Below are 72,089 nucleotides of genomic sequence, written 5' to 3' on the forward strand. Positions count from 1 at the left end.
ACTAAGTGATCTAGATCAACTGACATTGCCTCAGAAGAAACAGGATCCTGGAAAGTTCCTAATACCTTGTACCATAGGCACCATGACCTTTGAAAAGGCTCTGTGTGACCTTGGTTCAGGGATAAACCTCATGCCCCTCTCTGTAATAGAGAAACTGGGAATCTTTGGGGTGCAAGCTACTAAAATCTCATTAGAGATGGCAGACAATTCAAGAAAATAGGCTTATGGACAAGTAGAGGACGTGTTAGTAAAGGTTGAAGGCCTTTACATCCCTGCTGATTTCATAGTCCTGGATACTGGGAAGAATGATGATGAATCCATCATCCTTGGAAGACCCTTCCTAGCCACAGCAAGAGCTGTGATTGATGTTGACAGAGGCGAACTAGTCCTTCAATTGAATGAGGACTCCCTTGAGTTTACAACTCAAGGTTATCCTTCTGTAAACATGGAAAAGAGGCACAGTAAGTTTCTCTCAAAACAGAGTCAACCAGAGCCCCCACAGTCAAACTCTAAGTTTGGTGTTAGGAGGCCACAACCAAACTCTAAGTTTGGTGTTGAACTCCCATATCCAAACTCTGAGTTTGGTGTTGGGGAGTCTCAACAATGCTCTGAACATCTGTGAGGCTCCATGAGAGCCCACTGTCAAGCTATTGACATTAAAGAAGCGCTTGTTGGGAGGCAACCCAATTTTTATCTAATTTTTATTTTCATGGTTTTTCATGTTTTATTAGGTTCATGATCATGTGGAGTCACAAAATAAATATAAAAATTGAAAATGGAATCAAAAACAGCAGAAGAAAAATCAAACCCTGGAGGAGGATCTCACTGGCGTTTAAACGCCAGTAAGGAGCATCTGTCTAGCGTTCAACGCCAGAACAGAGCATGTTTCTGGCATTGAACGCCTGAAACAAGCAGCATCCTGGCGTTCAGACGCCAAAAATGCACAGAGAAGAAAAGCTGGCGCTGAACGCCAGAAACAAGCATCTGGCTGGCGTTCAACACCAGAAATATGCTGCATCTGGGCGTTGAACTCCCAGAACAAGCATCAATTCGGCGTTTAAACGCCAGAATTGCATGCAAAGGCATTTTACATGCCTAATTGGTGCAGGGATGTAAATCCTTGACACCTCAGGATCTGTGGACCTCACAGGATCCCCACCTACCTCACCCTCTCTCTCTCCATTCATGGTCATCCCTTCTGTTTTCCATTTACCATTCACATCCATACACCCACCTACCTTCAAATTCAACATCTCTTTCCCACCCAATCCCACCCATATGGCCGAATACACACCTCCCTCCATCTCCTCCATATCTTCTTCTTCTTCTTCTATTCTTTCTTCTTTTGCTCGAGGGCGAGCAACATTCTAAGTTTGGTGTGGTAAAAGCATAGCTTTTTTGTTTTTCCATAACCATTAATGGCACCTAAGGCCAGAGAAACCTCAAGAAAGAGAAAAGGGAAGACAATTGCTTCCACCTCTGAGCCATGGGAGATGAAAATATTCATCTCACAAGCCCATCACTAAGAAAAGGATGGAGCAAACAAGAGAGCACATTCATGGATCTCAACAGGCACATGAAGAAGCTTATCATCAAGAAACCCCTGAGATACCTCAAGGGATGCACTTTCCTCCACAGAATTTTTGGGAGCAAATCAACACCTCCCTAGGAGAATTAAGTTCCAACATGGGACAACTAAGTGTGGAACATCAAGAGCACTCAATCATCCTCCATGAAATTAGAGAAAATCAAAAAGCAATGAGGGAGGAGCAACAAAGACAAGGAAGAGACATAGAAGAGCTCAAGGACATCATTGGTTCCTCAAGAAGGAAACACCACCATCACTAAGGTGGACTCATTCCTTGTTCTTACTTTCTCTGTTTTTCGTTTTAAGTGCTTATCTACGTTTGTGTCTTATTACATGATCATTAGTATTTAGTAACTATGTCTTAAAGTTATGAATGTCCTATGAATCCATCACCTCTCTTAAATGAAAAATGTTTTAATTCAAAAGAACAAGAAGTACATGAGTTTTGAATTTATCCTTGAACTTAGTTTAATTATATTGATGTGGTGATAATGCTTCTTGTTTTCTGAATGAATGCTTGAACAGTGCATATGTCTTTTGAAGTCGTTGTTTAAGAATGTAAAATATGTTGGCTCTTGAAAGAATGATGACAAGGAGACATGTTATTTGATAATCTGAAAAATCATAAAAATGATTCTTGAAGCAAGAAAAAGCAGCAAAGAACAAAGCTTGCAGAAAAAAAAAAGAAATAGCGAAAAAAAAATAGAGAGAAAAAGCAAGCAGAAAAAGCCAAAGCTCTTAAAACCAAGAGGCAAGAGCAAAAAGCCAATAACCCTTAAAACCAAAAGGCAAGGGTAAATAAAAAGGATCCCAAGGCTTTGAGCATCAGTGGATAGGAGGGCCTAAAGGAATAAAATCCCGGCCTAAGCGGCTAAAACAAGCTGTCCCTAACCATGTGCTTGTGGTGTGAAGGTGTCAAGTGAAAACTTGAGACTGAGCAGTTAAAGTCAAGGTCCAAAGCAAAAGAAGAGTGTGCTTAAGAACCCTGGACACCTCTAATTGGGGACTTTAGCAAAGCTGAGTCACAATCTGGAAAGGTTCACCCAGTTATGTGTCTGTGGCATTTATGTATCCGGTGGTAATACTCGAAAACAAAGTGCTTAGGGCCACGGCCAAGACTCATAAAGTAGCTGTGTTCAAGAATCATCATACTGAACTAGGAGAATCAATAACACTATCTAAACTCTGAGTTCCTATAGATGCCAATCATTCTGAACCTCAATGGATAAAGTGAGATGCCAAAACTATTCAAGAGGCAAAAAGCTACAAGTCCCGCTCATCTGATTGGAGCTATGTTTCATTGATAGTTTGGAATTTATAGTATATTCTATTCTTTTTATCCTATTTGATTTTTAGTTGCTTGGGGACAAGCAACAATTTAAGTTTGGTGTTGTGATGAGCGGATAATTTATACGCTTTTTGGCATTGTTTTTAGTATATTTTTAGTAGGATCTAGTTACTTTTAGGGATGTTTTTGTTAGTTTTTATGTTAAATTCACATTTCTGGACTTTACTATGAGTTTGGGTGTTTTTCTATGATTTCAGGTATTTTCTGGCTGAAATTGAGGGACTTGAGCAAAAATCAGATTCAGAGGTTGAAGAAGGACTGTTGATGCTGTTGGATTCTGACCTCCCTGCACTCAAAGTGGATTTTCTGGGGCTACAGAACTCAAAATGGCGCGCTTCTAATTGCGTTGAAAAGTAGACATCCAGGGCTTTCCAGCAATGTATAATAGTCCATACTTTGGCCGAGTTTAGACGACGTAAAAGGGCGTTGAACGCCAGATCTACGCTGCTATCTGGAGTTAAACGCCAGAAACACATCACAAACCAGAGTTGAACGCCAGAAATACGTTACAACCTGGCGTTCAACTCCAGAAAGAGCCTCTGCACGTGTAACATTCAAGCTCAGCCCAAGCACACACCAAGTGGGCCCCGGAAGTGGATTTATGCATCAATTACTTACTTCTGTAAACCCTAGTAACTAGTTTATTATAAATAGGACTTTTTACTACTGTATTAGACATCTTGGGACGTCTGGTTCTTAGATCATGGGGGCTGGCCATTCGGCCATGCCTGGACCTTTCACTTATGTATTTTCAACGGTAGAGTTTCTACACTCCATAGATTAAGGTGTGGAGCTCTGTTGTTCCTCATGAATTAATGCAAAGTACTACTGTTTTTCTATTCAACTCAACTTATTCCGCTTCTAAGATATTCATTCGCACTTCAACATGAATGTGATGAACGTGACAATCATCATCATTCCCCATGAACGCGTGTCTGACAACCACTTCCGTTCCACCTTAGATTGAATGATTATCTCTTGGATCTCTTAATCAGAATCTTTGTGGTATAAGCTAGATTGATGGCGGCATTCATGAGAGTCCGGAAAGTCTAAACCTTGTCTGTGGTATTCCGAGTTGGACTCTGGGATTGAATGACTGTGACGAACTTCAAACTCGCGAGTGCTGGGTGTAGTGACAGACGCAAAAGGAGGGTGAATCCTATTCTAGTATGATCGAGAACCTCAGATGATTAGCCGTGCTGTGACAGAGCATTTGGACCATTTTCACAAGAGGATAGGATGCAGCCATTGACCAAGGTGATGCCTCCAGACGATTAGCCATGCAGTGACAGCGCATCGGACCATTTTCCAGAGAGGATGAAAAGTAGCCATTGACAATGGTGATGTCCTTACATAAAGCCAGCCATAGAAAGGAGTAGGACTGATTGGATGAAGACATCAGGAAAGCAGAAATTCAGAGGGACGAAAGCATCTCTATACCTTTATCTGAAATTCTCACTAATGATATACATAAGTATTTCTACCTTTATTTTCTGTCTATTTATTAGTATTTTCAAAAACAACTTAATCAATTATTATCCACCTGACTGAGATTTACAAGGTGACCATAGCTTGCTTCAAGCCGACAATCTCCGTGGGATCGACCCTTACTCACGTAAGGTTTATTACTTGGACGACCCAGTGCACTTGCTGGTTAGTTGTATCGAAGTTGTGAATGAAAAACGATTTATTAAGACGTGCGTACAGAGTTTCTGGCGCCGTTGCCTGAGATCACAATTTCGTGCACCAGTATGCTTCTAGCTTTTTGTCAATTTATGCTTGTTTCACTTCAGCAACATCTGCTGCCATCCTTGCAATCATGGCTTCCAACCTTGCAAATTTGTCACTGTCATCACCTTGTGCAGTTGGAGATGATATATTTTGAGAATAGTTGCTGTGTGATTGTTGATTAGATTAGAAGGGGGCACTTTGTGAGTTGTGGTAGGATCTATGATTGCGTGATTAATGGTTGGGATTGTTGTTTTGGTTGGAGTGGTATGGTTTGTGGTCTTTGGCATAGTTTTGTTGATTTCCCCACCAAAAATTTGGGTGGTTCTTCCAACCTAGATTGTAGGTTTTGGCATTGGGATCATATGGTTGTCTGATGAGCGGATAATTTATACGCTTTTTGGCATTGTTTTTAGGTAGTTTTTAATATGTTTTAGTCACTTTTTATTATATTTTTATTAGTTTTTAAATAAAAATCACATTTCTGGACTTTACTATGAGTTTGTGTATTTTTCTGTGATTTCAGGTAATTTCTGGCTGAAATTGAGGGAGCTGAGCAAAAATCTTATTCAGGCTGAAAAAGGACTGCTGACGCTGTTGGATTCTGACCTCCCTGCACTCGGAATGGATTTTTTTGGAGCTACAGAAGTCCAATTGGTGCGCTCTTAATTGCGTTGGAAAGTAGACATCCGGGGCTTTCCAGCAATATATAATAGTCTATGCTTTTCTCAAGGATAGATGACATAAACTGGCGTTCAACGCCAGTTCCATGTTGCATTCTGGCGTTAAACGCCAGAAACGGGTTACAAGTTGGAGTTAAACGCCAGAAATTGGTTACAATCTGGCGTTTAACTCTAGAAACAGCTTAGGCACGTGTAAAGCTCAAGTCTCAGCCCCAGTACACACCAAGTGGGCCCCAGAAGTAGATTTCTGCACTATCTATCATAGTCTACTCATTTTCTGTAAACCTAGGTCACTAGTTTAGTATTTAAACAACTTTTAGAGATTTATTTTGGATCTCATGACATTTTTAGATCTGAACTTTGTACTCTTTGACGGCATGAGTCTCTAAACTCCATTTTTGGGGGTGAGGAGCTCTATTGTGTCTCGATGAATTAATGCAATTATTTATGTTTTCTATTCAAACACGCTTGTTTCTATCTAAGATGTTCATTCGCACTTGAATATGATGGATGTGATGATCCGTGACACTCATCACCATTCTCAACCTATGAACGTGTGCCTGACAACCACCTCCATTCTACCTTCGATTGAATGAGTATCTCTTGGATTCCTTAATCAGAATCTTCATGGTATAAGCTAGAATCCATTGGCAGCATTCTTGAGAATCCGGAAAGTCTAAACCTTGTCTGTGGTATTCCGAGTAGGATTCAGGGATTGAATGACTGTGACGAGCTTCAAACTCACAAGGGTTGGGCGTAGTGACAGACGCAAAAGGATCAATGGATCCTATTCCAGCATGAGTGAGAACCGACAGATGATTAGCCGTGCAGTGATAGCGCACCTGGACCATTTTCACTGAGAGGACGGATGGTAGCCATTGACAACGGTGATCCACCAACACACAGCTTGCCATAGGAGGAACCTTGCGTGCATGAAGAAAAAGACAGGGGGAAAGCAGAGATTCAGAAGACAAAGCATCTCCAAAACTCCAACATATTCTCCGTTACTGCATAACAAGTATTTTCATGCTCTTTTATTTTTCGCAATCCAAACTGATAATTATAATTGATATCCTGACTAAGAATTACAAGATAACCATAGATTGCTTCAAGCCAGCAATCTCCGTGGGATTCGACCCTTACTCACGTAAGGTATTACTTGCACGACCCAGTGCACTTACTGGTGAGTGGTACGAGTTGTGAAAAGTGTGATTTACAATTTGTGCATCAAGTTTTTGGTGCCGTTGCTGGGGATTGTTCGAGTTTGGACAACTGACGGTTTATTTTGTTGCTTAGATTAGGAAAAATTTTTCTTTTTGGTTTAGAGTCTTCTATTATTGTTTTTGGTTAAAATTTCTTTTTTTTAAATCCTTATTTTCTCTTTTTAAATTTTTCAAAAATTTTAAAAACTGATAATTGAGTTTTTCTATTTGAGTTTAGTTTCATGTTTTAAGTTTGGTGTCAATTGCATGTTTTTTTATTTTCTTTTAAATTTTTCGAATTTGTGTTCATTGTTCTTTCTTAATCTTCAAGTTGTTCTTGTTTATTTTCTTTGTTTGATCTTTAATTTTTCTTGTTTTGTAATTTTTCTTGTTTTTTTCTTGTGCTTTTTCAAAATACCAGTTTTCAAAAAAAAAAGAATTTATTTATTAAATACCTTATTAAAACAAGTTAAATTTATAGCTCAATTGGCTAGAGTGTTGTGCTTATGTTCTTGGTAATTGGCTATCTTCTTTTTTAAAAAAACTTTTTCAAAAATAATTTTTCTTTGAATAAATCTTGTGCCAAACTTTAATTTTGGTGTTATCCTGTTAACTTTTCTTTAGTTTTCAAAAATTTTATTTTGGTTTTCTAAAAATTTTAAGTTTGGTGTTCTTTCTTCATGTTCTTGTTGTTCTTGTGAGTCTTCAAAGTGTTCTTGAGTCTTCCTTGTGTTTTGATCTTAAAATTTTTAAGTTTGGTGTTCCTTGGTGTTTTTCCTCCAAAATTTTCGAAAACAAGGAGCATTAGATCTAAAAATTTTAAGTTGTCTGTCTTTTGTGTGTTTTTCTTTTTCATCATAAAATTCAAAAATTAAAAAAATATCTTCTTTAACTATTTTTGAGCAAATATTTCGAAATTTTTTCAAAAAAAAAAATTCAGATTTTTATTTTAAAATCTCTATTTTATCTTATCTTAGTTTTAAAAATTTCAAAATTCAAATTTGTTTTTTAAAAATCATATCTTTTTCAAAATTTTATCTTATCTTATTTCAAATTTCAAATTTCAACTTCCAAAATTTTAAAATTCAAATTTCACAATTTAAAATTCAAAATCTAATTTTCAAATTTAAAAATCAAATCTTTTCAAAATTTAAATCTTTTTCAGATCCTTAACTTATATTGTTGACTTTTTCGAAAATTCGAAATTCAATTTTCAAATTTCAACTTTCAAATTTCAATTTTCAAATTTCAATTTTCAAAATTTTTTATTTCAAATTTCAAATTTCAAAACTTTTTAATTTAAATTCCTTATCTTCTCTTACCTAGCGTGTCTTATCTTTTCTAATCTCAAATCTTAAATTCAAATATTTTTCATATCTTTTCTTTTTTTATTTTATTTTATTTTCTTACAAGTATCTTTAATTTTAAGACATCTTTTTCAAAACTTCCTAACCAATTTCTCTCTCTTCATTTTTTTCGAAAATCCTCACCCACATCTTTTTCAAATCTTTTTAATTAATTTAGTTTTCAATTTTCTTTTATTTCTTTTTCTTCTAATTTTTGAAATTATAGTCAATTTTTTATTTATTTTATTTTATTTTATTTTAATTTCTGTTTTCAAAAAAAAATAAATAAATATTTTATTTGCAATTCACGACATCTCCCTTTCTCCATCATGGACCTAAGTGGAAATGAACAGTCCAGAAGGACTCTGGGGTCATATGCTAACCCCACTACTGCTTCATATGGGAGTAGTATCTCTATACCCTCCATCGGAGTCAATAGTTTTGAGTTGAATCCTCAGCTCATTATCATGGTGCAGCAAAGTTGCCAGTATTCCGGTCTTCCACAGGAAGAACCTACAGAGTTTCTGGTACAGTTTTTACAAATTACTGACACAGTACATGATAAGGAAGTAGATCAGGATGTCTATAGATTATTACTGTTTCCATTTGCTGTAAAAGACCAAGCTAAGAGGTGGCTAAATAACCAACCTAAGGCCAGCATAAGGACATGGAAACAGCTGTCAGAAAAATTCCTGAATCAATATTTCCCTCCAAAACGGATGACACAGCTAAGGCTGAACATTCAAGGCTTTAAACAAGGAGATAATGAATCTCTTTATGATGCCTGGGAGAGATACAAAGAGATGCTAAGAAAATACCCCTCTGAGATGTTTTCAGAGTGGGTGCAATTAGACATCTTCTATTATGGGCTTATAGAGAAAGCTCAGATATTTTTGGACCACTCAGCTGGTGGATCTATACACATGAAAAAGACAATTGAAGAAGCTCAAGAGCTCATTGATACAGTTGCCAGAAATTAGCATCTGTACCTAAGTAGTGAGTCTTCCATGAAAGAAGAGGCTAAAACAGTAACTGCTGAACTCAGTCCTGCAGAACAAGTTACTGAATTCAATCAGCAATTAGATTTTCTAACAAAACAGCTAGTCGAATTCAAGGAGATACTACAAGACACAAGAATGGCTAATATGAATATGGAAGTACAGTTGAAGTAAACAAAACAGCAGTTATCAAAACAAATAACAGAAGAGTGCCAAGCAGTTCAATTAAGAAGTGGGAAAACATTAAATACCTCACTTCAAAGCAACAGGAAGCCAAGAAAAGAACAAACTGCTACCCAAAATCCCTCTGAGGACAGTAAGAGCCCAAAGAGGAATAATTCTGGCGCTCAAACGCCAGAAAATGGTGAAGAGCTGGCATTAAACGCCCAACCCATGCTCAGTTTTGGCGTTCAAACACCACAAACAGGCAAGGAGTTGGTGTTAAATGCCCAATGGAAGCTCAGTTCTGGCGTTCAAATGCCAGAAACAGGTAAGGAGTTGGCGTCCAACGCCAATCCAGCTTCCAACCCTGGCATTCAAATGCCAGTGAGGGATCAGACACACACACGTGATGATAACAACCCCTCTAAAAAGGCTTCTCCAACCACTTCTGTAGGAAATAAATCTGCAGCAACTAAGGTTGAGGAATACAAAGCTAAGATGCCTTATCCTCAAAAACTCTGCCAAGAGGAGCAGGATAAGTAATTTGCTCGCTTTGCAGACTACCTCAGGACTCTTGAAATAAAGATTCCGTTTGCAGAGGCACTTGAGCAAATACCCTCTTATGCCAAGTTCATGAAAGAGATCTTGAGTCATAAGAAGGATTGGAGAGAAACTGAAAGAGTTCTCCTCACTGAGGAATGCAGTGCAGTCATTCTGAAAAGCTTCCTAGAAAAGCTTAAAGATCCCGGGAGCTTTATGATACCATGCATATTAGAGGGTGATTGCACCAAGACAGCTTTATGTGATCTTGGGGCAAGCATCAACCTAATACCTGCATCCACTATCAAAAAGCTTGGTTTAACTGAAGAAGTCAAACCAACCCGGATCTGTCTTCAACTTGCTGATGGCTCCATTAAATACCCATCAGGCATAATTGAGGACATGATTGTCAAGGTTGGGCCATTTGCCTTCCCTACTGACTTTGTAGTGCTGGAAATGGAGGAGCACAAGAGTGCAACTCTCATTCTAGGAAGACCATTCCTAGCAACTAGACGAACCCTCATTGACGTCCAAAAAGGGGAGATAACCCTGAGAGTCAATGAGGATGAGTTTAAGTTGAATGTTGTCAAAGCTATGCAACATCCAGACACATCAGAAGACTACCTGAGCGTTGATGTTATTGACTCCCTGGTGGAAGAGGTCAATATGACTGAGAGTCTCGAATCAGAGCTAGAGGACGTTTTTAAAGATGTTCAGCCTGATCTGGAGGAACCAGAGGAAATAAAAGAACCTCTGCAAACTCCTCAGGAAGATGAGAAACCTCCTAAAGCCGAGCTCAAACCACTACCACCATCTCTGAAATATTCATTTCTGGGAGAAGGTGACACTTTTCCTGTAATCATAAGCTCTGCTTTAGAGCCACAGGAAGAGAAAGCACTAATTCAGGTGCTAAGGACACACAAGACAACTCTTGGGTGGTCCATAAGTGATCTTAAGTGCATTAGCCCAGCCAGATGCATGCACAAGATCCTATTGAAGGATGATGCTAAGTCAGTGGTTCAACCACAGAGGCGGCTAAATCCCGCTATGAAGGAGGTGGTGCAGAAAGAGGTCACTAAGTTACTAGAGGCTGGGATTATTTATCCTATTTTTGATAGCCCCTGAGTGAGCCCTGTCCATGTTGTCCCTAAGAAGGGAGGTATGACAGTGGTTCATAATGAAAAAAATAAACTGGTTCCTACAAGAACAGTTACAGGGTGGCGTATGTGTATTGACTACAGAAGGCTCAATACAGCCACCAGGAAGGATCACTTCCCTTTACCATTCATAGACGAGATGCTAGAAAGACTAGCAGGTCATGAATACTACTGCTTTTTGGATGGCTATTCAGGTTACAACCAAATTGCAGTAGATCCTCAGGACCAAGAGAAAATAGCATTCACATGTCCATCTGGAGTATTTGCATACAGAAGAATGCCTTTTGGTCTATGCAATGCACCTGCAACCTTTCAGAGGTGCATGCTCTCTATCTTCTCTGATATGGTAGAGAAATTTCTGGAAGTCTTCATGGATGACTTCTCAGTATTTGGAGACTCATTTAGCTCCTGTCTTAACCATCTAGCACTTGTTCTGAAAAGATGCCAAGAGACTAACCTGGTTTTAAATTGGGAAAAATGTCACTTTATGGTGACTGAAGGAATTGTCCTTGGGCATAAAATTTCGAACAAGGGAATAGAGGTGGATCAAGCTAAGGTAGAGGTAATTGAAAAATTACCACCACCCACTAATGTTAAGGCAATCAAAAGCTTTCTGGGGCATGCAGGATTCTATAGGAGGTTTATAAAAGATTTTTCAAAAATTGCAAAACCTCTGAGCAATTTGCTTGCTGCTGACATGCCATTTGTGTTTAACACAGAGTGTCTGCAGGCGTTTGAAACCCTGAAAGCTAAGCTGGTCACAGCACCAGTTATTTTTGCACCAGATTGGACATTACCTTTGGAACTAATGTGTGATGCCAGTGACCATGCCATTGGTGCAGTATTAGGATAGAGGCATAACAAGCTTCTGCATGTCATTTATTATGCTAGCCGGGTTTTAAATGATGCCCAGAAAAATTACACAACCACAGAAAAAGAGCTGCTTGCAGTGGTTTTTGCCATTGACAAGTTTATATCATACTTAGTAGGATCAAAAATGATTGTGTACACTGACCATGCTGCTCTTAAATATCTACTCACAAAGCAGGATTCAAAGCCCAGGCTCATAAGATGGGTGCTGCTTCTGCAAGAGTTTGATATAGAAATAAGAGACAGAAAAGGGACAGAGAATCAAGTAGCTGATCACCTGTCCCGGATAGAACCAGTAGCAGGAGCATCCCTCCCTCCTACTGAGATCTCTGAAACCTTTCCGGATGAGCAATTGTTTGCTATTCAGGAAGCTCAGTGGTTTGCAGACATTGCAAACTATAAGACACAAGGTTCTCCTTCTGTAACCATGGAGAGGAAGCATGAAAAGCTTCTCTCAATACAGAGTCAAACAAAAGCCCCATATTCAAACTCTAAGTTTGGTGTTGGGAGGCCATGTAACATCCCTTCCAGCAAAATACCTTGCTTAAGTCAGGGTATTTCCACTAGAAAGAACATTACGTAACCTTCTCTAATATTAACTACTTAATTATCGACCCTTTGTATCGAATTCGCGTTTCAGTTTTAAGAAAATTCCAGAAAATTTTGTTTTTTATTCATTAAAGACATGTTTCAAGGATAAACATTGCAAATAATAATAACAATCACATAAGTATTATTAATAGTAATTCTTATACATAAGAAGTCATATAAACCCAAATACAACACCTACCCCTCTGTTAAAATAAAACCTCAAAGGACAAGAGCGAGGGGACTCTATGAAAGCAATTGAAACCATAAAGAAAGCCTACTAATCGCTTGCAGCTTCATATTGCATCTTCAAACCTGTGTCATTGAAAGGGTGGAAAATTTGGGGGTGAGAACCAAACCACATGTTCTTAGTAGAGGTCAAGAATGCCGTGAAAGTAAAGAATAAAGCGCAAATAGTTAATTTCATTCGGAGACATCTAAAAGAAAATTAACCTCCTTTAAAAGCATTAGTTAATTATTCAAAATCCTAGACCCATATTTTCTTTATAAAACTCTTAAAAGTTTCCTAGACTGTATGAATGACCAACCTGTTCCAAGTATAGGTTCATTAAGTCTATGCTGAACCAGTTTGATTTTTCATATTTTACTAGACCATAACATAAAAGAAGTTACCTACGCGGTATAAATGATCATCCTGCTCCAAGCATAGGTTCATTAAGTCTATGCTGAACCAGTCAGATACTTTATACAGAACTAGACCTCAAACGTACCAATCACGGCCTCAGGCCGAAACAACTCAATCAACATTCAATCACCACAATCCAAACAATCAGTTACAAACACAGGTAATGAGGTTCAAACACAATCAAGAGCAATTACATCAAGTATAGCAATTAACAGTTAAACAGAATTATTCACTTAGGCAAACCAATTACAATATACACACCCAAACAGTGTCACACAGATGCATATGATGAATGTCTAGTCCTAGTGCAGGCCATGAGCTCATGTGTCGGTTGGCTGCCCGCAATCTCGACATTTATCCGGTCACGAGTAATCCTGATTCCCGAATACGATTTTCCGTTCCTAAATAAATGCGCATATGACAATAGCCGCTCATTTGAGATAGCCTCTGCTTACTGCAGGAAAATATATATATATACTCTGCTCTGCTCTGGGGAAGCGGAAAATGGCTGTAGGTAACTTAGTTTCCCTACAGAGGCTCTGGGTTGCATTAAGCAACTAATATATATTAAATATAGCTCTGGGTTGCATCAAGCAACTAATATATATAAATATAGCTCTAGGTTGCATCAAGCAACTAATATATATATATATATATATATACAAATATCTCTTTACTCTGCTCTGGTTTCTCTTTTCTCTGCATCTCTTTACTCTACTCTAGTTGCTCTGTTCTCTGAATCTCTTTACTTTTCTCTGAATACTCTTTCATCTGTATCTATATTACTCTTTTTCTCTTTATTTCTTTACTCTTTTGTAATTGTAAATATGCAAGCGGGACAAAACCCACGTCCTTGCTAGCAACTTTATAAACCAAATATATTTTCTCAAAAGAATAAGTAAAGTTATTATTGATGACAAGTCATCTTAGCCTAGTTTCACTAGCCTTTTTCTTTTATTTTATTAGGTTTTATGCACTTTCTTGCATTCTAAGTAAGTGATTTGGATTAAAAATGCATGACTTCTTTGAATCAAACAACCACCATGTAATTGATGTTAAATCATGAGGTTTAAGCTAAATTTAATTGAATTTTAATGATTTATAAACCTTGTGAATTTGGTGATACTTTGATTGGTTGATTTGATTACTTGTAGGTGAAGAAAGAAGAAAATAAGAAAAGCGTGGCCTAAGGGACGTTCCAAAGGAAGCAAAAAGCGTGCCCCAAAGGAAGAAAAAGCGTGGCAAAGTTGAGGAAGAAGGAAGGCTAAGTTGGAAAAGTGAACTGAGCCTCACAAGGAATGAAAGGAGAAGGCAAGGTACAAAGCTAAGTTCAAATAGTTAACTGAGCACTAAAGAAAGCAAGGAAATGGCATAAAGCTCAGTTAACTAAGTGAACTTTATCGGGGACCTCTCCAAATTAATTCAAGATGAACTTCCAAGGAGTGAAACCTCAAGGAGTTGAACTCATGACCCAAGGAAGAAAAATAAGAAGAAAATAGCCAAAGAGCTTCACCCAAGGATCGAACCAAGGACCAAAGGGGTGGAACGCCATTCAGCTTGCAAGGAAAATAAACTAAAATGCTTCCTCAAGGATTCGAACTTGGAACCACACGCTACTCCTTGCAAGGGAAATCAAGAAGAAATAGTTAAAATGCTTGGGCCAACTTTCGAACTTGGGAACTCTTTGAGAAGCAAGGGAGGAGCGTCCAACCCTTCCAAGAAAAATAGCCTCCACTTGCTCCCTCTAGGATTCGAACTTGGGAATTCTTGGAGACATAAGGAAGGAGCACCCACTCTTCCAAACGAAATTGCTCCAAACTTCCTCCACCAAGTGTTGAACCTGGGACCTTGAGGCTGAAAGCAAGGCGCCACCAAGGAAAGCTCAGTTGGTTTTTCCAACTGAACACTACCTCCCCAAGCTCCCCACACTTTGGTGCACAAGTTTGCACACCAAGGGAGTTGTGACGCACAATTATGGCGCACCTAGGGGGCTGTCATGCGTACCATGACACGGCCAAGCAGCAAATTGGCGCAACGAGGAAGCAAGCATAGCGCGCACAAGGGGACACGGCCTAGAGCTCAGTTCAAAATTCCAACTGAGCTCTAGTGCAATTGACATCAACCAAGGGGCTGGGCGCACCAAATTGACACGGGCAGCACACTTGAGTGCTCAGTTGGGTTTTCCAACTGAGCTTACCCCTAGGAGGTGTAAACTTGGGCTGAAAATTGAATTAAAAATCCAACTTAATTCATTTCTTCACCAACTCAAAAGCCCATCCAAATTCCAAAATCCAAGAATAGAAAGTGTATAAATAGGAGTTAGCTTGATGTAATTAGGACTTTTGACACCTCTAGACTTTACTTTGAATTGTCATTTTCATTTTTGAGCTTTTCACTTTTGAATTTGGATCTTAGAGAATTTGGAAGGAGAATTGATCTCTCTTCTTCCTTGTTCTTGCTTGAGCACTCTTTATTTTTCTTGCTTTGGATCTTGGGTAAAGAATTGAAGAACTTCTGTTTCAATCTCACCTTGAGATCTCTTGTTTAATTTTCTGCACAATTTTATTTCACTTTCTGTTTACTTTACTGCTTCATCTTATCTTTAATTCTGCAATTTACTTCTCTTTACTTCTTTTGCAATTGTTCTTGTTGGATCAAGGAAGGATTTGAGATCTAGACTTGTTATCTAGTCTCTTCCACTCCTGAGATCTTCAACCACTTTTAATTTGCTGCAAATTAAGCATTGCTCACTTTCTGTTTGTAAATTCTCAAAGCATTTTTACCTTTCTGTTGAGATCTAGTTTAATTCAATTAATTCTCTACTCTTCTGTTTATTGAAATTAACTCTTGCTTGTTTAAATTTCTGCAATCCCAATTCCCAAATCCTTTTATAATTCAAGCAATTTACATTTCTTGCAATCTAAGTTTCTGCAATTTAATTTACTTGTTCTTTAAGATTCAGCTCATTTACTTTATTTGCTCTTTAATTTACTGCAATTTCCCTTCCCCCTTTACAATTCATGCAATATAGTTTCTGCAAATTACAAACCACTCAACCAATACTTGATTCGCTTGACTAAATCAACCACTAAACTAAAATTGCTCAATCCTTCAATCCCTGTGGGATCGACCTCACTCATGTGAGTTATTATTGCTTGAAGCGACCCGGTCCACTTGCCGGTGAGTTTTGTGTTGGATCGTTTTCCACACATCAATTATCATTAAACAAGTCTCAAGTATTCATTTTGATTAAGTCCTTTTACTTTTATAAAAATTTGGACATAATCTCCTTTAAATATAAGACTTAGCCACCCTTAGGGGTTCCTTCTTTCTCAACATTTCATCAGCCTCTTTCAGCAGTTGTCACAACAATATATATTCTCAAAAACATTTGATAATAGTATAGAAAATCTATTTCTTAAATTCCATATCAAAAAAATTGCCAACACAACCTAGCAGCCTGATTTCCATTTTGTTTTTAAAACATCAAATGAATTCGGAATCACACAAACTTTAAATCCATGCGACCGTCTCAGATTAAGCTTTCTATTAAACTAAAAATCATAATTTTTTGCTTACTCTAGCTTCGGGAATATAAGCAAAACCGTGACTGCTCTGCAGTACTTTAAAACCAGAAGACAGCAGCAGCATACAACATTCGAAATTTCATATAAAATCCAAAATAAATCCAACTACCTTCAAAATTAATATGGTTAAACATAACTTATCCAAATTTCTTTCTCAATTAGTTCCAGGGTCATACCATTTTTAATGAAGGAGTCACGTAGCTTGGAAGTTAAGTAATTTTCTGCAGAATTCTGTTTTACAAATCATTGAACACAACCTCTTCCAAGTCCCATAACTCACTTATTAAAACATGAAAAACCCTGAAATTTAAATCAAATATGCTAAATATACTTAGTTTTCACCTCCAATTGGTTGCATCTCAATATCTATCCAGGATCAAAAGTTATAAACTCCCAAAGTTACTAATTTAAGAAAACAGAATCTGGCTTTTTCTGCATAATGCATCATCCTTCAAAAATTCATATCTTTAAAACTACAAGTCCAATTGTTCTGAAATTTTACGGCATTAAAATAATAGGAATAAAGTTTTATTTAAAATTGGTTCCATTTCAAAATTCAAACTGCAGAATTTCCAATAGAGGAATCAAGTTGCTGCTGTGTTAAACGTTCTGCAGAAAAACCAGATTTGACATCCATAATTCAAAAATTTACCATAAATCATAAAATTAATGAAAAAGTCACAAATTCACCAGTCCAGCTCCCTACATCCCCAAGCTTAATTCAGACTTGGTCCCACGCAATTCCGATTATCAAAGAATTAGTTATATATTTTCAAAGTTTCCGGCTTCATTTGAAAGTAATACAGAAAATCAAGTTTTACATTTTAACTTTGAAAAATCATAACTAGTTCTATTGTTAATTCAAACTTCTCAAAATTGAATTCCAATAACAACTTTTATCATAGTTTACTCAGCCTTTACTCTCATATCATTTCGATCATTATTGAATAACTGATTCACTTCCAAAGTTGTCTTTTAAATTCAAAAGTCAGATTTTCAGCAATTAGTTCAGCATTTCAAAATTCAATCTTCCAATTATTCCTTAAACACAACTTCAATTAATCACTAACTAAGTCCATTACAGTAAACCAACTCAACAGCAACAATTTCAATTTAATCAATCAAAATACAGAAATCACAATAATCTCCCATCAAACACTTTATAATTCAATTTCACATAATCAACGAATTCAACCAAAGTTCCAATAAAAAATCTCAATCATTCCAATCATAATTTCAGCCAAAACTCAACATTCATATAATCAATCAATTACTCAAAGTTATTAAATCTATTTGCAGTTATTCAATAAACCTTGTAGGCATTCTTAAATTAAAATCGTTTAAGTTAAACCCCCTACCTCGATTAGCTGAACTCGCACAAATTAACCACTATAAGCCCGCTTATTTTGAATTCACAGCAGCAGCGACAATTTCAACGTAATCCCGCAGTAGTAAAACTCTTGTGACTAGCTTTAGCATAACAGCAGCAACATCAACGACCTCAATACCAATTGTGATTGCTCAGGAGATAAATTGACAACTAGAACAAAACCACATGCTGCTATAATTAGGATAGAGTATAACGGATGAACAAAAATGATAGAAGAGTAAGGAAGAAAGCGTTACTGGCTTAAGAAACAGAAAATTGGCATTGGAACTAGAACAAAGAGGATGATGATGCTGGCTAGACTGAAAGAGGGTGGCAGCAAATTGCTTTCTCTAATAACAAGCTCCAACCACGGCAGTTCCAATGGATATGGCACGACAAGGTACATCAGAGGCAGAGACATGGTTGACCCGAAGCAACAAGGTCACGGTGATGGCGGCTTCGGCAGCTAGGACGCAACCTAGTCCGTCACCAACGGCAGTGGTGACCACGAACCATAGTGACGGCAATGACACCGGCGGTGATCCCCACCAGCATCGCCTCTTCTTTTCTTGGCAACGAGCCCGCAACAGAGCTCCCCTTACTCTTCCAATTTGCGCTACTCTCCCCTGTTCTGTTCGGCGTCAGTGGTAACCCTAGCAGGGACAATAGCAATCGAAGCTTCCGCAACGATCACCAGGCACGGTAGCGACACTACCTTCTCCCTCTATCATGCGCGTCTCTCTGTTCTTCGTGGTGCTTCCCCTCCGATTTCAATGCCAGCGACAGTAATGACACCTTTCGTCGTCACCCTCTCCTCTGGCTTCCCTGATCCCTCTTCTCCCTTTCATCAATTTCTCGTTTCCCCTTTGCTCCCTCTTTGTTCCCCTTTCTCTCTTTTTTCCCTTTCTGAACGTATAGGCATTTAGGTTTTGTAAAATTAGGTTAGGTTTAAGTTTTAATTTGGGAATTCTAGAGTTAGGTAAAATATATAGGAGTAACATAACAATTTTATAAAATATTCGAGATAGAATAAAAATTCAGAAATCAAATATAATACTATAAAGATTACTTTCGAAATGCATAAGATTTTCACTATCGATCTATTTTTGAGCTCAAATAATTATTTCTAAATTAAATTATAAAGTAAACATACTAATCACATTTTATAAAATACGGTTAAACTCGAAATATCAATTACCTAAATCAAATTATATGACCTATCATTATATTTCCATCATAACTTTAATTTCAGTTTATATAAAATAACTAATTAAAATAAAAATTGTACATAAATATTAATTGACTTAAGCTTAGAGTCTTTACAAAAATCCATTTAATCATTTCTAATAAAATAAACCATAATTCATTCATAATAGAAATTACTTCAATTAAATTATATAATACTTCCATTACTGAATTCTTATTTGAAATTATATAAAATAACCAATTATAAAAATTTACACAAAAATATTAATTGAATTAACTCCAAATATTAGTAAACTAATTTAATTACTCTTAATTAATTAATTTATAAAATAAGATATCAAATTAATAAAATAAATCGTAACTTTTTCAGGATAAAAGTTACTTAAATTAAATTATACAATTCTTTCTTATTTTTCAATTACTAAAATTATACAAAATATTCTATTATAATAAGATTACTTAAATATATTAATTGATTCAAAATAAAACTATCTCCAAATCTATTTAATTATTTCCAACAAAATAATTTCTAAAATTACAAAATTTAAACTTAACAAGATAAAATCACAATTTATTTATATTTAGATTTTCAAAAATGCGGGATGTTACATTCTATCCAACTTACAAAAATTTTCGCCCTCGAAAATTGATCTAAGATGGAGAAAAGATTCATATTCACATCCCCTTTTGAATATTTTAAAGATTCCAAGAAAATTATATCACAACACACAGAAGAAAATATATTAGGTGATGCAAAAGTTAATAAAAATAACTTGACGCAAACCAAATTTCAAAATCTAAAATTAAATAGGCACAATGTTCGTTTAGAACTCTTAACAAAGCATGATCACTTCCTCTCGTCGCCTCAAAACTCCACAACTCCTTATAACTTCGTAGACTGACCAGATTCACTTTCCGTATGCACAAATCATTTTCCTAAGAACTAGCGCATATAAGGAATACGAAATATGAGAAGAGAAAGACAAACGGCACGAAAGGTTTATGCGAGAAATTGGAAGAATACTCAAGTTCGCAATTGTACAAGATGGTATTTCGCAAGGATTTGAAGGAATACGTGAAATCATCAGCAAACAAGGATATATTTATATATAAGCAATGAAATGGAGCATAAAGGGAATTAATTCAAGGCTTAGGAAGAAATTATGAATCGAACAGTTTCAATATGAATATCATTAGGAAAAATAGTACAACAATTTTGAACAATTTCAATTTGAAATAGAGGGAATTAGTTTATCTTTTTCAAAAGAATATATATAAATCTAACATTTTTCAAAAGTACTAAAGTAAGTATAGATAATATGTTATACCGAATTAATTTCAAATCAAAATAAATCATGTGAGGTTTGTAAATTAAAGCTTGTTTGGCACTAAGGGCAAAATATTTTCTTTTAAAAAAAATCTTGGAGGATACTTAAGTACATAATTAGGTAAGAATAGCTATAAAATTATAATAAAGTTGGAAGAAAATCAGGTTCAATTCAAAGAATAAATTCTAAAATAAAATTTTCTATAAATCAATAAAAGATAAGTGGTATATCACAATTAAACAAAATTAAACTATATAAAGAAGTTTTAGAGTTTATGTAAGAAAGTCTAGGCTGAATTAAAAATAATTCCATCAAAAATTTAAGTAAGGGTTGTGGATACAGTCAAGTAAGAAAAGATTTAAATTGAATTTTTTTTTCCGAAGGGAATCTGAAACAAGTACTCAAGAAGGAAATTACAAGAAATGGTATGTTACACTGAAATGAATCCAAGTTCAGGACAAAGAGCATAGAGTTTGTAAGGTGAGGATAAATGTTTCAAAAGATTCAAGCAACAACCAGATACAGAGTCAAGCAAGGATATGCACGAATGATAATACAAGATTAGCAAGAAAGAGATAAAAAATTAGAAATTCCAATACAATTAGTAGAGAAAGAGATAACGCTAAGCACGAATAAAGAGCATACGTCAAAACGGAACTAGTCTCTAGAACATAGTCTCTAACGTTTCCCAAAACCTCATAATTCGCGTTAACCTATCACTTCTATTTTGTCTATGATAACCTATTAGTGTTCCCATATACATAAATCATTAGTATTAAGTTGGCCAAACTTGATACAATGAGGTATGCAATGGTAAAGTAATAGCGTTAATCATCAGACAGTTATGCATATAAAACAAAAACTCTCGTCACCAAGACAAGTCTTAAGGCATGGCAGACACTCAGAGTATGCAATGAAGCATAGTCAGTCCATTCCCAAGGCTCTATAGGAAGGACTGCTCTGATACCATATTGTAACATCCCTTCCAGCAAAATACCTTGCTTAAGTCAGGGTATTTCCACTAGAAAGAACATTACGTAACCTTCTCTAATATTAACTACTTAATTATCGAGCCTTTGTATCGAGTTCGCGTTTCAGTTTTAAGAAAAGTCCAGAAAATTTTGTTTTTTATTCATTAAAGACATGTTTCAAGGATAAACATTGCAAATAATAATAACAATCACATAAGTATTATTAATAGTAATTCTTATACATAAGAAGTCATATAAACCCAAATACAACACCTACCCCTCTGTTAAAATAAAACCTCAAAGGACAAGAGCGAGGGGACTCTATGAAAGCAATTGAAACCATAAAGAAAGCCTACTAATCGCTTGCAGCTTCATATTGCATCTTCAAACATGTGTCACTGAAAGGGTGGAAAATTTGGGGGTGAGAACCAAACCACATGTTCTCAGTAGAGGTCAAGAATGCCGTGAAAGTAAAGAATAAAGCGCAAATAGTTAATTTCATTCGGAGACATCTAAAAGAAAATTAACCTCCTTTAAAAGCATTAGTTAATTATTCAAAATCCTAGACCCATATTTTCTTTATAAAACTCTTAAAAGTTTCCTAGACTGTATGAATGACCAACCTGTTCCAAGTATAGGTTCATTAAGTCTATGCTGAACCAGTTTGATTTTTCATACTTTACTAGACCATAACATAAAAGAAGTTACCTACGCGGTATAAATGATCATCCTGCTCCAAGCATAGGTTCATTAAGTCTACGCTGAACCAGTCAGATACTTTATACAGAACTAGACCTCAAACGTACCAATCACGACCTCAGGCCGAAACAACTCAATCAACATTCAATCACCACAATCCAAACAATCAGTTACAAACACAGGTAATGAGGTTCAAACACAATCAAGAGCAATTACATCAAGTATAGCAATTAACAGTTAAACAGAATTATTCACTTAGGCAAACCAATTACAATATACACACCCAAACAGTGTCACACAGATGCATATGATGAATGTCTAGTCCTAGTGCAGGCCATGAGCTCATGTGTCGGTTGGCTGCCCGCAATCTCGACATTTATCCGGTCACGAGTAATCCTGATTCCCGAATACGATTTTCCGTTCCTAAATAAATGCGCATATGACAATAGCCGCTCATTTGAGATAGCCTCTGCTTACTGCAGGAAAATATATATATATACTCTGCTCTGCTCTGGGGAAGCGGAAAATGGCTGTAGGTAACTTAGTTTCCCTACAGAGGCTCTGGGTTGCATTAAGCAACTAATATATATTAAATATAGCTCTGGGTTGCATCAAGCAACTAATATATATAAATATAGCTCTAGGTTGCATCAAGCAACTAATATATATATATATATATATACAAATATCTCTTTACTCTGCTCTGGTTTCTCTTTTCTCTGCATCTCTTTACTCTACTCTAGTTGCTCTGTTCTCTGAATCTCTTTACTTTTCTCTGAATACTCTTTCATCTGTATCTATATTACTCTTTTTCTCTTTATTTCTTTACTCTTTTGTAATTGTAAATATGCAAGCGGGACAAAACCCACGTCCTTGCTAGCAACTTTATAAACCAAATATATTTTCTCAAAAGAATAAGTAAAGTTATTATTGATGACAAGTCATCTTAGCCTAGTTTCACTAGCCTTTTTCTTTTATTTTATTAGGTTTTATGCACTTTCTTGCATTCTAAGTAAGTGATTTGGATTAAAAATGCATGACTTCTTTGAATCAAACAACCACCATGTAATTGATGTTAAATCATGAGGTTTAAGCTAAATTTAATTGAATTTTAATGATTTATAAACCTTGTGAATTTGGTGATACTTTGATTGGTTGATTTGATTACTTGTAGGTGAAGAAAGAAGAAAATAAGAAAAGCGTGGCCTAAGGGACGTTCCAAAGGAAGCAAAAAGCGTGCCCCAAAGGAAGAAAAAGCGTGGCAAAGTTGAGGAAGAAGGAAGGCTAAGTTGGAAAAGTGAACTGAGCCTCACAAGGAATGAAAGGAGAAGGCAAGGTACAAAGCTAAGTTCAAATAGTTAACTGAGCACTAAAGAAAGCAAGGAAATGGCATAAAGCTCAGTTAACTAAGTGAACTTTATCGGGGACCTCTCCAAATTAATTCAAGATGAACTTCCAAGGAGTGAAACCTCAAGGAGTTGAACTCATGACCCAAGGAAGAAAAATAAGAAGAAAATAGCCAAAGAGCTTCACCCAAGGATCGAACCAAGGACCAAAGGGGTGGAACGCCATTCAGCTTGCAAGGAAAATAAACTAAAATGCTTCCTCAAGGATTCGAACTTGGAACCACACGCTACTCCTTGCAAGGGAAATCAAGAAGAAATAGTTAAAATGCTTGGGCCAACTTTCGAACTTGGGAACTCTTTGAGAAGCAAGGGAGGAGCGTCCAACCCTTCCAAGAAAAATAGCCTCCACTTGCTCCCTCTAGGATTCGAACTTGGGAATTCTTGGAGACATAAGGAAGGAGCACCCACTCTTCCAAACGAAATTGCTCCAAACTTCCTCCACCAAGTGTTGAACCTGGGACCTTGAGGCTGAAAGCAAGGCGCCACCAAGGAAAGCTCAGTTGGTTTTTCCAACTGAACACTACCTCCCCAAGCTCCCCACACTTTGGTGCACAAGTTTGCACACCAAGGGAGTTGTGACGCACAATTATGGCGCACCTAGGGGGCTGTCATGCGTACCATGACACGGCCAAGCAGCAAATTGGCGCAACGAGGAAGCAAGCATAGCGCGCACAAGGGGACACGGCCTAGAGCTCAGTTCAAAATTCCAACTGAGCTCTAGTGCAATTGACATCAACCAAGGGGCTGGGCGCACCAAATTGACACGGGCAGCACACTTGAGTGCTCAGTTGGGTTTTCCAACTGAGCTTACCCCTAGGAGGTGTAAACTTGGGCTGAAAATTGAATTAAAAATCCAACTTAATTCATTTCTTCACCAACTCAAAAGCCCATCCAAATTCCAAAATCCAAGAATAGAAAGTGTATAAATAGGAGTTAGCTTGATGTAATTAGGACTTTTGACACCTCTAGACTTTACTTTGAATTGTCATTTTCATTTTTGAGCTTTTCACTTTTGAATTTGGATCTTAGAGAATTTGGAAGGAGAATTGATCTCTCTTCTTCCTTGTTCTTGCTTGAGCACTCTTTATTTTTCTTGCTTTGGATCTTGGGTAAAGAATTGAAGAACTTCTGTTTCAATCTCACCTTGAGATCTCTTGTTTAATTTTCTGCACAATTTTATTTCACTTTCTGTTTACTTTACTGCTTCATCTTATCTTTAATTCTGCAATTTACTTCTCTTTACTTCTTTTGCAATTGTTCTTGTTGGATCAAGGAAGGATTTGAGATCTAGACTTGTTATCTAGTCTCTTCCACTCCTGAGATCTTCAACCACTTTTAATTTGCTGCAAATTAAGCATTGCTCACTTTCTGTTTGTAAATTCTCAAAGCATTTTTACCTTTCTGTTGAGATCTAGTTTAATTCAATTAATTCTCTACTCTTCTGTTTATTGAAATTAACTCTTGCTTGTTTAAATTTCTGCAATCCCAATTCCCAAATCCTTTTATAATTCAAGCAATTTACATTTCTTGCAATCTAAGTTTCTGCAATTTAATTTACTTGTTCTTTAATCTCGACATTTATCCGGTCACGAGTAATCCTGATTCCCAAATACGATTTTCCGTTCCTAAATAAATGCGCATATGACAATAGCCGCTCATTTGAGACAGCCTCTGCTTACTGCAGGAAAATATATATATACTCTGCTCTGCTCTGGGGAAGCGGAAAATGGCTGTAGGTAACTTAGTTTCCCTACAGAGGCTCTGGGTTGCATTAAGCAACTAATATATATTAAATATAGCTCTGGGTTGCATCAAGCAACTAATATATATAAATATAGCTCTGGGTTGCATCAAGCAACTAATATATATATATATATATATATATATATATATATATATATATACAAATATCTCTTTACTCTTCTCTGGTTTCTCTTTTCTCTGCATCTCTTTACTCTACTCTAGTTCTTCTGTTCTCTGAATCTCTTTACTTTTCTCTGAATACTCTTTCATCTGTATCTATATTACTCTTTTTCTCTTTATTTCTTTACTCTTTTGTAATTGTAAATATGCAAGCGGGACAAAACCTATGTCCTTGCTAGCAACTTTATAAACCAAATATATTTTCTCAAAAGAATTAGTAAAGTTATTATCATTAAACAAGTCTCAAGTATTCATTTTGATTAAGTCCTTTTACTTTTATAAAAATTTGGACATAATCTCCTTTAAATATAAGACTTAGCCACCCTTAGGGGTTCCTTCTTTCTCAACATTTCATCAGCCTCTTTCAGCAGTTGTCACAACAATATATATTCTCAAAAACATTTGATAATAGTATAGAAAATCTATTTCTTAAATTCCATATCAAAAAAATTGCCAACACAACCTGGCAGCCTGATTTCCATTTTGTTTTTAAAACATCAAATGAATTCAGAATCACACAAACTTTAAATTCATGCGACCGTCTCAGATTAAGCTTTCTATTAAACTAAAAATCATAATTTTTCGCTGACTCTAGCTTCAGGAATATAAGCAAAATCGTGACTGCTCTACAGTATTTTAAAACCAGAAGACAGCAGCAGCATACAACATTCGAAATTTCATATAAAATCCAAATTAAATCCAACTACCTTCAAAATTAATATGGTTAAACATAACTTACCCAAATTTCTTTCTCAATTAGTTCCAGGGTCATACCATTTTTAATGAAGGAGTTACATCGCTTGGAAGTTAAGTAATTTTCTGCAGAATTCTGTTTTACAAATCATTGAACACAACCTCTTCCATGTCCCATAACTCACTTATTAAAACATGAAGAACCCTGAAATTTAAATCACATATGATAAACATATATAATTTTAACCTCCAATTGGTTGCATCTCAATATCTATCCAGGATCAAAAGTTATAAACTCCCAAAAGTACTAATTTAAGAAAACAGAATCTGGCTTTTTCTGCATAATGCATCATCCTTCAAAAATTCATATCTCTAAAACTACAAGTCCAATTGTTCTGAAATTTTACGGCATTAAAATAATAGGAATAAAGTTTTATTTAAAATTGGTTCCATTTCAAAATTCAAACTGCAGAATTTCCAATAGAGGAATCAAGTTGCTGCTGTGTTAAACGTTCTGCAGAAAAACCAGATTTGACATCCATAATTCAAAAATTTACCATAAATCATAAACTTAATGAAAAAGTCACAAATTCACCAGTCCAGCTCCCTACATCCCCAAGCTTAATCCAGACTTAGTCCCACGCAATTCTGATCATCATAGAATTAGTTATAGATTTTCAAAGTTTCCGGCTTCATTTGAAAGTAATACAGAAAATCAAGTTTTACATTTTAACTTTGAAAAATCATAACTAGTTCTATTGTTAATTCAAACTTCTCAAAATTGAATTCCAATAACAACTTTTATCATAGTTTACTCAGCCTTTACTCTCATATCATTTCGATCATTATTGAATAACTGATTCACTTCCAAAGTTGTCTTTTAAATTCAAAAGTCAGATTTTCAGCAATTAGCTCAGCATTTCAAAATTCAATCTTCCAATTATTCCTTAAACACAACTTCAATTAATCACTAACTAAGTCCATTACAGTAAACCAACTCAACAGCAACAATTTCAATTTAATCAATCAAAATACAGAAATCACAATAATCTCCCATCAAACACTTTATAATTCAATTTCACATAATCAACGAATTCAACCAAAGTTCCAATAAAAAATCTCAATCATTCCAATCATAATTTCAGCCAAAACTCAACATTCATTTAATCAATCAATTACTCAAAGTTATTAAATCTATTTGCAGTTTCAATAAACCTTGTAGGCATTCTTAAATTAAAATCGTTTAAGTTAAACCCCCTACCTCGATTAGCTGAACTCGCACAAATTAACCACTATAAGCCCGCTTATTTTGAATTCACAGCAGCAGCGACAATTTCAACGTAATCCCGCAGCAGTAAAACTCTTGTGACTAGCTATAGCATAACAGCAGCAACATCAACGACCTCAACACCAATTGTGATTGCTCAGGAGATAAATTGACAACTAGAACAAAACCATATGCTGCTATAATTAGGATAGAGTATAATGGATGAACAAAAATGTTAGAAGAGTAAGGAAGAAAGCGTTACTGGCTTAAGAAATAGAAAATTGGCATTGGAACTGGAACAAAGAGGATGATGATGCTGGCTAGACTGAAAGATGGTGGCAGCGAATTGCTTTCTCTAATAACAAGCTCCAACCACGACAGTTCCAACGGATATGGCACAACAAGGTACATCAGAGGCAGAGACATGGTTGACCCGAAGCAACAAGGTGACGGGGATGGCGGCTCCGGTAGCTAGGACGCAACCTAGTCCGTCACCAACGGCAGTGGTGACCACGAACCATAGTGACGGCGATGACACCGGCGGCGATCCCCATCAGCATCGCCTCTTCTTTTCTTGGCAACGAGCCCGCAACAGAGCTCCCTTTACTCTTCCAATTTGCGCTACTCTCCCCTGTTCTGTTCGGCGTCAGTGGTAACCCTAGCAGGGACAATAGCGATCGAAGCTTCCGCAACGATCACCAGGCACGGTAGCGACACTACCTTTTCCCTCTATCATGCGCGTCTCTCTGTTCTTCGTGGTGCTTCCCCTCCGATTTCAATGCCAGCGACGGTAATGACACCTTCCGTCGTCACCCTCTCCTCTGGCTTCCCTGATCCTTCTTCTCCCTTTCATCAATTTCTCGTTTCCCCTTTGCTCCCTCTCTGTTCCCCTTTCTCTCTTTTTTCCCTTTCTAAACGTATAGGCATTTAGGTTTTGTAAAATTAGGTTAGGTTTAAGTTTTAATTTGGGAATTCTAGAGTTAGGTAAAATATATAGGAGTAACATAACAATTTTATAAAATATTCGAGATAGAATAAAAATTCAGAAATCAAATATAATACTATAAAGATTACTTTCGAAATGCATAAGATTTTCACTATCGATCTATTTTTGATCTCAAATAATTATTTCTAAATTAAATTATAAAGTAAACATACTAATCACATTTTATAAAATACGGTTAAACTCGAAATATCAATTACCTAAATCAAATTATATGACCTATCATTATATTTCCATCATAACTTTAATTTCAGTTTATATAAAATAACTAATTAAAATAAAAATTGTACATAAATATTAATTGACTTAAGCTTAGAGTATTTACAAAAATCCATTTAATCATTCCTAATAAAATAAACCATAATTCATTCATAATAGAAATTATTTCAATTAAATTATATAATACTTCCATTACTGAATTCTAATTTGAAATTATATAAAATAACCAATTATAAAAATTTACACAAAAATATTAATTGAATTAACTCCAAATATTAGTAAACTAATTTAATTACTCTTAATTAATTAATTTATAAAATAAGATATCAAATTAATAAAATAAATCGTAACTTTTTCAGGATAAAAGTTACTTAAATTAAATTATACAATTCTTTCTTATTTTTCAATTACTAAAATTATACAAAATATTCTATTATAATAAGATTACTTAAATATATTAACTGATTCAAAATAAAACTATCTCCGAATGTATTTAATTATTTCCAACAAAATAATTTCTAAAATTACAAAATTTAAACTTAACAAGATAAAATCACAATTTATTTATATTTAGATTTTCAAAAATGCGGGATGTTACAGGCCACAACCAAACTCTAAATTTGGTGTTGAGAGGCCCTAGCCCTGCTCTGATTATCTGTGAGGCTCCATGAGAGCTCACTGTCAAGCTATTGACAATAAAGAAGCGCTTGTTAGGAGGCAATCCAATGTTATTTAACTATATCTATTTAGTTTGCATTGCTATTTTATGTTTTCTGTAGCTTGATGATTATGTGAAGTCACAAAAACTACTAAAAAATCAAAAATAGAATGAAAAACAGCATTAAAAATAGCTCACCCTGGAGGAAGAGCTTACTGGCGTTTAAACGCCAGTAAAAAGCAATAAGCTGGCGTTTAACGCCAGAAAGAAGCATCAAGCTGGCGTTAAACACCAGAAACAAGCACCAAGTTGGCGTTCAACGCCAAGAAAAGGGAAAAGCTGGCGTTTAACGCCAGAAACAAGCAGCAGTCTGGCGTTAAACGCCAGGATTGCACACTAAGGGCGTTTTGCATGCCTCAATGGAGCTGGGATGCTAAGTCCTTAACCCCTCAGGATCTGTGGACCCCACAGGATCCCCACCTACCTCACCATTCCAATTCAAACCATTTCCCTCCCATACCCACCCATTCACACACCTCCTTCTCCTCCACTTCTCCTTCTACTCCCTTCTATCTTCTTTTGCTCGAGGATGAACAAACCTTTTAAGTTTGGTGTGGAAAAAAGTGTTGCTTTTTGTTTTTCTATAACCATTTATGGCACCTAAGGCCGGAGAAACATCTAGAAATAGGAAAAGGAAGGCAGTTTCTTCCACCTCCGAGTCATGAGAAATGGAGAGGTTCATCTCAAAGGTCCATAGTTTAGTGGTAGAGCATTTGACTGCAGATCAAAGAACTATGAGGAAGGAGCAACAAAGACAAGGAAGAGACATAGAGGAGCTCAAGAGCACCATTGGTTCTTCAAGAAGAGGAAGACGCCACCCTCACTAAGGTGGACCCGTTCCTTAATCTCCTTGTTCTTATTTATCTATTTTTCGTTTACTATGCTTTATGTTTACTTATGTTTGGGTCTTATTACATGATCACTAGTATCTAAGTATCTATGTCTTAAAGATATGAATGCCCTATGAATCCATCACCTTTCTTAAATGAAAAATGTTTTCTGAAAAAGAAAAAGAAGTACATGAATTTCGAATTTTAAAATAGTTTAATTATTTTGATGTGGTGGCAATACTTTTTGTTTTCTAAATGAATGCTTGAACAGTGCATATGTCTTTTGAATTTGTTGTTTATGAATGTTAAAATTGTTGGCTCTTGAAAGAATGATGAAAAAGGAGAAATGTTATTTGATAATCTGAAAAATCATAAAAATGATTCTTGAAGCAAGAAAAAGCAATGAAGAACAAAGCTTGCAGAAAAAAAATGCGAAAAAAAGAGCAAGAAAAAGAAAAAGCTAGCAGAAAAAGCCAAAAGCTCTTTAAACCAAAAGGCAAGAGCAAAAAGCCAATAGCCCTTAAAACCAAAAGGCAAGGGTAATCAAAAGGATCCAAGGCTTTGAGCATCAGTGGATAGGAGGGCCTAAAGGAATAAAATCCTGGCCTAAGCGGCTAAACCAAGCTGTCCCTAACCATGTGCTTGTAGAGTGAGGGTGTCAAGTGAAAACTTGAGACTGAGCGGTTAAAGTTGAGGTCCAAAGCAAAAACAGAGTGTGCTTAAGAACCATGGACACCTCTAATTGGAGACTTTAGCAAAGCTGAGTCACAATCTGAAAAGGTTCACATAGTTATGTGTCTGTGGCATGTTTGTATCCGGTGGTAATACTGGAAAACAGAGTGCTTAGGGCCATGGCCAAGACTCATAAAGTAGCTGTGTTCAAGAATCAACATACTGAACTAGGAGAATCAATAACACTATCTAAATTCCGAGTTCCTATAGATGCCAATCATTCTGAACTTCAAAGGATAAAGTGAGATGCCAAAACTATTCAGAAGCAAAAAGCTAATAGCCCCGCTCATCTAATTAAGACTGATCTTCATAGACGTTTCTGGAATTCATTGTATATTCTTTTCTTTTTATCCTACTTTTTTTTTAGTTTCTTGGGGACAAGCAACAATTTAAGTTTGGTGTTGTGATGAGTGGATAATTTATACGCTTTTTGGCATAGTTTTTAGGTAGTTTTTAATATATTTAAGTCACTTTTTATTATATTTTTATTAGTTTTTAAATAAAAATCACATTTCTGGACTTTACTATGAGTTTGTGTGTTTTTCTGTGATTTCAGGTAATTTCTAGCTGAAATTGAGGGAGCTGAGCAAAAATCTGATTCAGGCTGAAAAAGGACTGCTGATGCTGTTGGATTCTGACCTCCTTGCACTTGGAATGAATTTTTTGGAGATACGAGAGTTCAATTAGTGCGCTCTCAATTGCGTTGGAAGGTAGACATCTAGGGCTTTCTAGAAATATATAATAGTCCATAATTTGCTCAAGGATAGACGATGTAAATTGGCGTTCAACGCCAGTTCCATGTTGCATTCTGGCGTTAAACGCCAGAAACAGGTTACAAGTTGGAGTTAAACGCCAGAAACAGGTTACAACCTGGCGTTAACTCTAGAAACAGCCTAGGCACGTGTAAAGCTCAAGTCTCAGCCCCAGCACATACCAAGTGGGCCCCAGAAGTGAATTTCTGCTCTATCTATCATAGTCTACTCATTTTCTGTAAACCTAGGTCACTAGTTTAGTATTTAAACAACTTTTAGAGATTTATTTGGATCTCATGACATTTTTAGATCTAAACTTTGTACTCTTTGACGGCATGAGTCTCTAAACTCATTGTTGGTGGTGAGGAGCTCTACTGTGTCTCGATGAATTAATGCAATTATTTCTGTTTTCTATTCAAACATGCTTGTTTCTATCTAAGATGTTCATTCGCACTTCAATATGATGGATGTGATGATCCGTGACACTCATCACCATTCTCAACCTATGAAAGTGTGCCTGACAACCACCTCCGTTCTACCTTCGATTGAATGAGTATCTCTTGGATTCATTAATCAGAATCTTCGTGGTATAAGCTAGAATCCATTGGCAGCATTCTTGAGAATCCGGAAAGTCTAAACCTTGTTTGTGGTATTCCGAGTAGGATTCAAGGATTGAATGACTGTGACGAGCTTCAAACTCACAAGGGTTGGGCGTAGTGACAGACGCAAAAGGATCATTGGATCCTATTTCAGCATGAGTGAGAACCGACAGATGATTAGCCGTGCGGTGACAATGCACCTGGACCATTTTCACTGATAGGACGGATGGTAGCCATTGACAACGGTGATCCACCAACACACAGCTTGCCATAGGAGGAACCTTGCGTGCATGAAGAAAAAGACAGGGGGAAACCAGAGATTCAGAAGACATAGCATCTCCAAAACTCCAACATATTCTCCATTACTGCATAACAAGTATTTAATTCATGCTCTTTTATTTTTCCCAATCCAAACTGATAATTATAATTGATATCCTGACTAAGAATTACAAGATAACCATAGATTGCTTCAAGCCAACAATCTCCGTGGGATTCGACCCTTACTCACGTAAGGTATTACTTGGACGACCCAGTGCACTTGCTGGTTAGTGGTACGAGTTGTGAAAAGTGTGATTTACAATTCGTGCACCATTGTCTGGGTGTATTGTTCACATAGTTGGCCTGCTCCCAATCATATTCAGCTTCTGGACTAATTCCTTCTTGAACTGGAGTTAGAGTGCTGATTAATGAGACTTGATTCTTCTCCATTTGCTTGGTTAAAGCTGCCAATTGAGCTGTGATTACTTTGTTTTGAGCCAGCAGTGCATCCATCTGGTTTAGCTCCATCACTCCCCTTCTTGGGTTTCTATCAGAGGCATAGAAGTACTCATTATTGTCCACAGTTTCTATGATATCTATGGCCTCTTCAATTGTCTTCTTGGTATTGAGGGAACCTCCTGAAGAGTGATCTAAGGCCTTCTTTGCCTTTTGGGATAGTCCTTCGTAGAAAATGTGCAGCTGTACCCACTCATTAAACATGTCCGGAGGGCACCTCCTTGTTAGCTCTTTATATCTTTCCCAAGCTTCATAGAGTTTCTCCATCCTGCTGCCTGAATGTTTATACCTCAGTCCTCAACTTGATAACTATTTGGGAAGGGTAAAATTCAGCCATGAACTTATTCGCCACTTCTTCCCAAGTTGTTAAACTCTTCTTCGGGAAGGATTCTAGCCACATGGATACTTTGTCCCTAAGAGAAAAGGGGAACAAAAGCAGTCTATAAGTGTCAGGGTGAACACCATTAGCTTTCACTGTGTCATAGATTCTCAAGAAGGTGGTTAGATGTTGATTTGGAACTTCTTGAGCATTTCCTCCAAATGAGCAGCCGTTCTGAACAAGGGTGATTAGTTGTGGTTTGAGCTCAAAGTTGTTGGTATGTATGGTGGGTTTCAAGATGCTGCTCCTACAGTTCCCAGGGTTGGGATTGATAGAAGAACCTAGTACTCTTCTTTCTTGTGGAGGAGCATGGTTGCCAACTACTTCATCTTGATGATTGTATGTTTCACCGTCTATATTTTGGGTTGGATTCCCTTCTTCTTCTTCTTCACCAACTACCCTTTTTTTCTTGCCACTGCCTCTCTTTTCAATCTTAAAAATTTTCTCTCAGGTTTAGAATCGTAGGAGGTTACAGCTCTTCTCCTCCCTGTCAAACACAACACAAACACAAACTAAAACAAAGATGAACACCCTTTTGGTAAAAGGGTGGGTAAATCAAGTTTGGTTGGTGCAAAGCATCAAACAGTTAGCGTGCTTCTGTTAGAATGGCAATATATACAATGAACAATTGAAGATTTAAGTGCTAGAAGAAATAAAGAAAATAAGCAACTGAAATTAAAGTACTTAACAAAGTAAAAAAAAATTCTTAATCTAAGTACCCATCAACTTAATCATTTTCAATTCATAATCAATCTCCGGCAACGGCGCCATAAACTTGGTTATTAGAATTTATTGTATCTCTACAATAATTCCTTCGGCAAGTATACCGGATTATCCTCAAGTAAAAACTCACTGAGAGTGAGGTCAATCCCACAGGAATTGATTGATTGAACAACTTTAGTTACTGGGTAATTTAGTCAAGCTAATGAAGAATAAGTATTGAGTGCAGAAAACTAAACAACTGAATCATAAATGACTTGAAGGTAAAGAAAGAAGTAAAGTGCTGGAATGTAAGAGCATGAAGATAAATTGCTAGAATGTAAATGACAGAAATGTAAATGACTGAATTATAAAAGGGAATGGGTTGACTGACAGAAATTAAACAAAGCTATAAAGAATAGGGAAGATACAAATGGGGAAGATTCATTGGGATTAGGAGATGTTGCTCTCTTTAGATCAAATTCAGATCATCTCATCTTCAATCATGCAACTCATTGACCTCTTGGCAATCATGATTGATTGAACCCCAATTCCTTGGTGATTCAATCTCTTAAATCTTGATAATCAGCCAATTCCTTAGTCTAATTGCTCATGATAAGAGATAAGCTTAGTCCCTGATTTTACCACACACCCTCATAGATCCAAGTAGTGGGTAGATTTCATGTTACCATATCCAATCCCAAAACCCAGATCTACTCAATATGAGAAGGGATTTCAAGCATGATTTCATGTTTCCTTTTCCAAGGTTCTCTTGAAACCCAAATTCCATTCAATCTATTTTCCAAGATAATTGAACACTAAGCATGAAGAACGAAATTCCTTCTAGCAAATCAAAGAAAGATGAAGAGAAGAAGAAATTCACTATCATTTAATCCATTAAGTACAACAGAGCTCCCTCCCCCAATAAGAGTGAGTTTAGCTACTCATAGCTTAGATAAAAGTACAAGAGATGGAAGAAGATGAAGTGAAGTAAAAGTTTTGAGCCCCTTTTCAGTACTCTTCAAAGGGTATTTATACTACTCCTATCATTAGAAATGAAAAATTACGAAAAGACAAGAAAATTACAATTGAAAACTAAGGAAAATAACCATTCATCAAAGGCATGTGAGTGGCGTATGTACGGCATGTGAATGGCGTGCCACGCCCAGCTCATTGACTTGGCTTGGCATGCCACGCCCAGCTCTCAAGTGGCACGCCCCCTTAGTGAAGCTAGCTTGGTGTGCCACGCCCATCTCTCAAGTGGCACGCCCCATAGTGCAGTCTTCCATCTCCTTCTCTGGCACTTTGAACTGGCATGCCACGCCCAAACCTGGCGTGCCACGCCCTCAGCAAAGACTTCATTCTTCTTCTCTAGAAGGTTGAACTGGCGTGCCACGCCCAGAACTGGCGTGCTATTCCCTCATTAGAGCCTTCAATCTCTTCTCTAGAAGGTTGGCTTGGCGTGCCACACCCTTGTTGGTGCATAGACATTCCCTTCTAGTCCAGTGAGCTGGCGTGCCACACCTAGGACTGGCGTGCCACGCCCATGTTGCGAGCAAAGTTGGCGTGCCACGCCTAAAACACCAAGTGGCATGCCCATTGATATTTGGCTTGGCGTGCCACACCCAAAGTCTCAAGTGGCACGCCTTCGATGAGGTCTTGACCTTTCTCTTCTGATAATTGGCCTGGCGTGCCATGCCTCAAACCTAGCATGCCACGCCCTTGTTGGAGTCCTCCCTCACCCTTTTTGGTTAAGTGCACTGGCGTTCCACGCCCAGGCCTCAAGTGGCACGCCCATGATGGTGGTGTAGGCTCACAAGCTTGGCGTGCCACGCTGCTAGTACCAAGTTGCACGCCCATTGAAGTTGCTCCTTCTCTTCTCCACTGAACCATTATACTGGTGTGGCACGCCTTCAACTTAGCGTACCATGCCCAGCTTGGAGGATAGAACTAGTGTGCCACTCCCAACTTGGTGTGCCACGCCCATTGTGAATCTTAGTCATCCCTTTTCTGGAGAATAGAGCTAGCGTGCCACCCCCAGCAATGGCGTGCGACGCCCATAATAAATCATGGAGAGCGTTCTTTGGATATTCTATCTGGCATGCCACGCCCATAACACCAAGTGGCACGCCCTTGATAAACCTTCAACAATCCTTCCCTGGAAAAGATAACTGGCGTGCCACGCCCATTGTAATTCTTCATGGATTCTCTTATGGAATTCATAACTGGCGTGGCCCGCCTGGCCTTGGCGTGCCACGCCCATTGAAATTCTTCATAGGCTCTCTCTGGGAAGTATAACTGGCTTGCCACACCCAGATTTGGCGTGCCACACCCATAATAATCCTTCAATTTTCCTTTCTAGAAATAATAACTGGCGTGCCATGCCCAATAGCTGGCGTGCCATGCCCAGTCAAAGATAGTGGCGTTTGCATGAAGTGGCACACCCAGCACACATGCCCAGCTCCTTTTCTTGCTTTCTTCCTCTTTTGTTACTCTTTTCACCTGAAATCCAAGCAAGACTCATTTCAAAGCAATGTCCCACAAATTGATCATATAGTTCTTGTAAATGCATTAAATGAATGAGAATTCACTACTTCTATGGTCCTTTTAGATGAGAGAAAGAGGTAGATGATGCAAGTCATCACCTGTCCCAAGCATAGGTTCATTAAGTCTATGCTGAACCAGTTTGATTTTTCATACAGAACTATACCTCAAACACACCAATCACAGCCTCAGGCCAATCCTATAATCAAACACGCCCCTCGGCCAAAACAACTCATCCATCAACTAATTCATCACAAATTAACCAATCAAACACAATCACAATTAATGTAGTTCAAGTACAATCAAGAATAATTACAACAAGTATAGCAGTTAACATAAGGATTCACATAGGCAACCCAATTACAATATGCACATCCAAACAATGTAACATAGATGCATATGATGAATGTCTGTCCTACTAGCTGTGATATCACATTGTCTGTTCAACTGCCAACCCAACTCTTTTCCTTAATTTTGAAATTAAGTTTGGTGTTTTCAATTTTTAGTCTTATTTGTTTTTGTTCTTAAACTTTTGAATCCTTGGCTTTATTTTGTTTAAATTTTTTCTCTTTAATTTTTGAAATTAAGTTTAGTGTCTCCCTTTAGTAATTTTAGTTTATTCTTCCTTATTAATTTTCTTTTCTTATTTTTTAGAATTAGTGGTTTATTTTTCTTTATTGATTTTCGAAATTCTAGTATTAATTATTTAGTTTGTTTTATTTTATTTCTTTTACACAGGATGCCTCACTGGAAATTCTGTGCACTCTGACGTAGAGATTCCCACCTTTTCTTATTTTCTGTTTGTTTCTGAGCAGGAACAGGAGCAAAGAACCCCTTCTTGATTTTGACTCTAAACCTGAGAGGACCTTAAGGCAGCGTTTGCAATAAGCTAGAATTTATAAGGCCGGTGAGAATCTCAGAGATACTTTTGAGAAGAAAATTGAAGAGGCTACTATGGATCCCAACATAATTAATGCTAATGTTGAGAATCTGAATGGTAATGAGCAGCCTAGAAGGATGCTTGGCTCATACACTGCTCCCACCCCTGATTTTTGTGGAAATAGTATTGTGGTAGCTCCTATAGGTGCAAACAACTTTCAGTTGAAGTCTCACTTGATCACTCTAGTACAGCAGAACTGCCAATTTTATAGATTCTCGGAGAAAGACCCAAACCTGTTCATTTCTAACTTCCTGTAGATTTGTGACACTGTGAAGACTAATAGAGTGAATCTAGATATCTATAAACTGATGCTCTTCCCATTTGTTGTGAGGAACAGAGCAAAGCAGTGGTTTGACACTTAGCCTAAGCAAAGCTTAGACACTTGGGACAAGGTGGTCAATAGATTTCTGACCAAGTTCTTTCCTCCTCAGAAGCTAACTAAGCTGAGGACAGATGTTCAGACTTTCAGGCAGAGAGATGGTGAATTCCTCTAAGAAGCCTGGAAGAGATACAAGTTAATGATCAGGAGATGCCCTCGTGACATATTCTCAGACTGGATCAGGTTATAGATCTTCTATGATGGACTTTCAAAGATGGCCAAAATATCTCTGGACAATTCTGCAGGTAGGTCTCTACATATCAAGAAGACTCCTGAAGAGGCTAATGAGTTGATTAAGATGGTTGCCAAAAACCAATACCTGTACACATTTGAGAGGAATCTTGTGAATAAAGGAGTCATGGAGCTAGATACTTTGGATTCCATTCTTGCCCAAAACAAAGCCATGTCTCAACAAATCAACATGATTACTCAACACTTGAGTGGAATGCAAGTCTCAGCTGTTAATACTCAAGATGCATCTTATGACATGAGTAGTGGTTTTAACCAAGGGGAAATCTATGGCTATGCTCAAACCACTTATGAACAGGCTAACTATGTGGGAAATTCCTCCAAAAATCTCAATAATGATCCTTATTCTAACACATTTAATCAGGGATGGAGGAATCACCCGAATTTTGGGTGGAGAGAGTAACTGATACGAAATTAATGAACAACAATATCCGTATAACTACCGGCAAGTGCACCGGGTCATATCAAGTAATAAAACTCACTATGAGTGAGGTCGATCCCACGAGGATTAAAGGATTAAGCAAGCAATAGTTGATTGATTATTCTAGTTAGACGGTCATAATTGGGTGATGATCAAACAAGAAATGTAAATAACTTGAAATTAAAAGAAAGCAATGAAGAACAAGAAAATAAATGACATGAATGTAAAGAACAAGAAAGTAAAGTGCTGGAAATTAAATTGCAAGAAATGTAAAATACGGGAAAGTAAAGTGCAAGAAAGTAAAGTGCAAGAAAATAAAGTACTAGAATTACGAATGGAAAAAACATTGGAATCAAGAGATCTTGCATTCTCAGGATCAACAATTTTCATCTCCTCTTCAATCATGCAATCATTGATCTCTTGAAAAATCATAAATAGTCAAACCCCAATCTCTTGGTGATTTGATTTCTCTTAACTTGATAAATTGCCAATCTCTTGATCTAATTGCTCATGAGAAGAGATGAAGTTCAATTTCTGATTCAAAAGCCACACAATCCTGAAGTTCTTAATTCATAGTGATTACTTCTCAAATATCAAGCTATGAATTATCAATCAAGAGAAGTGTGAGAGAAGAGCCTCAAATTGAATGTTATGAATCCTTTTTCAAGCTCATCATAGCTTTCTAATAGATCTAATCTCTCTCCCGATAGAATTAGATCTTTGAAGAATAAAGACTCTCTCAAAAGAAGCAATGAAAGAAGAATTGAAGATGAAGAATGAAAACAAATCAATCCATTAAATTGCAATATAGCTCTCTTTCCTAATATTGGAAATTAGAGACTCATAACTAAATATTACAAAATGGATATGAAAGAAAGTGGAAGAGGAGAAGAGAATGAGAGTGAGGAGAGAAGAGTCTGAAGACCTCCTCCCAGTGGTTCCCCTTTGGTGCGCATGTACGCAAAACCCGCACTATTTCGTACAACAGCAGCAGTACCAACAAGTGCACTGGGTCGTTCAAGTAATACCTAAGTGAGTCAGGGTCAATCCCATGAGTATTGTGTCTTGAAGCAATGCTTTGGTTGTCTTGTAGGTCTTAGGTAGGCAGAATCAGAAGGTTTTATGTTGAATGTGCAAAGCATGTGTTTTCAGAGATAGGAATAGATGATAGGATTAGATTGAGAGTTGGAGTTGCTTTGTCTTTCTGAAGTAACTCTAGTACTACCGTCTTTTTTGCTTGTGAATGATCTTCTTCTACGGCAGGCTGTAAGTGATCAAAGCCACACCAATGGTCTTTGATCTCCTCTACTACAGAATGAATGCCAGGGCCCTTGGTATTCAATCCAATGGAGGATGAAGCATATAGCAATCCATTCTCTTAGCGATCCTATTCAAAACTCCAAAGACAAAGTAGAATCTTTCGGATCAGAGAACGCTGCTTCTTGGATCTATCCTATACCACAGAGACCTTAATCTCCCCAGAGATCAGCTGAACTGGTGTTTCGAGAAGTCCCCAACGAAATAGTGGACTAACCGTCTGAGAGATGTAAATCCATAGCTGTTGGCTCGTGCATTTCTTCCAGGTACTCACACGAACCCAAGTAGACGCAGGTGTTTATCAGGCACGTTCATCTTAATGTGATGAATAGAGCCAATTTGTCAGATCGTCCTATTCGTCATGAGGAAGATCGGAATATACATCTTAGAGATAGATCAGACACGGATTGAAGAAGAAAAAATAGTACTTTTATTAATTCATAGGACTCAGCAGGGCTCCTCCCCTAAACCTAGGAGGTTTAGAAAATCATACTGAAAATAAAAATAATAGTGGAAAATGTGTATGGAGCTCTCCTGAATCAAAGAGTGATGAAAAGTTCTGATATATTGTAAATTACATGAATAAGATCCCTTAAATACTAAACAGATGACTAGTAAGGGTGAAATAGTCTATTTAGTGCTAAAATCCACTTCTGAGGCCCACTTGGTGAGTGTTTGGGCTGAGCTTTAACGAGATCTACATGCTATGAGGCTCTTTAGGCGTGGAATTCCAGCTAGGGAGTCCTCTCTGGGCCTTTGGGCATTGCGCTCTGCTCTTTGGGTGCTGGACATCTGGAAGGGGCAGGAAGCTGGCGTTGGACGCCAGTTTTGGGCCTTCTAATCCAAAGCAAAGTATGGACTATTATATATTACTGGAAAACTCTGGAAATTAGATTTCCATAGCCGTTGAGAGCGCTCCATTTGAACTTCTGTAGCTCCAGAATAGCTCTTCCGAATGCAAGCAGGTCAGATCCGGACAGCATCTGTAGTGCTTTCTCTGTCTCTGAATCAGACTTCTACTCCAACTCCTCAATTTCAGCCAGAAAATACCTGAAATTGCCCAAGAACACAAAAACTCATAGTAGAATCCAAAAATGTAATTTTAACACTAAAACCTATAAAAACTTAATAAAAACTAAACAAAAACTACTAAAAACTATATGAAAGTGATGTCAAAAAGCATATAAAATATTCGCTCATCACCTTCAATGATGACACTATAAGTGCATTGAACTTAATGAATTGAATTGACCTCTTTGTTCATCATGATTTTTAAATCATTCCAATCGCATAACAAAAATGCTTTTTCTTGATGTTTTGAAGTTGTTGAATCAACTTGACATGGTCTTACCCAAAAATGAACTTGCTCCAAATCAAGTACTTTCCTCATGTGATTATTTTATTGTTTGGGGATGAATAAATGGTATTTTCCTTGATTGAATTGCTTATTGTTTGTTGTTCAAACTTTATATAATCTTGCGCATTCAATTGCACAACCTCAATATCCATTTTTCTCAACGAATTCGATTCTCTTTTTTCTTTGTTATGTTTGCTTAAGCTTGCTTGTGCTTTGCTCTTTGCTTATCATGTGGCTGGCAACTTAAGCCACTTAATTGAGAAACTTGGGCTTTTTTTTCTGATTGTGTGGTTTCCGTTTCAACCGGCCAATGTGTGTTTTCTAATCGCGCGCACATTTAGAATGCACACATTGTCTTTTCTCGAACCACACCCTTATACAATTTTCCTCAATTAAGTGTTTGTTAATTGATTACATCGTATTTTCTTCCTCATTTGTCTTCTCGTGCCACTTATCTTGTGATCTTGAATTCCATTCTTTTGTTCCTTTTAATGATGTGGTGTAAAGGCAAAGATCCAGTTGCATCATCCTCGACCCCTCGAGGCATTCTCCTTTGTCTTTCTGATCGCCGGAGCGATAAGTCAGAAACTTTCGCAAATAAAAAGGCCGACATTCAATATGAAAAGCTTGAGCAAAGAGCCATACATTGGAAGCAAAAGCTCAATGTGCCGAAAAAGTATGCGGCTGCTATCCATGACCAAATTGCCTCCTTTCAGTGGGGATTCATCGAATCAAGCTTTTGAAACCCTCTTGAAGATTTTTCACATCTTGCCTAACCGAGATGCCTATCAAAAAATTAAGGCGGATGTGATTAAGGGCAAGATCTCTTTGGATCCTATTTTGAAGAAGATTGGCTATCCTGAGGCCCGTTGGGAATATAGTGCGGGGGAAAAAGCTACCCCCATCAGGATTGCAAGCTCTGATCACATTCCCGAGGTACGGATATGGTAGCAGATAGTGGCTGATTATCTACTACCTAGCACCCATGCCACCCACATCCGAGTCCGAGTTGTTGTGCTTATTTGGGCTATTCTGGAGGGTAAGAAGATAGCCATCTTGCCTCTGATTCGTGAGTCAATGTGGAAGGCAAACCAAAATCAGAAATTTAACATTTCCTTCGTATTGCTGATTATGATATTTTCTATAGTAGCCGGAGTGGAGAGGAGGTCGGACGATGTTATGCTCAGGATCCTGAGTGGCCACTGGTTTCTCCCATATGAGGAACTGGAGGAGTCGGAAAAGAAAACAACCAAGAAGAGGAAGACATCCAAGCCAGCATTATCATCAAGACCACCATCCTCATCGGCACCTATACCTTCTACCCGACCTTTATATGAGATGGTCCAGGGGCTCCTACAAGAAGTCTGCCGCAATGAACACCTCAATGCAAGAAATTTCGACTGGTTGGCGGCAAAGCTCGAGGGAAGAGACCCTGGCCGAGTTCCTGCTGCTTCACCTGAGCCGGTAGTAGAGGAGGATGATGATGAGGACGAAGAGGCCGAGCCTATTTTGGACACGATCATCTATCAGCAGCCTGAGCCCCTGCCTCCACCAGCTGAAAATGGAACTTTTTAGCCTCTATGCCCCCCAGATTGTGTGCATGCACGGAGGACCGTGCAACTATTAAGTGTGGGGGAGGATTAACAATTTTGCGGTGTAAATTTTTATTTCTGAATACCTTGCACTCTATTTTGTTTTTAGCTACTATATTTTTTTTGGATATTTGTTGATACTTTTGACTATTCCACTGTACTTTTCTTATTTTACTTTTATATATCTTAGTCTATTTCTAGTTTTATTGTAGTTATTGCATTTGCATTCTCTTTTGCTTAGTACATATGCTATAGATGGTAGATGTGATTGGATGTTTTGAATAGTAGATAGTATCAATTTCATGTTTTTCTAAATGTTCTTGATGATTTTTGGGATAGTGAAATTAGAAAATGAGCTAGAAATTTTGAGGTGCATCCAACACATCACGCATATATACATAGGCAATAATTTTAGTCAAAACAACAACAAAAATTTCAAAGAAATCTCTTTTTAGGGCGTTCCATTGATTTGATTCGGAAAATTATTTTTAAACTTTTTTGAATTATTTTGTGGAGCATAGGAAAGAGATGGAACAAACAACCTTGTGAGTTGTTGGGCTTATAATGTGTGGCTGCATATTTCAATCACAATCTTTATTCATTGTCTGCTATGTTCCTTCTATGATTGTGATCTTAAATTTGCTTAATTCTTTATATCCGATATTTGATGATTTAAATGCATTTAGCATGATTGGGGCCATTTTTGAATTAAAGCTTACTAACCCATATAGCCATACCCTTATATCTACCATTATGAACCACTTTTGAGCCTTTTAATCCCCCTTTTGTTCTAATTGTTACTACATTACTAACCCTAAGCGAAAAACCATAAATGACCTTGAATTACATCTTCGATTAGCTTAAGTTAAGGTGTGTGTGTGTCATTTAAGTGTGAGGAAAGCTTTTAGAAAACATTGGTAGAGAAAATGAAAAAGTTTGTTTTGGGTACTGTTGGTGGGGTTTACCTGAGACTGAAGCTCGATCTCGGATGAGATCTTCTGATAAGATCGGAGCAGTTGTGTTCGACTTGCCGGGCCTTGAGGTGCTGCTGATCCGTGGTCACCGGAGGGTGGGGGTACCTGCAAGAGACTCCGATGCTTAAGTTAGCACGAGCTTTAGGCAGGTTTTTAGTAGAATTGGAATCTGTGTTATACCTAGGTGCTCCAGTGTATTTATAGTAGTGGGAGTGACCTCCCTTGAGATAAGTTAGTTATCTTTTCTTATCTTTTTGTGGGTGAGGCCACTTTACCAGCCACCTTTGGGTGAGCTGTGATCTTCTGCGTTGGGCCTGCTTAGGCCTTTATAGCGATTTGGCCGAGCTCTTTTGTTGTCGACTAACTTTTACCAGAAGTAGGTCGTTTTTGACGTCGTCCAACCTGGACAGTTCAGCTCGGTCTAGGGTATGAACAGTGCCCCTGCTTGAACTTCGATGTTTTCCCGTTGAGGTTGTGCTTTTTTAAACTTTGACCCCTTTTGAGGAAATCGTGTTCAAGCATCCTAGTCGAATTCTACGTTAAAATGCTTTCCAAAATGCAAAAATCGCTTTTGCTTTAAACTTATGCAAATCATATGAATAAGTGGGTAAAGAATTGATAAAAACTACTCAAATAAGCACAAGACAAACCATAAAATAGTGGTTTATCAACTTCCCCACACTTAAACATTAGCATGTCCTCATGCTAAGCTCAAGAGAAGCTATAAAGGAGTGGAGAGGAATGATAGAGAGTATGCAATACAACCTGTCTATGTGAATGCAACTACATGCAAAATGTTGCTACCTACTTGGTTAAAAGTAAATAAGTTCTCCAAGACAAAAATAATTTAGATTTCACTAATTCAAATTATACAATAAAAGACAAGTAAACTTGTAAGAAGATAGCTCATCAAAGCAAGGAACATAGAATTAAGCACTGAACCCTTACTGGTAGTGTATATCACTCTAACTCTCAAGTGTCTAGGGTCAATCACTCTACTCTTCCCTAGTCATGCTTTCTAAACTTTGTTCTTCATCTAACCAATCAACAAATATTTAGTATACCAATGCAAACATCATGAGGTCTTTTTAGGGTTGTAATGGGGCTGAGGTAAAGGTAAGGATATATGTATGGCCAAGTGAGCTTTATAAATTGAATCTTTAATTAACCTAAGCTTTTACCTAACATACATATACTCTATATAACTTTAGAATCATCCCTAGCTACCCAAAAATCCTTCATTTTGCATTACCTACTCATGCATAAGCTTTTTTTTCTTTAATTTTATCACATATGCATTGATTTTTTATTAGCTTATCATTGGGATAATTTTGTCCCCTTATTTATTTATTTATTGAATATTTTATTCTATTTTATTTTATTTTTATTTTTAAATTTTTTTTAACTAAAATATCATATCAATGCATATGGAATTTTTGATTTTCCATTTTACATGAGTAGGTTCCCAAATTTTCCAATCTTCAAAATTAGCAACATGATACATTCCCTTTATTAACCCATGTTACCACAGTTTCCCCACACTTAGTTGATACACAATCCCTATCTTAGGCTAACCAAAGATTCAATTGGGATATTTAATTATTTTTCCGCTTAAGGCTAGTGATGTGGTAAAATATAGAATAAATGGGATTAAAAGGCTCAAAGTGGCTAACAAAGGTAATTGAAAGGGTAGGCTTATTTGGGATAAGTGAGTAAAAATTTAAATAATGGCCTCAATCATATGCAAGCATGTAATACTAAATAATGAACATATAGACTGGAACAAAGTAAAGATTGCAATTATAGAGAAGAAACACACAAGAAAAAAATATTATGGTTAAATAATGTAACTATATAAATAAGCTCAAAATCTCACAGGTTGTGTGTTCTTAGCTTTTTAAACTATGTTTCAAATACAACTTCAAACAAATTTAACACAAAAATTTTTGAATTAAATTAGTGAAATTTTTTCAAAAATAGGGTCTTAGAAGAAACTCATTACTTTAACCAAGCAGTAGCTAAATGCATAAAATCAAACAAACATGTAATTAAACATGCAAATGGAATAATGAACAAACAAAGAAAATAAAACAATGGTGTTGGAAAGAAGAAAATACCTAACGCATGGAGATCGGTATCGACCTCCCCACACTTAAAGATTGCACCGTCCTCGGTGCATGCTAAGATGTGCAGGTGGATGGGTTGCGAGCTATAACTGCTGTTATTTCTCTAAAGATTGTGCAGACGGACTGGCTTGTCTCCCCATTGAGAGGTTTTTCCTCTCCCTTTGTGGTGGCCATCCTGAAAGAAGAGGGAAAAGAAGAAAAGTAACCCAAAAAATAAAGATAGAAAATAAAATATGGGTGTTAATGCCAGATAATAAGGGTCCCAATTACATGGTAGCTACAACATGCAAGTGAAAAAAAAAAACAGTAGAAGTACATGGCAAATCAAGAGTGTAAAAATTTGCAACAATGGGGAAGAGAGTGGGTAAGGAAAGATAATATAAATTCATGTCAATGCAAAAGTAATACAGGTATAAAAGATTGGCATTGATTTAAATAATATTACCTAACCAGAATAACACAAGTCACTAAGCACCCAAAATAATTCAAGAGAAGATGCAACAGTTAAATAAGAAAATTTTAACACCAAAGGAAAAATAATTAATTTAGAAAAGAAAATAAAAATATGCACAAAATTAAAATGCAATGAATGAAAGTATGAAGATAAATTAAGTAAAATAGAATGAAAAAGAATAAGTATGAGAAGTTAAAGAGATGAAGAAGAAGTAAGTAAGAAAGAAAGAAGAAAGAAGAAAAGATAGAAGAAATTAGGATTAGAAAAGATAAGATAAAATAATTGGCGCTGATCCGGATAAGTTGTGCGACGCAGGCGACGCGAGCGCGTGGTTCACGCGTTTCGCGCGGATAGCGCTTCTATGAAGTGACGCAAACGCGTGGGTCACGCGTTCGCGTGGAGTGATTTGTGCCATTAGTGCGAGGGCAGCCTCGCGGTCGTGCAACTCTCTGTTTAAATGCATTTTGCCAAAAATCTGGATGATGCGGTAGTGTGATTGACGCGATCGCGTGAATGGCCATACTTTGAAAAACGATACGGACGCGTGGGGCACGCGTTCGCATGGGAGGGCTTGGGCTTCCAGCACGAGTCCAGCAACGTTCCAGCCCAACATTCTGCCATACACCCCTTTACGTCGATTTTACAGAGCCACGCATTCGCGTGGGTGACGCGGAAGCGTGGGGAAGCTATTTTTCAAATGACGTGGCCGCGTCGGCGACGCGGTCGCGTGGGCATATTTATGCCTAAGGCACACCTCCAGCCACGCTCTCGCGTGACTCTCTGTTCACTTTTCTTTTTTGCCTAATGCACTTGTGACGCGGACGCATCAGCGACGCTTACGCGTCGTGTGCTTTTTTTTTTTTTGATGCAGTATGCAGAATGCAAAATGATATGGATGTTATGAGTAATTTCAGGTTCAATGAAAATAATATAAAATAAAAAAACAAACAACACGGAATAAAATTGAAAAAGAAACGATCATACCATGGTGGGTTGTCTCCCACCTAGCACTTTTAGTTAAAGTCCTTAAGTTGGACATTTGGTGAGTCCTTTGTTAGGGTGGCTTGTGCTTGAACTCATCCAGGAATCTCCACCAATGTTTGCAAATCCAATGGCCTCCAGGATCCCAAACTAGGCGCAGAAAGCCTTCAAGCAAGTTAAAGCAAGTGACAAGGCCCCAAACTAGGTCCTTGCATTTAAACTTTGAGCACACAACCATGTTGAACCTTGCTTGACAACTCCAACCACTAACCATCTTCCTCTTATTCTTAATGCCACAAAGAGCTCTAAGTTGACCATCCATCTCCAGTAGCCCATATTCAAGTGGAATTAGAAAGCTAAGGGATATGAATTTTACCCACGTGAATGTTGTGAAGGATGATGGCAACTTAGGGGGAGGTATTTCTAACGAATTTGCAAGCTCCACTCCCTTGTGCTCTTCTCTGACAACTTCCACCTCTTTGCAAATTTCTTCAATTTCAACCACTTCCTCTAGGTAGCTTTCTTCCAATTCAATCTCCTCTTTACTGCTTACCAAGGGAATAGGAGGTTGTGCTTCTTCTTCTTGAATCTCCATCTCTTGATCAACCTCTTCAAAGTCTTTAGCCATGATATGCCTTGGAGGTTGTACACCCTCCTCAACATCAATTTCGAATGTCCTTGAAGGAGGCTCTATAACTTGACTTTCCCATGGAGGTTCTGCATCTCCTAAATCTTCAACCACTTATTCCTCTGCAACTATTATGGTTTCCTCCACTTTTCCAATACAAAGCCATGTTCCTCATTATCTATCGAAGTTTCTAGTGTCTCCTTCATGCTGTGCTCTTCTTTTGATTCTCCACATGCAGCCATGGGAGTACATTGAGTGCTTAGATGTCGGGAAGCTATTATATTTACTACCTCGGTTTAGGCAGTAGTGAGTTCCAGTACTTTTCTTTGCATCTTCACTTGTCCTTGAAGAAGAACATGAAGTTTGTCATCCATTGGAGATTAGGGTGGATATGAGGGTTCATTATTTTGGAGAAAGGGTTCATAATAAGAAGGTGGTTCTTCTTGATAAGGATATGGAGATGGTGAATATTGAGGTGGTGGTTCTGGGTGTGGTTCATATGGTGGTTGGTGTGGTGGATATAGGTTAGGGTCATATGGTAGTGTTTGCTGGTAAGGGACTTGTGAGTATGGTGGTTCAAAGTTGTGTTGAGGAGATGGTTCATAAGCATATGGCGGGGCTTGTTGGTAACTACAAGGGGTCCACCATAGTCATCATTTCGGTATGCATCACATAATGGTTGTTGGTTATAGTGCATTGGAGGGGGTTGTTGCCAAAAGAGTTTATCAAATCCTTGTGGCTCCTCCCATCTTTGATTGTTTCAACCTTGATGCCTGTTCTCATTGTAATTTTCACTTCCTGCAACATAGTTGTAACCAAACTCATAGCCAAAGGGGTGAGAGTTCATAGTAACAAATAAAAATTAAAAACAAAAATAAAAATAATTTTAAATCAAAAGGTTATTGAAATTTAAATTTTGAATTTGAAAATTAAATTTTGAATTTTGAATTTTAAATTTTGAAATTTGGATTTTAATTTTGAATTTTGATTTTTGAATTTTAAATTTTGAATTTTGAATTTTGAAAAAGTCAACAATATAAGATAAAGTTTTGAAAAAGGTTTAAATTTTGAAAAGGTTTGATTTTTAAAGTTTTAATTTTAAATTTTGAAATTTGAAATTTGAATTTTGGAATTTAAATATTGAAATTTGAAATTTGATTTTTGAAATAAGATAAGATAAGATTTTGAAAAAGATATGATTTTTTTTTGAAAAATATTTGAATTTTGAAATTTAAAACTAAGATAAGATAAAAAAAATTTTGAAATAAAAATCTGAATTTTTAAAAAGGAAAATTCGAAAATCCAATTAAAATAAAGAGAAGAGATATTTTTGAATTTAATGAGGAAAGAGAAAAATAATAAAATGACACCAAACTTAAAATTTTTAGATCAAAACGAAGAAAACAACTAAGAACAACTTGAAGGTCAAGATGAACACGAAGAACAATTTTTTTGAAAAATTTTTAATAACTAATTAAAAACCAATAACCTCTTAATTTATGAAAAAGTAAAACTAAAAACAAAAATAAAAGCAAATAAACAAGTAAAAAGCAGATATTTACAATAACCAATAATAAGGCACATGTTTGCAATTCCTCGGCAACGGCACCATTTTGAAGAACGGAACTCTCGTGCGATCTATAATTTTTGCAAATAAATTTCCGTTGTAAGTATAGCTTCTAGACCGACGAGAATTCCTTTCTTACAAAAGTTTTAGTTGTCACAAGTAACAAACCCCTAAATAAATTGATAACCGAAGTATTTAAACCTCGGGTCGTCTTCTCAAGGAACTGCAGGGAGGTGTTCTTATTAATGGTTATGAGTCTTGTAGATTGGGGTTTTGAAGGTAAGGAACAAGTAATTTAGATGACAAGTAAAATAAATAAATAAATAACTGTAAAATAAACTCTTGGCAAGGTATGAAAATTCAGAAGTCCTATCCTAGTTATTCTTATGAGAATTGAGTTTAACCTCACTTAGTTAACCTAAAGCAAAGGAAAGTCAAGTGGACTAATTAGTTAGATTCCCAAGTCCTAGCCAACTCCTAAGTAAAGACTAGAGTTAGTTGAATTCCAGTCAATTAGAGGAATTAATCAACAATCACGATAAGTTTAATAACTCATGAGCCTCCAGTTAATCAATTAAAGCTAAGAATATAAAAAGCTAAATTATTTATATAAATAAAGGAAAGCAATCATAATTCTGAAATACCTCAAATTGCATTAATAAAGATATCAAATGTAACATGAAAAAGTTCATAAATTAAATTGGGAAAATAAATAAAAGGAACATTAAACCTAGAACTCAGAAGAAATTGTAAGCTGAAATAATAAAGTAGAAATCCTAATTCCTTTAAGAGGAATCCTAATCCTAAAACCTAAGAGAGAGGAGAGAGCCTCTCTCTCTAAAAACTACATTTAATCCTAAAATTTTGTGTTATGAGCTGATGATTATGAATGAATGGATTCCCCCACTTTATAGCCTCTAATCTGTGTTTTCTGGGCCGAAAACTGGGTCGAAAACAGCCCAGAAATCACTGGAGAAGAAATCTGCCATGCTGATTTTTGCCACTGCGACGCGTCCGTGTGGAGCACGCATTCGCATCGCCTAGCGTCAGGGAAACTATGGCATATACATATATCAAATCGAAGTCCCGGACGTTAGTTTTCCAGAACCGCATCGTTTGGACCTCTGTAGCTCAAGTTATGACCGTTTTAGTGCGAGAGGGTCAGGCTGACAGCTTTGCAGTTCCTTCAACTTCTTGTATTCCTTCCACTTTTGCATGCTTCCTTTCCATCCTCCAAGCCATTGTTGCCCTGTAAATCCTGAAATCACTTAAGCACATATCACGGCATCGAATGGTAACAAAAGAGGATTAATATTTGGTAATTTAAAGGCTCAGGAAACATGTTTTCAATCATAGCATAAGATTAGGAAGGAAAACGTAAACTCATGCAAATCATATGAATAAGTGGGTAAAGAATTGATAAAAACCACTCAAATGAGCACAAGACAAACCATAAAATAGTGGTTTATCAGCCACGCTTTTAAAAGCGTGGCCCATGATTAAAACAAGGAGAGCACTCCTTAGGCAAGAGCGCTACGCTCTTCACCCAAGAGCGCCTGCGATAAGGGAGTGGAAAATTTTGGATGGTGACACGTACGCGTGGGTGACGCATACGCGTCGATGTGACATTTCTGAAGAACCACGCGTACGCATGGCAGATGCGTAAACGTGGAAGTGGCATTTCAAAAGACCACGCATACGCATGGATGACGCGTACGCGTGGAATGGTAATTGTGAAGGGGCCACGCGTACGCGTAGGTGACGTGTACGCGTGAGACAACGTTCTCAAATCGAGTGCTACGTTCTCAAAGTGAGCGCTGCTATGGACGCGTACGCGTATAGCACGCGTACGCGTCACAAGGTCAAATTCTGAAGGTCACGCGTACGCGTGGGTGACGCGTATGCGTGGATGTGCCAAAATGCAGAATGGCGTGCACGCGTAGGTGACGCGTGTGCGTGGGTGTAAAAGTGCTCCATTCTCCAAATGAACGCTACGCTCTCCTGAAAGTGAATTTCTGCTCAAATTAATCTGATTCCAAGCCCATTTGAACCACAAGCAAGCAAGCCCACTCTGATCACTCAATGAAGACCACAAGGATCATCTAGAATAGGAATTTCATTTAATTTTAATTTGTTTTCAATTTCATTTCAATTTGTGATTTAGGAAAGCCTATTTAAAGGCTTTAGTTTCTAGGAATTAAAGAGGCGAGTCTGCTAGAAGGCTGCATTAGGAGTAGTAGTAGTAGGAGTAGGAGTAGGAGTAGAATAGAAAGCTCTTGTAAACACTTTTAATTTTCTTGACTTTTACATTTCAGTATTGAATTCAATTTAGCTTATTCAATTTCAATTTCTGCAATTCTCTTCTGTAACTTTCCTTTCTGCAAATTTTATATTTCTGTCCTTATTGAGCTTGATTTACTTTCTTGCAATTGTTCTTAGAGCGATGATCAATTGAACCCCAACTCATTAGGGGGAGGAGCTCTATTGTGATTCATATGAATTCAAGGAAATGCTTCTTCCTCTGAATCCGCTTGAGTAGCTATAGGATACCCTCTGTTTTGATTGAGGTTTATTCACTCCGGAAGGGGTTTAAATCTATTGAATGCTTATGTGAGCCTCGGAAGGGGAATCATGAGCATTAGAACTGAGGCTCTATCCTTCACAACTCTCTTGATCAACACCATTCGAGAGGAATTGAGATCTTGAGAAATTGTGTGGCTTATGGATGAGAGACATGCACTTAACCTCTTCTCATGACAATTAGATCAAGGAATTGGCAAGTTTGATTGTGATTAGAGAGATTGGATTGCCAAGGAATTGGGATCCAATCAATTTTAATCTGCCATAGATCTACTCATATGATTGAGAAGGAAGTTGAGATCCATTTGAGTAATTATGGATTATGATATTTCCAATCCCTGATGAGTCTTTCTTTCAGTTATTTCTCATTTCTGTTGCTTTGAGCTTCATTTAATATTCTGCCGTTTTACATTCAGCACTTTAAATTCCTTGCCATTTACATTCTGTTAGTTCAATTTCACTCAATTCACCACTGTTAGCTTGACTAGACTAATCGCCCCACTAAAGTTACTTGATCCATCAATCCTCGTGGGATCGACCTCACTCACATGAGTTTTACTACTTGATGTGACCCGGTATACTTGCCGATGAGTTTGTGTGGAATCGATTTTCCCTCAACAAATTTTTGGCGCAGTTGCCAGGGATTAATTTAGATCAACAATCATTAAGTGGGTGATAAGTCTAGATTAAGAATTTTCTTTGTTGTTGTCATTTAAGTTCTTTTAATTTTTTGTTTGCTACTGATACTAAGGTGTTTGTGTTTTTACCTCATTAAGAAATTCTAATCTGTGACATGAGGAGTTTTAATTTTCCTTGGTGATTGTGTTTTACAAAAATTCAAATGGAGTTCACCTTATCTTTTTATCAAACAAATTTCATGGAATGTGGCCCACCACCACAAAATGATTCAAGTCATTATCCTAATGGTGGATGGGAATATCACCAAGAAATGACAGATTATGAGCAATCCACCCAGTGGGAATATGCTCCAGGGCCACAAAATGATCAAGCAGATTACATGGGATATTTTCCACCACCAAATGAGTCATGTCATTATACTAATGGTGGATGGGAGTATAAACAATGAATGAGAGAGTATGAACGCTTCCCAGAGACACAAGATGAACCATATTTTGATGAATCTAACAACTACTCATATTGTGGCTGGGAAGGTCAAAACCAAAGAGATTTTAATGCTCCATATTCTATTCATTAAGAGACATCATCACTTGATTCTACTAACAATACATTCATGCATGATTTCCCCCCAGGGCCACAAAATGATCCATACATTGATGAATACAACAATTACTCAAGTTGTGGGTGGCAGGATCAAAATCAAATAGCATTCAATCATCCATACTCCACCTATCAAGAGCCATCATCACTTGAGAGTACCTTCAATGCATTCATGCAAAATTGTCCAACCTCACTTCCCAATTTTTCATTTGAAAATCCTTCATCGCTTGACTGTGCCTCAACACAAAGTTTCCTCCATGATCCATACAACTCATCTCACCAACCACAAAATTCATTTTATTACATAGAAGACTCATTTCAACATCCACTAAATTTATTTCACAACTCACAAAACTCATTCCATACACCTCAAAACAACTTCATCACAACACATCCATGTCTACAAAATTTCTCTCAACCTTCATCTCTTGAGCTAGCAGAGGATCTCCTTCAAAAGTCCAGAGAATTATTGGAAAGACGAGCAATCTTGGAAAGAAGAAGAAATCCTCTTCAAGAAGATGGATGGACACTTAGAGAAAATAAGGAGAAACTTAGGATTGCCAAGCATTGAGGATGAAGACCAATCTGTGAGCGAGGAAGTGGAAGAAGATGCTACTGTATCAAGTGAAGCTTCAATGGAAAAGAAGGTGGTGGAGATATATGAGCCTAGGATTCCATATCTACAGAGGCTACTTGAGGTGATAGAAGAACATGAAAATTTCCTCCCAAAGAACTCAATAAAAAATCATGAAGAAGTAAGGAAGGAAGACAATCAAGGGAGTCCACAGTCAAATAAAGCAGAGAGCTACATAGAAGAAGGGCCATTGAACCTTCAATTCAAAAGGGTTTTGATGAAGATAATACTCTAACAATCACACAACAACCATGTCTCGATATCCAAGAAGTGAAGGCAACCAACAAGAGCACCGAAGAGAGGATTGTGACCAAGCTACTAGTGACCATATCTATGAAGAAAAAAAGGTCAACTGCAAACAATCCAACCCCTGATCCAACAAGCAAGTTCAATCAAGCAAATAACACAAGGAAGCTTGCTGGGAAGAGGCCAAGACAGGTGATACTGAATGGCTCTTCTTTCTCTTTGAGGTCATTTCTCTTAACAAACTGGAAGAAGAGGAAGAAAGTTGAGAATAACATGTCAAGCTAATGACACTAAAAGAGCGCTTGTTGGAAGGCAACCCAACCGTAGGTAACATTTTATTTCTCTGCTTTTTTTATTTTCTCTCTTTGCTTTGTTTATTTTCAATAAGTTGGCACATGATTGCATTCTAAGTTTGGTGTTTCCATGCAACCAATTGGTTTTCAATTTTTATGGACACTTGCACCATTCTAAAATGAAAGTGTCACACTAAGTTTCTAAGTTTGGTGTGCCACTTAATTTTCTATGCAATGAATCCAGCAACCCCACTTGTTTGTATAATCATAATGCCTTTGCAGTGTTATCTTTCTTTTGGTTTGGCACTTTTTCTTTCTATTTGTTCTAGTCATTCCTTTGTTTCTAATATTTTCTTTTATTTTGCTCCTTAACTGTTTTTTGTTAATACCTCACCAAGAAATCCTTACTCATGACAAATTCTTCGCTTGGTGATTGTGTTATTAGCAAAGAACAGTTTCCTTTGTTTAGTTTTAGTTCAAATAAATTGACATGTGATTACATTCTATGTTTGGTGTTCTATGCAACAAAATTTATTTCCAATCTATACTGGATACTTGCATCAATTCCAAGTGAAAGTGTCACATTAAGTTTGGTGTGCCACTTATCCTTCATGCAATGTATCATGCACACCCCACTTGTTTTTGCAATCACAATGTTTCTGTTTCCTGTGCCTTTATTGTTATTATTAATTTTTCTTGCTTAAACACATGTACTATTGACACTCCATTGTTTTAAGACACTCATGGTCCATCATAGACCCCATCACCATTGTTTTAATTGTTGCTTGAGGATAAGCAAGCATCCTAAGTTGGTATGGGAAGGGGAAGAATAGGAGGAAAAGGACAACAACAGTGAAGATGAACTACAAGGTGGTAAAGTTCTTTTTCCTCTTATTTGTTTCCAGTACTTTCAAATTGCATGATTGTCTCTTAGTTTTGTATGCATGTGTGATGTGAATAAGCATAGCTTGATTGGTGAATTGTAACATGTTGTTGTGATATTATGACTACCAACTTGAGTTTTGTGAGTTCAAAGCAATTAAGCATCATGATCATAAACAAACAAGGTCATTAAAGAAGAATATAGCATGAGCTTATAAGTATTAGGAAGCTAGCATGATTATTGTTGCTCAATTGCATTTGAATTTGTTTAATTGAAGTTTTCATCTAGGACATTTTATGAAATTTTTGAAATCATGAAACCTTGAAAAAGCAAATGCAAATAAAGCAAGAAAAGAAAAGGGAAAGAATGAGAAAGTTGAAGGCTTTGAGTACCAATGACATTTCAATTGTTAAGTACTTGTGATGTTTATGTATCAAGCAAAAAGCTTGAAAACAAAACACTTAGAGTCAAGGCTAGGCTCAAGTGCAAAAGCACTCCCTCAAAGCTCAAGGCTCTGAGCATCAATGATTAGAGAATAAAGAAAAAAAATAAATGAGCTTAAAGAAGTCCTCTAATTAAATGCTTGTGGTGCTTATGTATCAAGTGGTAATACTTGAAAACAAAGCATTTAGAGTCGTAGCTTGATTCAATCGAAAACTGTCTCTCAACAATTTCCTTCCGGCAAGTGCACCGGATTATCGTCAAGTAAAAACTCACTGTAGAGTGAGGTCGAATCTCACAGGGATTGGTTAGTTGATCAATGTTAATTGGAGAATTGTGCTAGTTGAGCGAAATCAGATTTGGTTGAAAATTGCAGAATGTAAATTTGGTGGAAAACTTAAATTGCAAGGAATTAACTAACAGAAATTAAATTGTGAGAAAATAAATGACAGAATCTTAAATTGCAAGAAATTAAATGGGAATGGGGAGTAAGCATGAAATTAGAGCCGCAGAAAGTAAATAGAAGGGGTAGATCAGAGATGGGGATTCATTGGGTTTTAGGAGATATTGAATTCTCCGAATCAAATCATTTTCATCTCTTCCTCAATCAATGCATTCATTGACATTGCTTGGCAATCTTAGATGATTGGATCCCAATGCTTTGGATCACCAATCTCTCTAAGCATGACCAATTGCCCAATATAACGACCCAATTTTCTGTATGTCTAGATCATACCGGAAACTGAGCGTTACCAACTTGTCTTCCCAATTATTATCTATTATTTATTATATGAGCCTGATTCGTTGCTAAAAGCGTAGTTAATTTGCGAGGTATATTTTTATTTTTTTTTAAATGTTTGGATTAATAGACGGAATCATTCATAATCAACTCACAACTGATAATAGATAAAACAGTTATAAGCAACCACACATAAATACATCACAAGTAGCTAGCAACATTCAGTTATCCAGCCTTTATTAGAGTATAGACCTTTAGTTAGAACACCCCTAGATATAGCTAGATAATAACTATATACATATACATACATACAACATCCCAGGTCCTGACCTATTCAAGAGGTCCCTAAGCTGGCACCTAGGCTAGCCTAGACTCTATACTCACCTAGTCCCTTTAAACTTCTAAAGCGAGGGAAAGTACGTTCTAGGTCTTCAAAACTTAAGTCAGGTGGAACGTTGGTGCACGAATTGTAAATCACACTTTTCACAACTCGTACCACTAACCAGCAAGTGCACTGGGTCGTCCAAGTAATACCTTACGTGAGTAAGGGTCGATCCCACGGAGATTGTTGACTTGAAGCAAGCTATGGTTATTTTGTAACTCTTAGTCAGGATATCAATTGTAATTATCAGTTGACTTTCAAATGAACAAGAGAGCATGGATTAAATAATACTTATTATGCAGTAATGGAGAATATGTTGGAGTTTTGGAGATGCTTTATCTTCTGAATCTCTGCTTTCCCCCTGTCTTCTTCTTCACGCACGCAAGGTTCCTTCTATGGCAAGCTGTGTGTTGGTGGATCACGGTTGTCAATGGCTACCATCCGTCCTCTCAGTGAAAATGGTCCAGGTGCGCTGTCACCGCATGGCTAATCATCTGTCGATTCTCACTCATGCTGGAATAGGATCCATTATTGATCCTTTTGCGTCTGTCACTACACCCAACCCTTGTGAGATTGAAGCTCGTCACAGTCATTCAATCCCTGAATCCTACTCGGAATACCACAGACAAGGTTTAGAATTTCCGGATTCTCAAGAATGCTGCCAATGGATTCCAGCTTATACCACGAAGATTCTGAATAAGGAATCCAAGAGATACTCATTCAATCGAAGGTAGAACGGAAGTGGTTATCAGGCACGCGTTCATAGGTTGAGAATGGTGATGAGTGTCACGGATCATCACATCCATCATATTGAAGTGCGAATGAACATCTTAGATAGAAACAAGCGTGTTTGAATAGAAAATAGAAATAATTGCATTAATTCATCAAAACACAGCAGAGCTCCTCACCCCCAACAATGGAGTTTAGAGACTCATGCCATCAAAGAGTACAAAGTTCAGATCCAAAAATGTCATGAGATCCAAAATTAATCTCTAAAAGTTGTTTAAATACTAAACTAGTAACCTAGGTTTACAGAAAATGAATAAGCTATGATAGATAGTGCAGAAATCCACTTCTGGGGCCCACTTGGTGTGTGCTGGGGCTGAGACTTGAGCTTTACACATGCCTAGGCTGTTTCTGGACTTAAACGCCAGGTTGTAACCTGTTTTGGGCGTTTAACTCCGACTTGTAACCTGTTTCTGGCGTTTAACGCCAGAATGCAACATGGAACTGGCGTTGAACGCCAGTTTATGTCATTTATCCTTGAGCAAAGTATGAACTATTATATATTGCTGGAACGCCCTGGATGTCTACTTTCCAATGCAATTGAGAGCGCACCATTTGGACTCTTGTAGCTCCAGAAAATCTATTTCGAGTGCAGGGAGGTCAGAATCCAACAGCATCTGCAGTCCTTTTTCAGCCTGAATCAGATTTTTGCTCAGCTCCCTCAATTTCAGCCAGAAAATACCTAAAATCACAGAAAAACACACAAACTCATAGTAAATTCTAGAAATATGAATTTTTCCTAGAGACTAAAAAAAATATACTAAAAACTAACTAAAACATACTAAAAACTACATGAAATTACCCCCAAAAAGCGTATGAAATATCCGCTCAACACAACACCAAACTTAAACTGTTGCTTGTCCCCAAGAAACTAGAAAAATAAAATAGGATGAAAAGAATTCAAGAAGCAATAATATCTCAGAGTTTTAAGTGAAGCTCCGATTCTAATTAGTTGAGCGGGACTAGTAGCTTTTTGCTTCCGAACAGTTTTGGCATCTCACTTTATCCTTTGTAATTCAGAATGATTGGCATCCATAGAAACTCAGAATTCAGATAGTATTATTGATTCTCCTAGTTTAGTATGTTGATTCTTGAACACAGTTATTTTATGAGTCTTGGCCGTGGCTCTAAGCACTTTGTTTTCCAGTATTACCACCGGATACATAAATGCCACAGACACATAACTGGGTGAACCTTTTCAGATTGTGACTCAGCTTTGCTAGAGTCTCCAATTAGAAGTGTCCAGGGTTCTTAAGCACACTCTTCTTTTTGCTTTGGACCTCAACTTTAACCGCTCAGTCTCAAGTTTTCACTTGACACCTTCACGCCACAAGCACATGGTTAGGGACAACTTGGTTTAGCCGCTTAGGCCAGGATTTTATTCCTTTAGGCCCTCCTATCCACTGATGCTCAAATCCTTGGATCCTTTTTACCCTTGCCTTTTGGTGTTAAGGGCTATTGGCTTTTTCTACTGCTCCTTCTCTCTCTTTTTTTTTTTGCTACTTTTTCTTGCTTCAAGAATCAATTTCATGATTTTTCAGATCATCAATAACATTTCTCTTGCTCATCATTCTTTCAAGAGCCAACAATTTTAACATTCATAAAATTCAATATAAAAAACATGCACTGTTCATGCATTCATTTAGAAGACAAAAAGCATTGCCACCACATATAATTAATTAGAATTTTCGTTATGAAAAACTCTGCTATTTTATTTATGTTTGATGATGATGAGAACAAATAAATTATAGCTTAATTGGAGATAAAATCAAAATATAGATACTAATTACTACTACTCATATATAACTTCTAAGGTAAATTTCTAATAAGAATAATTATCACAGAGTTAAGGCTAAGATTAGAACTCAACAACCTTGAATTTGGGAGGTGGATGCCTCTTTAGTCTGTGGAGTGTTTGGCCCTTCAAGAGATAGCTTCTGGCGTTTCAGTTCCTTCAGTTCACGCCCTTGCTCTTCTTGTTCTCTAAGCAGTTTGCAGAGCATGCTGTTTTGATTTTGCTGTTCTTCCTTCAGTTGATCCATAGCTTCTTGCAACTTGGTGACAGATGCTTCTAGGCGCTCCCAGTATTCAATTTGAGGGATTTTCGGGAGGAACTCCTATGCTCTCCTCTTGATTGGGTCGTCCTGCACTTGTTGTCCTTCCATAGACTTTTTGGTGATTGGTTGCTCAACTGGGATGTACTCATCTATTCCCATTTTTATCCCAACATCTTTACATAACAGAGAGACTAAGCTTGGATAAGCCAATCTGGCATCTTTGGAGTTCTTGTTTGCAATTTTGTAAAGCTTACAAGCAATCAGCTGATGAACTTCCACTTCTTTTTCCAGCATAATGCAATGAATCATCACTGCTCTTCTGATGGTGACCTCAGAGCGGTTGCTAGTGGGCAGTATAGAGTGCCCAATGAAGTCCAGCCAGCCTCTGGCGACTGGTTTGAGGTCTCCTCTTTTGAGTTGGTTTAGGGCACCCTTTTGTGTTGGTTGTCCATTTGGCTCTAGGGAGACATATGTCCTCTAGGATTTTGTCCAGGCTCAGGTTTGATCTCATCATTCTTCTATTAAAGGAGTCTGGGTCATCTTGCAGTTGAGGCAGCTTGAAGATCTCCCTTATTTTGTCAGGGTGGGTGTGAACAATCTTCCCTCTGACCAGAGTTCTATAGTCATAGAATGCGGTTCCCGCTATTCTCTGCCTGTCTGTCTGCCACAGATTTACGTAGAATTCCTGAACCATGTTTCTTCCCACCTTTGTTTCAGGATTAGCTAGGACTTCCCAGCTCCTGTTTTGAATTTGCTCTTGGATCTCTAGATATTCGTCTTCTTTCAGATCGAATTTAACTTCCGGGATCACTAACCTTAGACCCATTATTTTGTAGTAATGGTCTGAATGTTCTTTGGTTAAGGACTTCCCTTGATTCCAAAGTGGTTTTGGAATATTCTCTTTTTTGCCTCTTGAGTTGGTTTGTTTTCCCTTAGGAGCCATGATCTTAGTGGGTATTGGCTTAGTGATCACGGATAGACACACCAAACTTAGAGGTTTTCTTGTCCTCAAGCATAAGAAAGGAAAGAAGTAGGATATGAGGAGAGCCAAGTCCGAATTGTGAAGGTGGGGGGAGGCCGAACTAGGATTTAAAGGGAAGGGGGTGGGTTTTTGAAAATTTTGAAGAAGATATGATAAAAGATATGATTTGTAAAAGATAAGTATAATAGGAAAAGGATGCACTTTAAAATTTAAAAGACATGAATAATATGAAAGATAATTGAAAAAGATAGCTTTGTTTTGAAAAGGATATTGTAAAGATTTGAAAAAGATATTGATGAGTTGAAAAGATTTTAGAAAGAAAAGAGATAGATTTATTTTGAAAAAGATTTGAAAAGAAGTTGAAGAGGATTAAAAAAATAGTTTATGTTTAGAATTAAGATACATTTGATATCTTTTGAAAAAGGATTTGAAAAATTAGGATTTGTAACATGTTTATGCAAGAAATCATGAATTGTAACATGAAAAATGGAAAAAATTTGAATTGAAAACGAAATTACCTACTCCCCACAATCCTGGCGTTAAATGCCCAACTACTGCATGTTTTGGCCGTTTAACGCCCAACTGGTGCTTGGTCTGGGCGTTTAACGCCCAGCTGTTGCTTCTAGCTGGCGTTAAACGCCAGAAACTCCTTTGTCACTGGGCGTTTTTCTGAACGCCCAAGATGCTGTAAATCTGGCATTAAACACCCAGAAGCTGCTTCTTTCTGGCGTTTAACACCCAGATGGCTATCTCTACTGGCGTTAAACGCCCAGTAGATGCTCCTTTTGGGCATTTAACGCCCAAAACAACTCTTACTGGCTTTTTCGCACCAGTGAGCTTCTTTCTGCTGTTTTGTGCTCTGAATCCTTCTGTAACCCTGTGAACTTATGCAATTGATTCTTTACCTTGAAGATTATTAATATTGAACTTACATAATTTAAAAATAAATAAAATGAAAAATAGGATAAAATAAAATAAAATAACAGAAAGAGTTTTGCTAATGGCTGGGTTGCCTCCCAGCAAGCGCTTCTTTATTGTCTTTAGCTGGACCTTGCTGAGCTTTTAATCTAGCTTCAGCCTTGAGCACTCTTGCTCAATATTGCCTTCAAGATAATGCTTGATTTGCTGTCCATTAACAATGAACTTCTTATTAGAATCAATGTCTTGAAGCTCCACATAGCCATATGGTGACACACTTGTAATCACATATGGTCCCCTCCACCGGGATTTCAGTTTCCCGGGGAATAGCCAGAGTCTAGAGTTAAATAGCAGGACCTTCTGTCCTAGTTCAAAGACCCTAGATGACAGCTTTCTATCATGCCACCTTTTTGCTTTCTCTTAGTAAAGCTTGGCATTTTCGAAAGCAGTGAGTCTGAATTCCTCTAGCTCATTCAGCTGGAGCAATCTTTTTTCTCCAGCTAATTTGGCATCAAAGTTCAGGAATCTGGTTGCCCAGTAGGCTTTGTGCTCCAGTTCCACGGGCAGATGACAGGCCTTACCATACACAAGCTGGTATGGAGAGGTCCCTATAGGAGTCTTGAATGCTGTTCTGTAAGCCCACAAAGCTTCATCCAAGCTTCTTGCCCAATCCTTTCTACGGGTACTTACAGTCCATTCCAGGATTCTTTTTAGTTCTCTGTTAGAGACTTCAGCTTGCCCATTTGTCTATGGATGATATAGAGTTGCCACCTTGTGGCTAATTCCATACCGGACCATGGCAGAGTAAAGCTGATTGTTGCAGAAGTGGGTGCCTCCATCACTGATTAGTACTCTAGGGACACCAAACCTGCTGAAGATATGTTTCTGGAGGAACTTCAGCACTGTCTTAGTATCATTAGTGGATGTGGCAATGGCCTCTACCCATTTGGATACATATTCCACTGCAACCAGAATAAAAGTGTTTGAGTATGATGGTGGGAAAGGCCCCATGAAGTCAATACCCCATACATCAAACAACTCAATCTCCAAGATTCCTTGTTGAGGCATGGCATAACCATGGGGCAGATTACCAGCTCTCTGGCAACTGTCACAGTTACGTATAAACTCTCGGGAATCTCTATAAAGGGTAGGCCAGTAGAAGCCACATTGGAGGACCTTGGTGGCTATTCGCTCACCTCCGAAGTGGCCTCCATATTGTGACCCATGGCAATGCCATAAGATCTTCTGTGCTTCTTCTCTAGGCACACATCTTCGGATTATTCCGTCTGCATATCTCTTAAATAGATAGGGTTCATCCCACAAGTAGTACTTTGCATCAGTAATTAATTTTTTCTTTTGTTGCCTGCTGTACTCCTTGGGTATGAACCTTGCAGCTTTATAGTTTGGAATGTCTGCAAACCATGGTGTTTCCTGAATGGCGAACAAATGCTCATCCGGAAAGGTTTCAGAGATCTCAATAGAGGGAAAGGACGCCCTTTCCACTGGCTCTATTCGGGACAGATGATCAGCCACTTGGTTTTCTGTCCCTTTTCTGTCTCTTATTTCTATATCAAACTCTTGCAGAAGCAACACCCATCTTATGAGCCTGGGTTTTGAATCCTGCTTGTAAGTAGATATTTAAGAGCAGCATGGTCAGTGTACACAATCACTTTTGATCCTACCAAATATGATATAAACTTGTCAATGGCATAAACCATTGCAAGCAATTCTTTTTCTGTGGTTGTGTAATTTTTTTGGGCATCATTTAAAACACGGTTAGCATAATAAATGAAATGCAGAAGCTTTTCATGCCTCTGCCCCAATACTGCACCAATGGCATGGTCACTGGCATCACACATTAGTTCGAATGGTAATGTCCAGTCTGGTGCAAAAATGACTGGTGCGGTGACCAGCTTAGCTTTTAGAGTTTCAAACGCCTGCAGACACTCTGTGTCAAACACAAATGGTGTGTCAGCAGCTAGCAGGTTGCTTAGAGGTTTTGCAATTTTTGAAAAATCCTTTATAAACCTCCTATAGAATCCTGCATGCCCCAGAAAGCTTCTGATTGCTTTAACATTGGCAGGTGGTGGTAATTTTTCAATTACCTCTACCTTAGCTTGATCCACCTCTATTCCCTTGTTCGAAATCTTGTGCCCAAGGACAATCCCTTCAGTCACCATAAAGTGACATTTTTTCCAGTTTAAAACCAGGTTAGTCTCTTGGCATCTTTTCAGAACCAGTGTTAGGTGATCAAGGCAGGAGCTGAATGAGTCTCCATATACTGAGAAGTCATCCATGAAGACTTCCAAAAATTTTTCCACCATATCAGAGAAAATAGAGAGCATGCATCTCTGAAAGATTGCAGGTGCATTACACAGCCCAAATGGAATCCTTCTGTAGGCAAATACTCCAGATGGACATGTGAATGCTGTTTTCTCTTGATCTTGGGGATCTACTACAATTTGATTGTAGCCTGAATAGCCATCCAAAAAGCAGTAATAATAATGACCTGCTAGTCTTTCTAGCATCTGGTCTATGAATGGTAAAGGAAAATGATCCTTTCTGGTGGCTGTACTTCTATAGTCAATACACATGCGCCACCCTGTAACTGTTCTTGTAGGAACCAGTTTGTTTTTTTCATTATGAACCACTGTCATGCCTCCCTTTCTGGGGACAACTTAGACAGGGCTCACCCAGGGGCTATCAGAAATAGGATAAATAATCTTAGCCTCCAGTAACTTGGTGACCTCTTTCTGCACCACTTCCTTCATGGCTGGATTTAACCGCCTCTGTGGTTGAACCACTGGCTTAGCATCATCCTCCAATAGGATCTTGTGCATGAATCTAGCTGGGCTTATGCCCTTAAGGTCACTTATGGACCACCCAAGAGCTGTCTTGTGTGTCCTTAGCACTTGAAGTAGTGCTTCCTCTTCCTGTGAATTTAAAGCAGTCTTTTGGTGTGTCTGGATGCTGCATGGCTTTGACAACATTTAACTTGAACTCATCCTCATTGACCCTCAGGGTTACTTCCCCCTTTTGGACATCAATGAGAGTTCGTCCAGTTGCTAGGAAGGGTCTTCCTAGAATGAGAGTAGCACTCTTGTGCTCCTCCATTTCCAACACTACAAAGTCAATGGGAAAGGCGAATGGCCCAACCCTGACAATCATGTCTTCAATCACGCCTGATGGGTATTTAATGGAGCCATCAGCAAGTTGGAGACATATCCGGGTTGGTTTGACTTCTTCAATTAAACCAAGCGTTCTGATAGTAGATGCAGGTATTAGGTTGATGCTTGCCCCAAGATCACATAAAGCTGTCTTGGTGCAATCACCCTCTAATATGCATGGTTTCATAAAAACTCACTATAGAGTGAGGTCGAATCCCACAAGGATTGGTTGAATGAGCAATTCGGATTAGAAGTGTGTCTAGTTGAGCGGAATCAAGAATTAGATGAGAATTGCGGAATGTAAAATTGGCGGGAAACGTAAATGACAAGAAATTGAAATGGCGGAATCTTAAATTGCATGAATTAAAGAGCAGAAGCTAAATTGCTGAAATTAAAAGGGAATGGGGGTGATTGCATGAATTGAGTTGCAGAATGTAAAGAGAAAGTGGAAATCAGAAATGGGGAATTCATTGGGTGTTAGGAGATATTGAGATCTCCGAATCAAAACATTTTTATTCCTTCCTCAACCAATGCATTCATTGAATTTTGCTTGGCAATCTTATATGATTGGATCCCAATCCCTTGGCTCACCAATTCTCTCTAAAAACGAACAAATTCCCAATCCCTTGGTTTAAATGTTCATAAGAAGAGATGATGCTCGATCACTGATTATACCACACAGTTTCATGAACCACAATTTGGTAGGATTACATGTCACAATATCCATCCAAACCCCAATCCAATTCACTGTGAGAAAGCTTCTCTAGCATGAATCCTCCATTCCTTTCCCAAGGTTCCGAAGGATTCCAATTATGGGTAGTTTCTTTCCCAAGACAACTACCCAATGGAATTAGATCGAGAAGCTTTCTAACAAAATTCAAGAGAAAAGATTGAAGAAGAAGATAAAACTATTATTGATTCATTGAATTACAATAGAGCTCCCTAACCCAATGAAAGGGGTTTAGTGAGTCATAGCTCTGAATTCAATTACAAAGGTATGAAAACTAGCAAAATGAAAAGGTCAAAGTCCTTCCTAACTTAAATTCTATCCTATTTATACACTTTCTATATTGAGCTTCTGTTGTGTTTCTTGGGCTTTGAGGCCTCTCCCTGCTTTCCTTTTGCTTTGGGTTTATGATCCATAATTTGATGAGGCTGCTGATCCACATTCTGTAACATTCATTGAGCCAACTTAGTGATAATCAAGTAATGACACATGACTCAACAAATTGAAATTCCAGACTCATCAATCCTTCAGGCCCAATCCCATAAACCATGATATTCAGTTGGGTTTCATACCAGAGTAAGTTTAAGTTAATGTTTGTGCTCAAAAGCTAACTTAAACTGCAATATTTTTGGCCCAGAAACGTTTTCTAATAGTGGCGTTTAAGTTGCAGTTTAAGCTTAAACTGCAGCTTAAACGCCAGACACTTCCAGTGATGCCTTTTGTGGAGGCACGTTTAAGCTTCAGTTTAAGGTTAAACTGAAGCTTAAACGTGGAAATGGAAGAAGGCAGCCCTGGAGGTAACGTAGTCGAACACGTTTAAGCTTCAGTTTAAGGTTAAACTGAAGCTTAAACGTGGAGATAGGAAAAGCAGCCCTGGAGGTCGAACACGTTTAAGCTTCAGTTTAAGGTTAAACTGAAGCTTAAACGTGGAGATAGGAAAGGCAGCCCTGGAGGTGTCGAACACGTTTAAGCTTTAGTTTAAGGTTAAACTGAAGCTTAAACGTGGAGATAGGAAAGGTAGCCCTGGAGGTGTCGAACACGTTTAAGCTCCAGTTTAAGGTTAAACTGGAGCTTAAACGTGGAAGGGGAGAAAGGTAGCCCTGGAGGTCGAACACGTTTAAGCTCCAGTTTAAGGTTAAACTGGAGCTTAAACGTGGAAATGGAGAAAGCAACCCTGGAGGAGAAAACTTGGTCGAACACGTTTAAGCTCCAGTTTAAGGTTAAACTGGAGCTTAAACGTGGAAATGGCTCCCTGGTGCATTTCCCATTTCTGGCGTTTAACTTCCAGTTTAAGGTTAAACTGGAGGTTAAACGCCACTTTCACCCTTTTCTCAGCTTTTATGATTTTGGCCGTTTAAGTTCCAGTTTAAGCTTAAACTGGAACTTAAACTCCACATGTGATATTCAAGCTTCCTTTATTGATTTTTGTTGCTTCCTGGCCTAGCCTCTTCTTTCCTGAAATCATCCAAACAACTGCATCAAAGTCTTGCAAATTTTCATGAGAATCTTCCATTCATAGCATTCAAGTAATATAACTAAAAACTCATGAAATTTGCATAAAAATCATACTGTTTGGATGGTTCATTGCTTTGTTATTCATTTAACCATTCTTGGTTACTTTAAGCTCAAGAAAATGCATAAAACAACTAAAACTAACAGAAAAATGCTAGTGAAACTAGCCTAAGATGCCTTGGCATCACCTGTGCACACGCACACGCATGATTTTTCCCTCTGTTTGCAGTGCCAGCACGCCTTGTGCGCACGCGTTCCCCTGCTTTCTACGACCTGTGCGTGCGCACCCACTCGTGCGTACACACACATACCCTTCTTCGCGCTGTATGTGCGGCCGCACAGGCTTGTGCGTCTGCACGCCATCTTGCAACCACTTTGGTGGGAGCGTTGGCACAGCCTGTGCATGTGAACCCCTACTCTCTTATGCTTCTGTGCGCGCGCACGGACCTGTGTGCGTGCGCACAGATGATCCAACCCTTAAAAAAAAAGTCTTCTGTGCGTGCGCACAGGCTTGTGCGCACGTACACTCCTTAACTCCTCGTTTGTTCGCAGCACTCGCACCATGCCGTGCACTCGCACACCCTCCCTTATTCCACCTTGTGTGCATACGCACACCCCTATTTTCTCCCACTTTAGTTTGTTTCTCCTCCTTTCTCTACTTCTTCTTTTCTTCTCTCTTCCACCCTTCTCTTCTCATACTTTTGCCCTCTTTTCTACTTATTCTAGTTGCTTTCCATTGCATTTTATTTTCATTTTAATTATTATATTTGTTCTAGTCTAATTATTCTTGATTAAATAAATTGCAAATGTTGATTGATTTTGATTATGGGGTTGCTTCTTGCTTAAGTTTTGGTTTAATTGTTGATGAATATGTGCACTGAGCATTAAAGTCTTTATTCAATTGCCTAGATAAATTGTGAGTTTGATTCATATGTTGTAGCTACCATATGCATTAGACTATATCCTTTTGTGGCATCTTGAATTGTGCACTTTTACTTTAGTGATTTGAGTTGAGCTACTTAGTCTTCAAGGTTCGTAAGTCAATATAATCACATGACAAGGTATTTGTTCCTTGTTAATGCTTTGCATTTTTTGAGTTGACTTTACCTGATTCTTATCAAGACTTGTCACTTTTTGGAACAAGCACCTTATGCATGTGATTATTTCATTATTTCTTAGAATGAATAAGTAGCCTCTTTTCATCATGGACTTGGTTATTGTTGATTGTGCCATTTTCTATTCACTTTGTACTTTCACTTGCACAATCTCACTATCCAATATATTTTATATCCAATTCACTTTAGTTGTGGTTTCCTAGGTTGTTTGTGCCTTAAGTTTTGCTTATCTATTATTTGCAACCTAGGACTACTTAATTGGGGAACATGCTACTTATATTGCTTTTGTGGTTATTGTTTTACTCGATCAATGTGTTGTATTCTAAATTGTGTGCGCATTTAGTATACATGCATGGCATTTTATCATACCACACATCTTAGTTTTTTTCAATTGTTGTTTATTTGTATACAAAGCAACCAGAGCCCCCGGAGCCCACCCGTTGAAGGAGGAGCCTCAAAATCCTTCATCCCTCGGATTAAGTGCGTGCACGGAGGACCGTGCATTATTTAAGTGTGGGGGAGGATTGCCAACTTCAAGTGGGGTAAAATTCTTCTCTTACACACTTTGCAATATTCTTTTTGTTCTTTTTCTTCAATTTTTGTAATTTTTTTGTCTTATTTGCACTTTGTTTGGTTTAGGTTATTTGTAAATTTTTCTTTAATGCTTATAGTATTATGATAGTAAATACTCACATGTTGCATGTTAGATTGAATAAGTTTGGCAAAACAACAAAGAATTTTCAAGATATCTTTATTTGGGCATTCCATTGATTAGATTTGAATATTATTTTTGAACTTGCTTGAAGTATTATTTGTTATGGGACATAGAAAAGAGCTTGAACAAAATACCAAGTGAGATTTGAGCTTTGATTCTGTGGTTGCACATTATCAACCACAAAATTTTGTTCTTGTGTGTTATAATCCTTTTATGATTGTGATCTTTGATTTGCTTTAATCTATATGTCCTATATTTGTTGTTTTGAATGCATTTAGTATGATTGAGGCCATTTTTAATTAAACTCACAAACCTATATCGCCAACCCTTACACCTACCCTTGTAAACCACTCTTTGAGCCTTTAATTCTCATTTGTTCTCATTTTAAGCACATCATTTCCCCTAAGTGAAAAATCATTATGTTCTTGAATTGTATCTTTGATTAGCTTAGGTTTGAGTATGTGTGTTAATCAAGTGTGGGAAAATTTGTGGGAAACATTTGTAGTTAGTGCTTTGGATGTTCATTGAGAATATTTCGAAAAATGGGTAAGCACTCATGCATTCATTACTCAAAACATATGCATCTCTCTTATATGATAAAGAAAGAAAGTTTGATGTACATACTTTGTATATATATATATAAAGAAGAAAGAGAGAAAAAGAAAAAGAAAAAAAAAGAAAAGATAATAAGAATGAAAATAGGAGATGCATATGTTGTTGAATTAAAAAGAAGCATGCATGAGTGAATGTGAGAAAGGGAAAAATGGGTAGCTAGGATTGTTTTGTTATGTATATAGGATGATATATAGGATTAGGTGGGATGCTTGAGCTAATCAAAGATCCAATCTAATATCCCACTTAACCCTATTACAACCCTCAAAAGACCTCATGATATTTGCATTCATTCATCAAATATTAGTTGATTGTTAGATGACTTTCAAATTTTTGAGAAACATGATTAAAAGAGGATTGAGTGATGAAATCCTACACACTGAGCGATTAGAGTGTAAACACATCTCGTGAGGATTTTGATTGCTCAATTTTATGTTTCCATTGCCTATCTTATGTCTTCTTGCAAGTTGTTGAAATGAATTTTAGAAATTTCAAATCAATCTTTGGACATTTATCATATTGCTATATTTTCCTTGCCTTGGCCCTAAGCTCCTACTTTGGATTGATTGAGATTCTTTTGTTTGTTTTTGCCAAACTCAATAGGAATCATAGTGTAGATATATAGATAGCATTTAGTATAGTTACATGCACGTAGGTAGTTGCATTAATAACTACCCCTTCATTCATCTCCTTTGGTTGCTTTAGCATGCGGACATGCTTGGTTTAAGTGTGGGAGAATTGATGAATCCATATTTTTAGATATAGTTTGGTTTGATTTGAGTGGATTTCATCAGAAAAATCCACATTTATTCGCCTAAATAGCATGCTTTTGTGAATTCTTTCCTAATTGTACTTAATTGTGAAAAATATGCTTTTCATGCTTAAATTACCAATTTTAATTCACTTTTCTCCCATTCGATGCCTTGATATATTTGTTTGAGTGATTTAAGGTTTTGAAATTAAGTATGAGTTGAAGAAGTGAGGAAAAGTGCATGCAAAAGGGAAGAATTCAAGAAATGAAGGATTTGGAAAGCTGCCAACCCTGACCTCTCTGTACTAAATTGGTCATAACTTGAGCTACAGAGGTCTAAATGAGGCAGTTCCAGTGGCATTGGAAAGCTAACGTCCGGGGCTTCAAAATAATATGCAATTTGCCATAGTGGAGATAAGTCTACCTGTGCGTACACATAGGTACTTGTGCGTCCGCATATGTCAATTTTCAGCATGTGTGCAGACGCACGCGTCTGTGCGTCCACACAGGTCCCTGCACGTGAGCTCATTAATACAAATCACTAGGGTGAATTCTGGGCCTCCAAAACCCAATCCAACTCATTTTCTGAAGCTATTTAAGGCCAAAGTGAAGAGGAATGAAGGGGGGCAATTAGGTTTAGCTTTTACATGTTTTTCTCTTAGTTTCTAGAGAGAGAAGCCCCCCCTCTAGAATTAGGTTAGGTTTAGTTTAATTTCCTTTAATTTCTGTCTTTAATTCATGTTTTAATATAGTTTCATTTATTTTTGTTTACTTTATTGTCTTACTTCTCTTAGTTCTTCTTCTTAATTTTTCTTTTATGTCACTTTTCATGTTATGAATACTATTTGTCAATTTTAACTACATTTAATGCAATTTATGTTTTATGTTCGTTTATTGCTTTCTTTAGTTGTTATTGCTATTTTCTTGATTTGGTAGTTTTAGAATTTATTTTAATACATTTTAATATTATTTTATTCTCATGCACACCAAATGTTTGATGAAATGCTTGGCTTAGTTTTTACTTAGTTTTTCTCCACTCTTGGCTTGAATTTGATGACTTTGGTAATCCTTGAGTCATTAATGTCTATTCTTATCTAATATATTAGAGAAGTTAGTTGATTTGGTTTCCCATGACTCTATGTGACCCCTTAGTGTTGACATAGGACTTAGGGATTGAAATTAACTATGCCTATTTGACTTATCTTCGATGTAAGGTTGACTAAGTAGGATTAACTCTTCATAATCATCATATGTTTATGGTCAATGACTAGGATAGGTAGCCTTAGCCTTCAATTACTTGCCAAGAGGTTTCTTGCATTTTAAGTTTCCTTTACTTGCATTTGATTGCTTTGACTTTTATTGCGTTGACTTTTATTTTCTTTGATGTTTAATTTCTTGCATGTTTAATTTTCACACTCTTGGTTGAGAAATTGAATGTTTGGGTGGAATTGAGTTGTGGATGTCCATTCTGCATTATGTGAGAATGGTTAATTGATTTGGTTTCCAATGATGCTAGTCTTTCACTAAGTAATTAGTGAGTTGACTAGGACTCATGGATTGAAATCAATTACACCTTTTGACTAATTCTCATGGAGGATTGACTAGTTTGTATTGCTTCCACACAATTGCCATGTTTGTGGTCCACAACTAGGATAGGAAGCCTAGATTACCCATTTCTTGCCAAGAGTTGCCATTTACATTCCTTGCATTCTTGTTTCAATTACTTGCTATTTACATTTCAATTTCTTGCTCTTGCTTTCATTCCCAATCC

At 37.4% G+C, this 72,089-nt stretch overlaps 2 long non-coding RNA genes across 3 annotated transcripts; both read right to left on the bottom strand.

Annotated features, from left to right (window-relative positions):
* Positions 1-12,325: 12,325 nt before the first annotated feature.
* LOC112750429 (uncharacterized) lies at positions 12,326-18,720 on the bottom strand. Its single transcript, XR_003175783.3, has 3 exons — positions 18,070-18,720; positions 17,802-17,983; positions 12,326-12,525 (listed from the first exon to the last, which is right to left on the bottom strand). It is a non-coding gene; the product is annotated as an uncharacterized lncRNA (long non-coding RNA).
* A 2,787-nt stretch (positions 18,721-21,507) lies between these two features.
* LOC140178952 (uncharacterized) lies at positions 21,508-28,246 on the bottom strand. 2 transcript variants are annotated; one of them, XR_011872106.1, is made up of 3 exons: positions 27,568-28,246; positions 27,300-27,481; positions 21,508-21,715 (listed from the first exon to the last, which is right to left on the bottom strand). It is a non-coding gene; the product is annotated as an uncharacterized lncRNA (long non-coding RNA). The 2 variants fall into 2 exon arrangements; XR_011872105.1 differs by lacking the exon at positions 21,508-21,715 and having other exon boundaries at positions 27,178-27,481.
* Positions 28,247-72,089: the final 43,843 nt, after the last annotated feature.

Source organism: Arachis hypogaea, chromosome 15, assembly GCF_003086295.3.
Source record: "Arachis hypogaea cultivar Tifrunner chromosome 15, arahy.Tifrunner.gnm2.J5K5, whole genome shotgun sequence".
In the NCBI taxonomy this organism is placed as follows: Eukaryota; Viridiplantae; Streptophyta; class Magnoliopsida; order Fabales; family Fabaceae; genus Arachis; species Arachis hypogaea.